At 36.5% G+C, this 72089-nt stretch overlaps 1 non-coding gene across 1 annotated transcript; it reads left to right on the forward strand.

Annotated features, from left to right (window-relative positions):
- The first annotated feature begins 44259 nt into the window (after positions 1-44259).
- LOC126023723 (U6 spliceosomal RNA) lies at positions 44260-44367 on the forward strand. The gene has a single exon (XR_007500805.1). It is a non-coding gene; the product is annotated as a U6 spliceosomal RNA (small nuclear RNA).
- The last annotated feature ends 27722 nt before the right edge of the window (positions 44368-72089 follow it).

Consider the following 72089-nt stretch of genomic DNA (forward strand, 5'->3'; position numbering starts at 1 on the left):
ACACTGTTTATTCTCATTCTTTGTGATGTGTGCCATTCTCTGGAGTGTGAGGTGGTATCTCATCGTTGTTTTGATTTGCATCTCTCTGATGATTAGTGATGTGGAGCACTTTTTCATGTGTCTTTTGGCCATTTGTATTTCTTCTTTGTCAAAATGTCTGTTCATTACTTCTCCTTATTTTTTGATGGGGGTTAGATGTTTTTTTCTTTTAAAGTTCTGTCATTGACTTGTATATTTTGGAGATTAGCCCCTTATCTGATGTGTATTGTGTGAATAGTTTCTCCCACTCAGTGGGTGGCTCTTGTATCCTGGGCATTATTTCCTTTGAGGTGCAGAAACTTCTCAGTTTAATATATTCCCATTTGTTAATCTCTGCTTTCACTTGCTTGGAGAGTGCAGTTTCCTCCTTGAAGATGCCTGTAGTCTCAATGTCCTGAAGTGTTTTGCCTATGTGTTGTTCAATATATCTTATGGTTTTGGGTCTGATATCGAGCTCATTCATCCATTTGGATTTTACCTTCGTACATGATGTTAGCTGGGGGTCTAAATTCAATTTTTTGCAATTGGCTATCCAGTTGTGCCAACACCACTTGTTGAAGAGGCTTTCCCTGCTCTATTTAGTATTTCCTACTCCTTTATTGAAAATTAGGTGATTGTATGTCTGGGGAACATTTTCTGAATATTCAAGCCATTTCCACTGATCTGAGGTTCTGTCCTTATTCCAATACCATGCTGTTTTGATAACTATTGCTTTGTAGTAAAGTTTAAAATTGGAGAAAGTTATTCCTTCCATATTCTTTTTCCCAATGATTGTTTTAGCTATTCTAGGGTGTTTATTGTTCCAAATGAATTTCAAAAGTGCCTGATCCACTTCTTTGAACATGTCATGGGTATCTTTAGAGGGACAGCATTAAAACTGTATAATGCCTTGGGGATTATTGCCATTTTGATTATGTTAATCCTACCAATCTATGAGCAGGGTATGCGTTTCCAATTCCGCGTGTCCTCTCTTATTTCTTCGAGCAGAGTTTTATAGTTTTCTTTGTATAGGTCCTTCACATTTTTAGTCAAGTTGATTCCAAGATTTTTGAATTTGTGTGGCACTATTGTGAATGGGGTTGTTTTCTTAATGTCCATTTCTTCCATATTACTATTGGTGTATAGAAAGGCCATTGAGCTGTGTGCCGGCTGCAGAGGCCTGAGTGAGTTTCTGTCCTTTGGCTTGGCGTTTGGGCCTGCCACTCCCCCCAGAGACTACTGCGGGTTGGCTGGGGAGGCCTGAGTGTGTTTCTGTCCTTTGGCTCGGTGTTTGGGCTGGCCCTCCCCCCAGAGACCCCTGCGGGTCGGCTAGGGTGGCGTGAGTGAGTTTTGGTCCTTTGGTTCGGCGTTTGGGCCTGCCACTCCCCCCAGAGACCCCTGCCTGCCGGCTGGGGAGGCGTGAGTGAGTTTCTGTCCTTTTGCTTGGCATTTGGGCCTGCCCCTCCCACCAGAGACCCCTGTGGGCTGGCTGGGGAGGCATGAGTGAGTTTCAGTCCTTTGGCTCTGTGTTTGGGCCTGCCCCTCCCCCCAGAGACCCCTGTGGGCTGGCTGGGGAGGCGTGAGTGAGTTTCTGTTCTTTTGCTCGGCGTTTGGGCCGGCCCCTCCCCCCAGGGTGGCACCTAGAAAGGCAAGTTGAGCGACCTGAATAGACGGGGGAGATAGGGAGATAGGGAGATAGGGCCAACCACCTGGACTCGCAGGTGACCTAGAACAGTCCACCCCCCTGGACCCTGGAGCAGACCAGGGACTCCGCAAGGGTGTGGACAGAGCCTGCAGGGTCGAACTGAGGAAACTCATTCAAGGGAGGCTTGGAGGGGGTGGAGCTCCATTGAATCCCAGAGAAAGGAGGGTGGATTGAGAGCTAGGCTCAACAGCGCCAGTAAACATTGTGGCCAGGAGTGGAACTGCACCGCTGACAGAAATAAGGAGCAGAAAAGGGACAAGACCCACTGCAGGAAGGCTGAACTCTAGGTAGCAAAGGGGAGGAGAAAGGGCTAGGTTCAACAAACTCACCCAACAGGCCCCTCTAGAAACACCTTCAGGAAGGAGACCAAAGCAGGCCGAAATTAGAAGCCAGAGCACTCCAAAACACACCATTAAATACAAAGAATTATGCGTAAATCAAGGAAATCCCTTATAACTGGAGACACCATGACAAGCCCTATCAAGTTTCCAAGTCCACCAAAACACACAGATCCAGGGGAAGAAGACCTAAAAGCGGTCATGAGGAAGGAAATGCAAGAATTACTAAAACAAATGAAAGAAACCCTAGCAACCGAGTATAAGAAATCCATGGACGAACGAATCAGCCAAATTAAAGAAGAAATGTCAAAGAACATGAGAGATTTCATACAAAAAGAAGTGAAGGATTTAAAAGACAAAGTAGCAAGCCTTACGAGTAGAAACACAGAGTTGGAGAAGCACATCGAAGAACTCGAAGGAAAACTGCAATCAAAAAATGATAAAGAAACCAACAAAGAAATAAAAGGCAAAGCACTGGAAGGAAAAATCCAAAATCTAATGAACAAGGACAAAAGAAACAATATAAGAATTGTGGGTATACCAGAATCGGAGGAAATAGGGAAGGGGGAAGAAAGGTGGTCAGGGAGATAATAACAGAGAACTTTCCCACCCTCTGGAAAGACAATTCAGGACAAATCCAAGAAGTCAAGAGGGTCCCTAATAAAATAGACCCTAATAAACCCACACCAAGACACATAATAATCCAAATGGCAAAAAACAAAGAGAAAGAGGAACTCCTGAAAGCAATAAGGGAGAAAGAAATCCTCAAGTAAAAAGGAAAGGACATAAGAATCAAACCAGATCTCCCATTTGAAATAATTCAAGCAAGAAGACAGTGGAATGACATATTTAAACGACTGAATGAAAGAAATTTTCAACCCAGGGTCCAATACCCAGCAAAACTATCATTCATATGGGAGGGCAGACTAAAAACATTCTCAAACATGAACGAACTTGAACTATTTGTGCAAAATAAGCCGATCCTAAGCGACTTACTCAGAATGGGAAAAAATCTTTTCACTTGATATATCAGATAAAGGGCTGATATCAAGAACATACAAAGCGCTCAGAAAGCTGAGCCCCTCAAAACCAAATAAAGCCATAAAAAATGGGGAGATGAAATGAATAGACACTTCTCTGAGGAAGACAGAAGGATGGCCAACAAACACATGAAAACATGCTCACCTTCACTCATCATCAGGGAGATCCAAATCAAGACAACAATGAGATACCACCTCACACCAGTGAGGTTGGCTCACATCAAAAATAATGGAAACAACCTTTGTTGGCGAGGATGCGGTATGAAAGGAACTCTCATCCACTGCTGGTGGGAATGCCCCCTAGTCCAACATCTATGGAGAAAAGTCTGGAGAGTGCTCAAAGAACTCAGAATTGAGCTGCCATTTGACCCAGCAATTGCTCTCTTAGGCATATACCCCCAAGATGGAAGGACATTCATTCCAAAATACGTATGCACCCCACTATTTATTGTAGCAATCAGTATAATAGCCAAATTTTGGAACCAACCTCGATGTCCAACAACAGATGAATGGATCATTAAGATGTGGTACATATATACAATGGAATATTACATGGCAGTTAGAAATGTTACAATCACAGACTTTGCAGCAACGTGGATGGACCTAGATCATGTTATGTTAAACGAAGTAAGTCAGAAGACAAAAGAAAAATACAGAATGGTAGCACTATTCTGAAACACCCAGAACACATATTTTATACACAACTAATACTTAACAATCAAATAACAGGGTTTAACATGGTAGAAACTCCGAACACTGTAATAGTCAACATATACGTGGGAGCAGTGTCCAAAATACATGAAAAAGGAATAATGCAAATTTTTGATTACACAATATACCATAAAGAAAACAATAACAACAGAAACGGCAGCACAGAGAGAACAGGTAGGTAATCAGACTTCTACAACAAAGGCCCACAATAATCCCTTGGAGTTCGTATACAGGAACACAAGTATAGAACACCAAGGGAAATCACGGACTGCAATGGCAACATACCATAACACTACCTTTTAATGCCTTTATCTTACTATATTTTAAATAACCTCTCAGCTTTTCTGTCCACAGGCGCCCTTGGATACAAAGGGCGGACAAACTAAGGTGGCAATTCGGGATACCACATGGGATACCATACCTTGCATGCACTACGAGATGGCCACGAGAAAACTCTTTAACATACACTTTATCTCTAGGTAATACCTCCATTTAGGAATTGAAGCACGTGATCATTCAGATCATCGAAGCAATACCTGAGATGTACAGACTTAAACCACAGGCTGTATTCTTCGAACACTTTTAATCAAACCAGCATTCCCTTGCTATTCTCTCCTCTCTTCTTACTACTTTTTTATCCCTCTATTCTGCTTATTACTTTTTTCCCTTTCTCTTCCCCTTTTCTCTCTAAGGTATTTTCTCTTTTCTCTTCCTTCATACCCTTCCCATATACCTTTCCCTTTCTCCCCACCGGAAATCCAACTATCCCTTTACCCCTCAATCCCATCCAGATCTCCCACCATATTAAAATTTTTCACCCTCAGTCCTTATTCTTTCAGGCATCAAGATCGACCTCCTACCCAACGAACCAGTAGCCTGCATCCAGGCGAGGGGACACACAGATAAACCCACACCTCGTCTCCTGAAAGAAAAGACAGCCAACTCCCCTGTGGACTCATGCTGCGAGGCCCTGCCTACTAACTCTCCCTAACGCGGACTGTTTCTTGAAACTGGACCTAGGTCCAAAGGTATCCCCAATGCAAGAACTCTTCCAAGACCTCCCTGCCGCAAATTTTTAATAATCTGAAGAAGGTCAGGGGATGTGTTAGGAAGATGCCTGGGAACTCACACACCACAAGAAAAACCCAAAAGACAATGGGAAAAACTGTACTTCCAACATAGGCATAAAACCTGTAATACACCACCTCTTACCTGCTCTCCCCCAAATGTAAGGTAGTCCTCTGCACCGCTTTGGTTACTTAAAAACTTCGCTAACTTATTTTATTTTTATTTATTTATTTTTTGTTTTGTTTTGTTTTTTGTTTTTGTTTTGTTTTGTTTTTAATTTATTTATTTATCTTTTTTAAATGATTTTCCTACATATATATTGGTGAGAACATACTTTTTTAATTCCCCCCCTTTTTTTCCCCCTCGTTTTTGGGTATGTGACCTGTTTCGGTTATCCCATCAATCCACCCACAAATATACAGACATTATAATGTAGCACCACTTCCCCCTGCAAAGGCACACTAAGTAAAGGGGAAATCTTACATATATATATATATATATATATATATATATATATATATATATATATATATATATAAAGAGCTCCTATCTACTAGAGATAGGAACTCATAGTTGTTTACAATATGGGGATATCTCCTGCCTTGAAAATATGTCATGTGGAATCAACTTAGACCTCAGGTGATTAGATACCATTCATTCAGGCTTGAACCCTTGAGCCCCGACATAGAAATGGCACAGCTCTTCACAACAGCTGCAGGAAACAAACTTTATCCGGGACAGCCTTGATACGGCGGGACTAACAACAAGGCCCAGCTCTAACATGTTATCCTGACAATGAGGAAAATGCTAACATCTTGACCTTAGAGCAGATTAGCCTACCTTACCAACTAACGACAAGACAAAACCAGAAGTCTTGGCACCCTTTGGTTAGTCCAAAAACCAAGATCGGGATTTGCAGATGACTAGATGACTGGCTACAAGAACCACGACCAGACTGTATACATCTTGGGACCAATAAAAAAGCCCTAGTTTAGGGCTTGAACTATGACCTGCACAATAATCATGATCCCCAGTCCCAAAGGTCCGGCAGAGACAATTGTAACGGAATGGGGCTTTTGGAAGCACAAAGAAAGACGCTATCCTAGGTGCCACCCTAGGTTCAGATCACCAACCACAGAAGATGGATTAAAATGACACTGAGGTAACAGAACCTCTAGAACCACAAAGACTGACTTCATCATAAGCCCCACCTCAGGATCTGTGCAGATACTGAGACCTCTAAACATAGAGCAAAAGTCTTCCACACACCAAAAAAAAAAAAAAAAAAAAAGAAAAGAAAAAAAAGAAAAAAACACCATCGGGAAAGTAAAGGATCCTGATCATGAGCAAAGTCTAGAGTTGATCCCATGACAGTATGCTCCAAGGACAGAGAAACCCCATATCTCTTAGGCCAAGTGAATTCCTTTTCGAATGACCCCAACATTTACTGTGCCAGGGCAGGAGGGAAAAAACAAATACAGAAAGCACAAAATCTTGGTTAATTTTATATAAATATATATATTACCTTTATTTATTATTGTTATTATTATTTTGATTTATTTATCTATTTCGGTCGATTTTTCTGTTTGGGTGCAATTATTGGAAGGGTTGTCCCCAATAATATATATTTTTTTCTTTCTTCCTTTCTTCTCTTTCGTGATGTGCTACACCATGTTTCTTAATTCAAGACCATGGCATGATTTTTGTTTGTTTTAGTTTTTTTTTGTTGGTTTGTTTGTTTTGTCTGTTCCTTGAGGTGCTTATCGATATAGATGGAGCCCTCAATTCATGGGAGGACTGCCCTGGTTTGTCTCTAAGGAGGCGAGATTGGGGAACAGGTGACTGGGCTGCTAGAGAAGTTCACATGATCTGTGGTGGTTATTCATTGAAAATGTACCTCATTATATCTGCTTTTGCTTTTCTTGGGCAGCCCTGTTAGCCAACCCACCAGCTGTTAAGCAGTTTACAAGTAAATGTAACTTTTTGTTGTTGTGGGGTTTTGGATTTTTTTTATATTTTATATTACATTTTGTTTAAAGTCCTATGAATGTATATGTGTGATTAAAATGGCTTTTTCTGTTTGAAAAAAAATAGTGTCAGAATGAAATGTAAAAAAAAAAATAAAGGCCATTGATATTTGTGTGTTAATTTTGTAGCCTGCCACCTTGCTATATGAGTCTATTGTTTCTAGAAGCTTTTTGATAGAGTCTTTAGGGTTTTCTAAGTAGAGTATCATGTCATCTGCAAACAGTGAGAGCTTGACTTCTTGCTTTCCTATCTGGATTCCCTTGATATCTTTTTCTTGCCTAATAACTATAGCAAGTACTTCCAGTGCTATGTTGAATAGGAGTGGTGAGAGAGGACAGCCTTGTCTTGTGCCAGAATTTAGAGGGAAGTTTTTCTCCATTGAAGATGTTTGCCACTGGCTTATGGTAGATGGCCTTAACTATATTGAGAAAGGATCCTTCCATTCCCATCTTGCTGAGAGTTTTGATCAAGAATGGGTGTTGGAACTTATCAAATGCTTTCTCTGCATCTATTGATATGATCATGTGGTTTTTATTTTTCTTGTTATTGATGTTGTGTATTATATTGATAGATTTAAGGATGTTAAGCCATCCTTACATTCCTGGGATGAAACCTACTTGATCATAATGGATGATCTTCTTAATGAGGCATTGAATCCTATTTGCCAGGATTTTGTTGAGGATCTTTGCATCTGCATTCATCAGCGATATTGGTCTGTAATTTTCTTTTTTCGTAGCATCTCTGTCTGGTTTAAGTATCAAGGTGATGTTGGCTTCATAAAAGCTATTTGGAAGTGTTTTTGTTTGTTCAATTTCATGAAAGAGTCTTGCCAGGATTGGTAATAGTTCCTCTTGGAAAGTTTGAAAGAATTTATTAGTGAATCCATCTGGGCCTCGGCTTTTGTTTTTGGGCAGAAATTTGATTGCCGTTTTAATTTCATCAATGGAGATGGGTGTGTTTAGATATGCTACATCCTCTTCCTTCAACCGTGGAAGATTATAAGAGTCCAAGAATTTATCCATTTCTTCCAGGTTCTCATTTTTAATGGAGTAGAGTTTCTCAAAGTAGTTTCTGATTACCCTTTGTATCTCTGTCATATCAGTAGTGATCTCTCCTTTTTCATTCCTAATACGAGTTATCAAGTTTCTCTCTCTCTTTTTCTTTGTTAGGTTTGCTAGTGGTCTATCAATCTTGTTTATTTTTTCAAAGAACCAACTTCTGCTTTCGTTGATCTTTCAAAATGTTTTTTGGGTTTCTATTCGTTGATTTCTGCTCTCAGCTTTGTTATTTCCTTCTGTCTCCCTATTTTTGGGTCCTTTTGTTGAGCACTTTCTAATTCTATTAGCTGTGTCATTAAGCTACTCAGGTAAGCTCCTTCTTCCTTCCTCTTGTGTGCTTGCAAAGCTATAAATTTTCCTCTCAGTACTGCTTTTGCTATGTCCCATAAGTTTTGATAGTTTGTGTCTTTATTGTTATTTGTTCCCAGGAACCTTTTTTTTCCTCCTTGATTTCATCTCGGACCCAATGGTTATTCAGTATGAGGCTGTTTAACTTCCAGGTGTTAAAGTTTTTCTTCTGAGTCCCTTTGGAATTCACAAATAATTTCAGAGCCTTGTGGTCAGCGAAGGTAGTCTGCAAAATTTCTATTCTCTTGATATTATGAAGGTATGTTTTATGTGCCAGCATGTAGTCTATCCTGGAGAATGTCCCATGTACATTGGAGAAGAATGTGTACCCAGATTTCTGGGGATGGAGTTTCCTATATATATCCACTAGGCCTCTTTCTTCCATTTCTCTTTTTAGGTCTACTATATTTTTGTTGAGTTTCATTCTGGTTGACCTTTCTAGTGTTGACAAAGCCGTATTGAGGTCCCCCATGATTATTTTGTTGTTATTGATATTATTTTTCAGATTTGTCAACAGATATATTAAATATTTTGCTGGCCCCTCATTCGGTGAATATATGTTTAGGAGAGTTATTTCTTCCTACTCTACATACCCCTTGATTAATATAAAATGTCCATCTTTGTCCCTTACAACCTTCCTGAGTATAAAGTTTGCATTATCTGATATTAGTATGGCCACTCCAGCTTTTTTATGGGTGTTGTTTGCTTGGATAATTTTTCTCCAGCCTTTTATTTTGAGTCTATGTTTGTTCTGACTATTCAGGTGCGTTCCTTGTAGGCAGCAGAAGGTTGGATTGAGTTTTTTGATCCATTTTGCCACTCTGTGTCTGTTGACTGGTGCATTTAGTCCACTGACGTTGAGAAAAAGAATTGTCCTGGGATTTAATGCCATCTTTATATTGAAATTTGGTATGTCTTTTGGTTAGTCTTGTCTTAAATTAGGTCTTTCAGTTTTTCTCTTAAGACTGGTTTTGAGTCTGTAAAGTTTCTGAGCTGTTTTTTTGTCTGTGAAACCATGTATTCTTCCGTCAAACCGGAAAGTGAGTTTTGCTGAGTACAGTATTCTAGTTGAAGCATTCATTTCATTCAGTCTTGTCACAATGTCCCACCACTGCTTTCTGGTGTTGAGTGTTTCTGGTGACAGGTCTGCTGTAAATCTCAAGGATGCTTGCTTGAATGTAATTTCCCCTTTTGATCTTGCTGTTTTCAGAATTCTGTCTCTATCTGTAGGATTTGTCATTGTGACTAGGATGTGTCTTGAGGTGGTTTTTCTGGGGTCTCTTTTGCTTGGTACTCTTCGAGCATGCAGGATTTGATCACATATAGTCTTTAGCTCTGGAAGTTTCTCTTTCATGATGTTCTTGACCGTTGATTCTTCCTGGAAATTTTCTTCTTGGGTCTCTGGGACTCCAATGATTCTTAAGTTGTTTCTATTGATCTTATCATAGATTCTATCTTCATCTGTTCCCATTCTTTGACTAATTTTTTCATTGTATGTTCATTTGTTTTAAGTTTTTTTTCCAATCTCTCCTGCTGTATGGAATTGTTATGTATCTCATCTTCCACAGCACCAAGTCTATTCTCAGTTTCTGATACCCTGTCCCAGAGCTTATCCATTTTGTCATTCACTTCGTTTACTGAGTTTTTCAGGCCTGTTAGTTGACATGTTATTTCAGTTTGGAGTTTTGTGATTTCTGTCTTCATATTTTCTTGGTTCTTATTAGTGTTCTGTTCAACTCGATCCATGGTTTCTTTGAGTTCTTTGAGCATCTTCCATATTGCTAGTCTAAACTTCTTATCTGCGAGGTTGATTAGTTGGTTGGTCATTATCTGGTCCTCAGAATTGTCATCTTCACTCTCTATGTCTGATGCTGGCCTGCGTTGTTTCCCCATTGTCACACTTGTATTGTGGGTTTTTCTACGTGCTGTGTTGGAATTCATTGGCTATATGATGCAGGCACCACTCTCCTCTGGCTCTGCCCTTTCTGGATGGGCCGACTTGCCTCTAAAGGAGCTAAGTCCCCTGTGGATGAAGCCTCACACAAGATCAAATCTTAGGCCCGAGCACGCAGCAGAGAAGACAGCCCTGAGAGAAATGCTTCCTTCTGTGATCCAGCAGGGTTCTTAGTGTGATTTATTTTTCTTCTTGTTGCAATGGTGTTCTTTTTTGCTCGCTCTCTGGGTAGCTTCAGAATGCATTTTTTTGGAGGTTCACTTCCCAGGGCTCTGAGGAGAGCTGCTCGCTGGGTATCTTCCGAATGCAGTTTTTGGGGGCTTGCTTCCCAGGGCTCTGAGGAGAGTTTCAAGAGTCAGAAAAGTCAGAGAAGGACAGACAGGGCTCCCGTCAGTTCCTCAGTTTCCTCAGAAGAATCACAACCAGGCAGGGGCTCCGCAAGTGAGTAGATCAGCACTTCACCTGGCAGTCCCCGAGGTCAGCCACCTCTTACTCACCTGCTTGCTGGGTAGCTTCCGAATGCTGTTTTTGGGTGTTCGCTTCCCAGGGCTCTGAGGAGAGCTCCAAGGTTTCAGAAAACACAAAGAAGCACAGGGCAGGGCTCTCTTCAGGTCCTCAGTTTCCTCAGAAGAAGCACAGCCAGGCAGGGACTCCGCAAGTGAGTCAATCAGCACTTCACCTGGCAGTCTCCATGGTCAGCCATTTTTTACTCACTCACCCACTCACTGGGTAGCTTCTGAATGCAGTTTTGGGGGGCTCGCTTCCCAGGGCTCTGAGGAGAGTTTCAGGATTCAAAATAGACAGAGAAGGACAGACAGTGCTCCCTTCAGGTCCTCAGTTTCCTCAGAAGAAGCACAGCCAGGCTGGGACTCCGCAAGTGAGTCAATCAGCACTTCACCTGGCAGTCCTCGAGGTCAGCCACCTCTTACACACTCACCTGCTCGCTGGGTAGCTTCCGAATGCAGTTTTTGGGGGTTCACTTCCCAGGGCTCTGAGGAGAGCTCCAAGGTTTTAGAAAAGACAGAGAAGCACAGGGCAGGACTCCCTTCAGGTCCTCAGTTTCCTCAGAAGAAGCACAGCCATTCAGGGACTCCGCAAGTGAGTCAATCAGCACTTCACCTGGCAGTCCCCACGGTCAGCCATTTTTTACCTCGACTTTTATTCTTAGGGAGTTTCTTAATTACGTCTTCATTTTCCTCTGAGATGATTGGTCTATTTAGGCTTTCTAGTTCTTCCTTTTCCAGTCTCAGAAGATGGTATTTTTCTAGAAATCTGTTGATTTCTACTGTTTTTTTTTAGCCTAACAGAGTATAGTTGTTCATAATATGATCTCATGATATGTTGTATTTCTTGGGTTTCTGTTGTTATCTCTCCCCTTTCATTTGTGGTCCTACTGATTTGGGTGTTTTCCCTCATTTGTTTTTTGGTGAGTTTTGCCAGTGGTTTTTCTATCTTGTTTATTTTTTCGAAAAACCAACTCATGGTCTCATTGATTTTTTGTATTGTTTTCTTAGTTTCTATGTTGTTTATTTCTGCTTTGGTTTTTATTATTTCTTGCCTTCTCGTTGTGGTTGGATTTCTCTGCTGCTGTTGTTCCAATTCCTTGAGGTGATCGTTTAAAATGTTGATTTTGTCATTTTTATGTTTCTTGCCATAGGCCTGTATTGCTATGAGTTTCCCCCTAATTACTGTTTTTGCTGTGTCCCACAAATTTTGACAAGTTGTCTCTTCATTATCATTTGTCTCAAGGAATCTTTTATTCCTACCTTGAGTTGCTCTTTGATCCAGATTTTGTTGAGCAGCATGTTGTTTAATCCCAGGTATTAGTTTTTCTCCATTGTTTCTTCTTGAAGTCTATTTTGGCCTCTATTGCATAGTGTTCTGATAGGGTACTTCTAATTATCCTTACATTTGTGGTCTTATATAGGTTGGCTTTGTATCCTAAGATATGGTCTATTCTGGAGAAGGTTCCATGTGGGCTTGAGAAGAATGTATATTCTGCTTTCTGGGGATGGAGGGCTCTATATAAGTCTATTAGCCCCAAATCTTCTAATTTTTCATTTAGGGCTCTTATTTCTTTGCTATTTTTCTGTTTGGTAGATCTGTCCAGTGGTGATAGTGGAGTATTAAATTCCCCTACTATTATCACATTTCCATTCATGTGTTTCTCCAGGTTTGTGAGCAGTTGTCTCACATATTTTGCTGACTTTATATTAGGTGTATAGATATTGACCAGGGTTAGTACTTCTTGATCTAATGTTCCCCTGATCAGTAGGCAGTGACCCTCTTTGTCTCTGATCAGTTTCTTGAGATTGAATGTAATTTGGTCTGATATAAAAATGGCTGTCCTGGGGCCGGGCGGTGGCGCTAAAGGTAAGGTGCCTGCCTTGCCTGCGCTAGCCTTGGACGGACTGCGGTTCGATCCCCCGGTGTCCCATATGGTCCCCCAAGCCAGGAGCAACTTCTGAGCACATAGCCAGGAGTAACCCCTGAGTGTTACCGGGTGTGGCCCAAAAACCAAAAAAAAAAAAAAAAAAAAAAAAAAAGAATGGCTGTTCCTGCTTTTTTTGTTTTCCATTGGCCTGTATAATTACTTTCCATCCTTTTATTCTAAGCCAGTGCTTATTCTGTAGTTGTTGGTGTGTTTCTTGCAGACAGCAGTAGTCCGGTTTATTTTTCCTAATCCAGTTCTCTACTATGTGTCTTTTAATTGGAGAGTTTAGTCCGTTAACCTTTAGGGAAATTATTGAGAGAGAGGACTGTTGTGCAGTTGTGTTATGTGGAGTGGTTGTTGTTACAATCGGGGATTTGGATTGTGTGATTTGTCTCTGAGTAGGTCGTTTAGGATTGGTTTTGTTTGCACAAATAGTTCAAGTTTGTTCATGTTTGAGAATGTTTTTAGTCGTTGCAGTAAATTTTAATAATATAAAACTATGGCTAAAACCACTGCAGAGCACTCATCAAATTTTCTTAGGAATAAAAGCTCTAAAGATCTCCATAACTAAAGAGAAAAAAGAAACTTTCAATTATTATTTAGTCTAACATCCTAAAGTTCATTTTTTATTTCTGTAACTGAATGAATCATCAATGATCTTCATAAATATATTTCTTCATGGCATCTCTTGATTCTGACAAATGAATAAAACAGTGGCTCTCAAGTTATAGATATAAAGAAACATTTGTGCTTCCTGATAAATAACTTAACAATCTATGCATAAAATTATCATATAGATCCATTAAACTTTATTAGAATTTATTAGAAGATACTATATTAGCAGGCATTAGTTAAGCCTCAGTTAGAAGTAAATGTTACTCTAAATTTAGTAGTATACACAAATATTTGAAAGCACATATTATTTCTTTATTGTTTCAAGGATAATTTTAATACTTTGATGTTCATACTTTCTGTAAATGCTAATGCAAGTCTACTCTATTATGAAATATAAACTTGAATATCAGTTTTAGAAAGGCAAAATATAATATTCTTTTTTTTTTTTTTTTTTTTTGGTTTTTGGGTCACACCCAGCAATGCTCAGGTGTTATTCCTGGCTCTATGTTCAGAAATCACCCCCGGCAGGCTCGGGGGACCATATGAGATGCCGGTTTGAACCAGCGACCTTCCGCATGTAAGGCAACCGCCTTACCGCTGTGCTATCTCTCCGGCCCCAAAATATAATATTCTTTTGTGTTAAGAATGTGAATATATGCCGAGGTGAAGTTATGAAATTCTTTTTACTCTTATACTAACAATTTCTTAAGTTTTTCAATTAAACATGTCTTCATTTCTCGAATACAGATTCATTTTCATGAACATTATGAATTTAAATACGTCAATTTTGTATGATTTATTAATTATAGATGGTGTATTTTATATTATAAGATAAGCTATCTTCAATAGGTAGTGAAAGATCTCTGAAAAACACGTTTTGTTTCATACAGGTATAACATAGGTGGTACACCCTTTCCTCTCTGCCCCATAGGGTGTAGCTCTACCAACCCTCTAGGGAGGAGAAGGTTGGGTGAACAGCCTCTCTAACTCTCCAACTCAGTATTTACTTGCAAGTACATTCTATTACGGTTTGAAATTCTAAATACAGAACATGCTTGCATCATAATTCTTAAGCCATTTTTCAAACCTTATACATATTTGGTGATGAATTTTTTAAGGATTCAAGTCACTATGATGACAATGAATCTATTCTGGTTCTGCATCTTTAAATATAGTACTGTGAAATGGTTCTTTGTGGTTCATAAAGAAGAGAATAACAAAAATCATATAGTTCAAAAGGTTCCTACAAAAATTCACTATATATGAATATTTATGAGAAACATGCAGAATATACATATATTATTGCATAATATACTTCTGTACAAAATATTTACAATGAATACAATTCTAAATCCATGGGAATAGAGAGAAGGAAAGTGAAAACCATCTTGTTGGGTTATTTTTTGGGGGGAGGTCATACCCAGCTTTACTCAGGGGTTACTTCTGGTTCTACTCTCAGAAATCGCTCCTGGTAGGCTTGAATGCCGGGATTCAAACCAAAGTCCTTCTGCATGTGATGCAAACGCCTTACCTCCATGCTATCTCTCTGGCCCCCTGAAAACCATCATGTTCTGCCTCACAAATTGAGGGGGAAATAATGGAGGGTACCAAGACCATACAGGTTTATGAACATTGAGCATAAATAAAAAATGATCATACTTAAACACCAAAACAAAGCCACTGACAACAGATTCGAAACCCAATCTGCAACAAGCTAGACACAGAGGGGACCACTTATACTAGCAGCTTAGGGGGATCAAAGGAGGGTGATATGGGATGCATGCTAGGAACAGGGGTGGATGAAGAACAACACAGGTGGTGGAAATGCCCCTGATTCAATGTCACTATGTATGTAAAATATTACTGTGAAAGATTTGTCATTTACTTTGGCCAAAATAAAAATTAATTAATTATAAAGAAGTAGAAAAAAAGATTATCTCAGGAGTAAATATACATTCTTTTAAAAAGGAGTCTGGAGGTAATGTAGCAATAAGAGCCTTTGAACATAGACTCATCTGTGAGATAAGTGTGAGTTTTATATTTATGCAAATGTATATATATATATAAATCATTATAGTCAATAGTACTAAAAGCATGGCACCCTAGCTACTATCATTAAAATGGCCTCTAAAAGCATACATGAGCCATATAATTACCTGAGGATGATACCAAAGATGATATCTATTTGTGTATATAATGTTTTAAGATTATTAAACTTTTCTTAGGAGCTTATTTTTATTACAATTTCAAGTCTCTGAAATTCTAAAATGTATTAATTAAAAATAATCAGAGAAACATATTTTCTGTGAACAATTGTGATGATGTAAGGTATGCTATTTTGATATTTTATTACAGAGAGTATTTTAACTTAGCAAGTAATATCTACATTTCTTCACAGTTATATTACATGTCTCTAAACAAATGTCCATTTTTATGACAAATTTCCATTGGGATAATGCTATATAGCAAAGAATACTGACCTGCTATTCAATGGCTTAAAACATTAAAAATAATTGATTTATTCTGAGATAAATTCTACTCTAGGCTTTTATGGTATTAGAAGTTTTATTCTAAAACTTTAGCAGAAGAAACAATGGCTAACTATGGCATGTAATATTTAAGAAATAGACAAGATAAGAAATAACATATTTTGCTAGGTGCCATTTTAATAATGGTACCATATAAAATTTCAACTCATTCAAGGTGCCATAGAATTTTTCAAATGGTTCAATCCAGTCATGTACCAGTACCCACCATTTTGAGGCTGAGGGTAACCTGAAGGTGTTCAGGGGGTACACCTGGTATATTTTCTTGAATCATTCCCTGTGGGCTCTAGTAACTAATAGAATACTGAGGATTAAAAGTAGGTTGGCTATATGAAAGGTAATCATTTTTACTGGACTCATAGTCTACAAATCTTAATATTGTTAGAATTTTGGAAGAAAAAATGTATTGGCAATAAATACATATTTTGGGAAATAGGGTTTACAAAAATAGATATGATTTCAGTTAGTTTTAATAAATTATCGTATATTGCATTTTAGTAAAATGTATAAAATTTGTTTGTACAAATGACTTGCCAATGATACTTTGACATAAGTCATAGACAATCATTAATAAACTTAAGCCTGAAAGGAGACAAAAGAACACAACAAAGAAAATAAAATTAAGATAAATACATTGATAATGAATATGACAGAGTGACTGGAATTATTATTAGAGCCTAAAAATAGGCAAATCTTGTCAAGAAGCCACATAGTTACTTTTAAAGATCTCTTTAAGATAAGATATATCAAAGCAGCAATCGCATGCTATTGATTTATTCTTTTCTTTCTTTTTATTAATTTTTAATTTGATCACAGTGGCTTACATACCTTTCACATTAGTATTTTAGGTACATATTAACATTGAATCAGGGTAATACCCACCACCAAATTTGTTCTACCCCCTTCCCCATTCCCTTTCTACAACCCATATCCCCCACCATAACCCCCCAGGCTTCTAGCTTTGTCTAGCTTACTATCAGTGATCATACATCTGTTTGGTCCTGGTGCCCTCCCTTGTTTCTCCCTCTATTTGAGAAGTAACCTAGATAAATCGAGTTATGTGGTTTTATTTGAGGGGAAAAAGGCAATAGAATGGGGTAAACATTAAAAAAAATTAAAAAATTAAAAAATTAAAAAAATAATGCTTAAAATGGGTGGAGACCTTCTAGTGGCTATCAGCTTCAGTTTGAGAGAGGACATAAAAAAGGTAATTGAAACACCATAACAATACAAAAATGAATGTCAAATTAAATATCCAGTGAGTCCTAGAGCAATAAAGAGAAGCACCACACTATAGTCTTGGTTCTGAATTCAAATCATACCGGAGTGCAAAAAAAAAGAGAAAGAAAAGATAAAATAATATAAAAATAGAAAAGGAGACATCAATTTCAATATTATACTAAAATAAAGATATCAAAAAAGCAATCAATAAATAAATGTACATGTGGAAAAATGATTATTTTGTGCTTTTTTTCTTTTCCCCCCTGCATAGGCACAGTAATTATTGATGATATTATAAAGGAAATTCCCTTGGCCTAGGAGATACAGGGTTTCTCCATCCCTGAAGTATACTGTCATGGGATTAAGTATAGACTCCTTGCATGATCATTTACTCTCCTCTCGGTGCTTTTGTGGTGTATGGAAAACTTTTGCTTCAATTGACCTGGATTGAATTTATGGTAATGAGGAGAAGAAGGTGGAAGAAGAGGGAGACAAGAAGAAAGAACAGGGAAAACAAAACAGAACAAAACAAACCAACAATTAAGCAACAACAACAACAATATGAAGTAATGAGAAGAGAGGGTAAAAGAGTAAGGGCATGTTAGTTTGCTTGAATGTGCTCGATGCTTAGGCCCTAGTGTAAAAATCTGTAGGTCACAGTTGTTGCTTCGGCCATGCTGGTCATGCCTTCAGGTCCTAAAAGAGCGCATAATCTAGAGATAAAGGGTATGTTAAAGAGTTGTATCCAGACATTCTCATGATCTGCAAGCTGAGTATGGTGCCTCGTATGACTGAGCATCAAGGTACCACTGTAGGATGTTCACCCTTTGTATCCAGGAACCCCTATGGGCAGAAAAATTGAGAGGTTATTTTACATTTGGTAAGGTTAAGGCATTCAACCATAATGTTTTGAAATGTTTCCATTGGAGTCAATAGTTTCCTATCATAATCTTTACCTATATTCCTGTATAAGATCCCTAGTAAATTAATATGGGCCTTTGTAGTAAAATGATAATTACATACCTGTTCTCTCTACGCTGCTGTTTCTGCTGTTGCTGGATTCTTTATGATATAATGTGTAGTCGGGCTTTATGTTGTTTCTCTTCCCTTTGTTTTGGACTCTACTTCCCAGTATAAGGTGATTATTACAGTGTTTGAGGTTTCTATCCTGTTACACCCTGTTATTTAATCGTGGGGTTTTGGTTATATCTGGTGCATATTCGAGATACTTCAGAATACTGCTATCATTCTGTGTTTATCTTTCATCTTCTGGCTTGCTTCGTTTAACATAATATGTTCTAGGTCCATCCACGTTGCTGCAAAGTCTGTGATTGTATCATTTCTGACTGTCATGTAGTATTCCATTGTGTATAGACACCACAACTTAATGATCCACTCATCTGTTGTTGGACATTGAGGTTGGTTCCAAGACTTGGCTATTATACTGAATGCTGTAATAAATAGTGGGGTGCACACATACTTTAGAATGAATGTCCTTCTGATTTGGGGGGTAGATACCTAGGAGAAAATTGCTGGATCAAATGGCAGCTCAATTCTGATTTCCTTAAGCACTCTCCAGACTGTTCTCCATAGGTGCTGGACTAGGGGTCATTCCCACCAGCAGTGTATAAGAGTGCCTTTCATAACACAGCCCCGCCAACAGAGATTTTTTTTTATGTGAGACATCCTCAGTGGTGTAAGATGGGACCTCATTTTTGTTTTGATTTGGATTTCTCTGATGATGAGCGAAGGTGAGTATGTTTTCATGTGTTTGTTGGCCATCCTTCTGTCTTTCTCAGAGAAGTTTCTATTCATTTCATATCCCCATTTTTTATGGTTTTATTTGGTTTTGGAGGGCAGTTTCTGAGTGCTTTGTATATTCTAGATATCAGCCCTTTATCTAACATGTTGAATGCAAACATTTTTTCCCATTCAGTTAACTGTCTTCTTGTGTTAAGTAGGGTTTCTTTAGCCATGCAGAAGCTTTTTAGTTTGATATAGTGCCATTTGTTTATGTTTGATGCTAAAGTTCTCACCATTGGTGCTCCATCCTTGAAGACCTAGGTTTTCGAGTATTCTACCTATTTTATTCTCAATAAACGTTATAGATTCGGGTATGATTTGTGGTCTTAGATCCATTTTGAGTTGATTTTTGTAGAAGGAGTGAGGTATGGGTCAATTTTGAATTTCTTTTTTTTTTTTTTTTTTTTTTTGGTTTTTGGGCCACACCCGGTGACGCTCAGGGGTTACTCCTGGCTATGCGCTCAGAAGTCGCTCCTGGCTTGGGGGACCATATGGGACGCCGGGGGATCGAACCGCGGTCCGTCTCCTAGGCTAGCGCAGGTAAGGCTTACCTTGTCTCCAGCGCCACCACCCGGCCCCAATTTTGAATTTCTTACATGTGGTTTTCCAGTTGTACCAACACCATTTTTTGGAGATACTTTCGTTGTTCCATTTCAAGTTCTTGGCTCTTTTGTCAAATATTAGTTGGTTGTATATCTGGGGGTTTTTGTCTGGGAATTTTATTCTGACCCATTGGTCTGAGGTCCTGTCTTTGTTCCAGTACCATGCTGTTTTGATAACCATGGCTTTATGGTATAGTTGCAGGTTAGGTAAAGAAATGCCACCCAGCTTCTTGTTTTTCAATATCTGTTTGGATATCCTGGGACTTTTGTGGTTTCAGATGTATTTTGTGATTGTTTGCTCTAATTCTTTAAAGAATGATGTCTGAATTTGGATAGGGATTGCATTAAATCTATATAGTAGTTTGGGTAGGATAGTCATTATGACTATGTTGATTTTACCTACCCATGAGCATGGGATGTTCATCCACTTCCTTAGATCCTCTTCAATTCCTTATTATAGTATTTTGAAGTTTCCCTGGTATAGGTCTTTCACTTTCTTGTAACTTTGATTCCTAGGTACCTAATAATTTTGATACTATTTTAAATGGAATTTTATTTTTAATCTCTCTCTCTCTTTAGTTTTGTTATTTGTAGAGAGAAACGCTACTGTCCTTTGTGTATTGACTTTGTAGCCAGCCACTTTGCTGTGATGGTTAATTGTTTCTAGGAGTTTTACTGTGGACTCTTTGGGGGTTTTGATGTATATCATCATATCGTCTGCAAACAGAGATAGTTTGAGTTCTTCTTTCCCAATTTGGATTCCTTTGATTCTCTTCTCTTGCCGGATTGCTATTGCTAGGACTTCTAAGATTATATTGAATAAGAGTGGAGAGAGTGGACAGCCTTGCCTAGTTCCTGACCTTAATGAAAATGCTTCTAATTTTTCGCCATTAAGGATAATGTTGGCTGTGGGCTTTTTATAGATAGCTGTAACTATTTTGAGGAATCCTATTTTACTGTGTGTCTACAACATGAATGGGTGTTGGATTTTTGTCAATGCCTTCTCTGCATCGATTGATATGATCATTTGGTTTTTGTCTTTCTTGTTGTTGATATGATGTATAATGTTGACTGATTTGCATATGTTGAACCAACCTTGCATTCCTGGTATAAAACCCACTTGGTCATGACGTATGATCTTTTTGATGAAGTGCTGGATTCGGTTTGCTAAGATTTTGTTGAGTATCTTTGCATCTATGTTCATTAGTGACATTGGTCTGCAGTTTTCTTTCTTGGTGGTGTCTTTGCCATCTTTGGGAATGAGTGTGATATTAGCTTCATAAAAGGAGTTGGGGAGGATTCCTGTTATTTCCATGGTTTGGAAGAGCCTATTGAAAAGTGGTAGTAAGTCTTCTCGGAATGTTTGAGAGAATTCACCTGTAAATTCAGCTGGGCCTGGACTTTTATTATTAGGGAGTTTCTTAATTACGTCTTCAATTTCCTCTGAAGTGATTGGTCTGTTTAGGCTTTCTAGGTCTTCCTTTTCCAGTCTCGGAAGTTGGTATTTTTCTAGGAATCTGTCCATTTCTACTGGGTTCTCCAGCCTAACTGAGTATAGTTGTTCATAATATGATCTCATGATATGTTGTATTTCTTGGGTTTCTGTTGTAATCTCTCTTATTTCATTTGTGATCCTTCTGATTTGGGTGTTTTCCCTCTTTTTTGGGGGTCAGTTTTGCCAGTGGTTTGTCTATCTTGTTTATTTTTTCGTAAAATGACTCCTGGTCTTATTGATTTTTTGTATTGTTTTCTTAGTTTCTATGTTGTTTATTTCTGCTCTGGTTTCTGCTTGTGTTTGGATTTCTTTGCTGCTGTTGTTCCAATTCCTTGAAATGATCCTTTAAACAGTTAATTTTGTCATTTTCCTCTTTCTTGATATAGGCTTGTATTACTATGAGTTTCCCCTGAATTACTGCTTTTGCTGTGTCCTACAAATTTTGTCAAGTTGTCTCTTCATTATCATTTGTCTTGAGAAATCTTTTCATTTCTTCCTTGATTTGCTCTTTGATCCAGCTGTTGTTGAGCAGCATGTTGTTTAATCTCTAGGTACTAGTTTTTCTCCATTGCTTCTTCTTGCAGTCAATTTTGACCTCTGTTGCATAGTGATCTGATAGGGTGCTTCTAATGATCCTTACACTTGTGGTTTTATATAGTTTAGATTTGAATCCTAAAACATGGTCTATTCTTGAGAAGGTTCCATGTGGGCTTGAGAAGTATTGTGTATTCTGTTTTCTGGGGGTGGAGAGCCCTATATAAGTCTATTATTATATAAGTATTATATAATATATTATTATATTATTATATAAGTCTATTAATCCTAGATCTTCTAATTTTTTATTTAGGACTCTTATTTCTTTGCTATTTTTTTTTGTTTGGTGGATCTGTTCAATGGTGATAGTGGAGTGTTAAGGTCTCCAACTATTATCACTTTTCCCTTCATGTGTTTCTCCAGGTTAGTGAGCAATTGCTTCACATATTTTTCTGACTCTACATTAGGTGCATAAATATTAATCAGGGTTAAACTAGTGTACACCTGATTAGTATGTAATGACCCTCTTTGTCTCTGATCACTTTCTTGAGGTTGAATGGAATTTGGTCTGATATAAGAATGGCTGTCCCTACTCTTCTTTGTTTTCCATTCACATAAGCCTATGCCTGTCCTGTACTTATAAGTGTGTTTCTTGCAGGCAGCAGCAGTCCGGTTTATGTTTTCTAATCCAGTTATCTACTATGTGTCTTTTAATGGGAGATTTTAGTCCATTAACATTAAGGGAGATTATAGACAGAAAGGTCTGTTGTGCAGTTATGTTGTGTAGGGTGGTTGTTGTCACAATCGGGGGTTTGGATTGTGTAGTTTGTCTCTGAGTAGGTCATTTAGAATCGGTTTTGTTTGCACAAATAATGCAAGTTAGTTTTAGTTTGAGAATGTTTTTAGGCTACCATCCCATATGAATTAGAGTTTTGCTGATTATTGTACCCTAGGCTGAAAATTTCTTTCATTCAGTTGTTTAAATATTTTATTCCACTCTCTTCTTGATTAGGTTTTTCACATGGGAAATCAGGTTCGATTCTTATGTCCCTTCCTTTGTACTTGAGGTTCTTTTTTTCCCTTATTGCTTTAAGGAGTTCATCTTTCTCTAATTTTTGTTTTGCAATTTGGATTATTATATGTCTTGGTGTTGGTTTATTAGGATCTATTTTATTAGGGACTGTTTTCACTTCCTGGATTTGCACAGAGTCTTCTTTCCAAAAGGTGGGAAAGTTTTCTGCTATTATTTTCCTAACTACTTGTTCTTCCCCTTTCCCTGTTTCCTCCCTTCTGGTATACCTACAATTCTTAGATTATTTCTTTTTTCTTTGTTTATTAAGTACTGGACCTTTCATTCCAGTGCCTTGCCTCTTATTCCTTGTTGGTTTCTGGTCATTTTTGGTTTGCAGTTTTCCTTTAAGTACTACTATGTGCTTCTCTATCTATGTGATTCTGCTCGTCTGGCTTTTTAAGGTGTCTGTTAATTCCTTAATTGTTTTTGTATGGAGCTCTCATATCTGTATCAGATATTCTTTAATTTGGTTAATTTATTCCTCCATGGATTTCTTGTACTCGATGGCTAGCGATTCTCACATTTCCTGTACCAGAACTTGCAATTCCTTTCTCATGGCTGCTTTTAAATCTTCATCTCTTGGATCTGTGCGTTTTGGTGGACTTGGGAACTTCGTAGGAGTTCTCTATATCTCCAGCTCTTAGGGTTCTCCTCAGTTTACCCATGTTTTTATGCATGTATTAGTGTGCCTTGGAGAGCAGTGCCTTTTGATTTTGGCCTGGTTTCACTCCCTGTGGTGTGAGCCTAGTCCCTTCTCTGGATTGCAGCTATGGGTGGGACTGTTGGGTGGACTGGCTGAGGTTTGGCCTCTAGAGTGCCCTCTAGCAGAGTCTGATTAGTTGCTGCCTCCTCTAGTTGCCAGCCAGTGCAGTACCCCTCCTGGCCACAATGGTGGAGGGCGCTTTTGAGTCTGGCTCCTTTGTACTCCTCCCCTATGTGGAAGTCAGCGGAGCTCCGCCCCCTCCAGGCCTCTGCCAGAAGCCCCTCCTGCCTGTAGTTCCTATCCCGTCCCAGGTGCTCAGAGACTCGATGGGGCAGAGGCGGACACAGAGGAAGGTTCCCTACTGTCTGCCAGCCCCGGAAGTCTCAGGGATGTGATCAGAGGAGGGGAAGAGGCGGGAGGGGAGGTCCCCTATGTCAGCAGGAGTCGGAAACCTGGGAGACATGTTCGGGGGAGGGGCAGAGACGGGGAAAAGTCCCCTACCGTCAGCAGCTGCCGGAAGCCTGGGAGACGTGATCCGATTTATTCTTAAATATAAAATTTAAAACCATGACTTGATCATATAGCTAATTTATTTCCCCTATTATATAACAGAAGCTATGGGACAGTCTACTGAAAAATAAACTCTCATGACTGGCTGTACTCTTAAGACTATATACAAATCTCAATAAGGGTGATAGTACAGGGATAAGGTACTTTCTTGCATGCAGCTGACCTAGGTTCAATTGCTGACATTTCATATGGACTCCTGAGCATCTACAGATGCATCTGAGTGCAGAGCCAGGAATAACTACTGATCATTTCTGGGTATGGCCCAAAAGCAAAAAAAAAAAAAAAAAGAATCATAGAAAATTTTACAGGATTAAAAGCACAATGAATCATTGAGTTCTAACCAAGGCACTTGGAATATATTACTTTTGCAAATATCCTAGGTATTTTATACATAAATCTATGGATTGTTCATCTGCTTGTTGTTAATGTAATTTTATTTTACTTATTTTACTTACCCGGCAATACATAAACACTATTTATTCAGTATATTATTCCAATGATATAAAAATAAGATGGTTTTACAAATTTATACCTTAATATATTTAAGATGTCAGTTAAAATAATGCAGGCACCAATGCAATTACTGACAGGGGTCCTCAAACTTTTTAAATAGGGGTCCAGTTCACTGTCTCTCAGACCATTGGAGGGTCTGACTATAGTAAAAACAAAACTTATGAATGAATCCTTATGCACACTGCATATATCTTATTTTGCAATGAAGAAACAAAACAGATACAAATACAATATGTGGCCCACGGGACATAGTTTGAGGACCACTGCAATTACAAATGGGTCAAGATGGGAACTCAGATGCCAGCACCCCTATGTGCCTGTCCTTTATGCTGTGCTGCATTTTCACCTGATTTTATTCTGTGTGTGGCTCATCTGCATACGGCTAGCCATCCTGGAGGTGAGTTTACATCCCAGAAAGGGAAAGTCACTGAACTCTGCTGGAACTAAGATGCCAACAGCCCTATGTGCCTGTCCTCTATGCTGTGCTGCAGTTTTGGCCTGATTTCATCTTGAGTGTGGCTCATCTGCAGACAGCTAGCATTCTCTGGAGGTGAGTTTACATGCCCAGAAAGGGGAAGCCGCTGAACTCTGCTGGAACTCAGATGCCAGCACCCCTATCTGTCTGTCTTCTCTGCTGTGCTGCATTTTCAGCCTGATTTTATCCTATGTGTGGCTCATCTCATCTGCGGACGGCTAGCCTTCCCTGAAGATGAGCTTACATGCCCAGAAAGGGAGGATCCAGAGGAGCACGGCCACTCCACTTCACTACGTGGCTGCACACACCATTTAGCCAATGAATACAACCACAACCCGTAGAAAAACCCACAATGCAAGTGTGACAATGGTGAAACAACGCAGGCAGCACCAGACATAGGGAATGAAGACGACAACTCAGAAAACCAGAACATATCCAACCGACTAGTCAGTCTCTCAGATAAGGAGTTTAGAGTCGAAATATGGAAGATGTTCAAAGAACTCAAAGAAAATATAGAGAGAACACTAATAAAAACCAAGAGAATATGAAGATAGAAATGAGATAACTCCATACTGAAATTTCAGGTTAAATAATAGGTCTGAAAAACTGAGTAGATGAATTAAAGAAAAACATGGATGAGCTTTCCCACAGGTTAACAGCAGCTGAGGATAGAATTAGTACAATGGAAGATAAGATGAATAACTACTCCATACAGCAGAAGAGACTGGAAAAAAGCCTTAAAGCAAATAATCAAACAATGGAAAAAATTACTCAAAGAATGGGAACAGATGAAAATAGAAGTCTATGATAAGCTCAACAGAAACAACATAAGAATCATTGGAATCACAGAGACTCAGGAAGAAAATTTCCAGGAAGAATCAATGGTCAAGATCATTATTAAAGAGAAACTTCCAGAGCTAAAGAATACATGCAATCAAATCCTGCATGCTCGAAGAGTACCAACTAAAAGAGACCCCAGTAAAAACACCCAAGACACATACAAGTCACAATGAAGAACCCCACAGATAAAGACAGAATTCTGAAAGCAGCAAGATCAAAAAAAGAAATTACATTCAAGGGAACATCCTTGAGATTTACTGCAGACCTATCACCAGAAGCACTCAAGGCCAGAAGGCAGTGGTGGGACATAGTGACAAAACTCAATGAAAAATATACTTCGCCTAGAATACTGCACCCAGCAAAACTCACTTTCAGGTTTGAAGGAACAATACAGGGGTTCACTGACAAACAACAGCTCAGAAACTTTAGTCTCAAAATCAGTCTTAAAAGAAAAACTGAAAGACTTTCTTTAAGACAAGACTGACCAATAGAGACACCAAACTTTGAATGAAAAATGGCAATAAATCCCAGGACAATTATTTCTCTCAATGTCAATGGACTAAATACACCAGTTAAGAGACACACTGTGGCTAAATGGATCAAAAACTCAACCCAACCTTCTGCTGCCTACAATACATACACCTGAGTAGTCAGAACAAGCATAGACACAAAATAAAAGGCTAGAGGATAATCATCCAAGCAAACAACACCCATAAAAAAGCTGGATTGGCCATACATATATCAGATGATGCAAACTTTATACTCAAAAAAGTTATAAGGAACAAAGAAGGATATTTTGTATTAATCAAGGGATTTGTACAGCAGTAAGAAATCACTCTTCTAAACATATATGCACCAAATGATGGGCCAGCATAATATTTAATACAATTGTTGACAAATTTGAAAAATAATATCAATAATTATGGGAGAACTCAACACGGCATTGTCAACACTTGATAGGTCATCCAGACGAAACCCAACAAAAATGTACTAGACCTTAAAAGAGAAATGGAAGAAAGAGGCCTAGTAGATATAATCAGGACACTCCAACCCCAGAAACCTGGATACACATTGTTCTCTAATGTACATGGGATATTCTCCAGGATAGACTAAATGTTAGCACATAAAACATACCTCCATAATATCAAGAGGATAGAAATTTTGCAGGCTATCTTTGCTGATCACAAGGTCCTGAAATTATACGTGAACTACAAAGGGACACAGAAGAAAAATGTTAATACCGGAAAGTTAAACAGTCTCATACTGAATAACCAGTGGGTCCGAGATGAAATCAAAGATGAAATCAAAACCTTCCTGGAAACAAATGAAAATAGATACACAAACTATCAGAACTTATGGGATACAGAAAAAGCGGTACTAAGAGAAAAATTTACAGCTTTGCAAGAACACATCAAGAAAGAAGAAGGGGCATACCTGAATAGCTTAATGATGCAACTCATAGAATTAGAAAATGCTCAACAAAAGGATCCAAAAAATAGGGAGACAGAAGGAAATAACAAAGCTAAGTCAACGAAGTGGAAACCCCCCAAAAAACAATCCAAAAGATCAACGAAAGCAGAAGTTGGTTCTTTGAAAAAATAAATAAGATTGACAGACCACTGGCAAAACTAACAAAGAAAGAGAGAGAAACTTGATAACTCATATTAGGAATGAAAAAGGAGAGATCACTACTGATACAGAGATTCAAAGGATAACCAGAAACTACTTTCAGAAACTCTATGCCACTAAAAATGAGAACAAGAAAGAAATGGATAAATTCTTGGACTTTTATAATCTTCCAGAGTTGAATGAAGAGGATGTAGCGTACCTAAACAACCCCATCATTACTGAGGAAATTAAGACATTTGTCAGAAATCTGACCAAAAATAAAAGCCCAGGCCCAGATGGATTCAGTATTGAATTCTTTCAAACCTTTCAAGAGGAACTATACCAAACTTAGCAATATTCTTTCATGTAATCGAAGAAACGGGAACACTTCCAAATAGCTTTTATGAACCCAATATAACCTTGATACCTAAGCAGAGATGCTACCAAAAAAGAAAATTACAGACCAATATCGCTGATGAACACAGATGCAAAGATCTTCAATAAGATCCTGGCAAATAGTATTCAATACCTCATTAAGATCATCTACTATGACCAAGTAGGTTTCATCCCAGGAGCGCGAGGCTGGTTTAACATTCGTAAATCTATCAACATAATACACAACATCAACAAAAAGAAAAATAAAAATTACCTGATCATAACAATATATGCAGAGAAAGCAGAGAAAGCATTTGATAAGGTCTAACACCCTTTCTTGATCAAAACTCTCAGCAAGTTGGGAATGAAAGGAACGTTTCTCAACATAGTAAAGACCATCTACCACAAGCCAATGGCAAATATCCTCAATGGAGAAAAACTAAAAGTTTTCCTTCTAAAATCTGGGATAAGGGAAGGCTGTCCTCTCTCACCACTCCTATTCAACATAGCACTGGAAGTACTTGCTATAGTGATTAGGCAAGAAAAAGATATCAAGGGAATCCAAATAGGTAAGCAAGAAGTCTCTGTTTGCAGATGACATGATACTCTACTTAAAAAACCCTAAAGACTCTACCAAAAAGCTTCTAGAAACAATAGACTCATACAGCAAAGTGACAGGCTACAAAATTAACACACAAAAATGAATGGCCGTCCTAATCACCAATAGTAATAAGGAAGAAATGGACATTAAGAAAACAACCCCATTCACACTAGTGCCACACAAAGTCAAATATCTTGGAATCAACTTGACTAAAAATGTGAAGGACCTATACAAAGAAAACTATAAAACTCTGCTACAAAAAATAAGAGAGGACAAGAAAAGGAAAAGGAAGCACATACCCTGCTCATGGATTGGCAAGATTAACATCATTAAAATTGCAGTACTCTCCAAAGCATTGTAGAGATTTAATGCGGTCCCTCTAAATATACCCATGACATTCTTCAAGAAGTGGATCAGGCACTTTTGAAAATTATTTGGAACAATAAACACCCTAGAATAGCTTAAGCAATCATTGGGAAAAAGAATATGGGAGGAATTACTTTCTCCAACTTTATTCTTTACTACAAAGTGATAGTTATCAAAACAGCATGCTATTGGAATAAAGACAGGCCCTCAGATCAGTGGAATAGGCTTGAATACTCTGAGAATGTTCCACAGACATACAATCACCTAAATTTTGATAAAGGAGCAAGAAATCCTAAATGGAGCAAAGAAAGCCTCTTTAACAAGTTGTGTTAGCATAACGGGCTAGAAACTTGCAAAAAATTGAAATTAGACACCCAGTTAACCTCATGTAAAAAGGTAAAATCCAAATGGATTAAAGACCTTGATATCAGACCTGAAACCATAAGATATATAGAACAACATGTAGGCAAAACACTCCAGGACATTGAGACTACAAGCATCTTTAAATAGGAAACTGCACTCTCCAAGCAAATGAAAGCAGAGATTAACTGATGGGAATATATTAAGATGAGAAGCTTCTGCTCCTCAAAGGAAATAGCGCCCAGGATACAAGAACCACCCACTGAGTGAGAGAAACTATTCACCCCAAACCCATCAGATAAGGGGCTAATCTCCAAAATATACAAGGCACTGACAGAAATTTACAAGAAAAAAACATCTAATCCCATCAAAAAATGGGGAGAAGAAAATTACAGACACTTTGACAAAATAGAAATACAAATGGCCAAAAGACACATGAAAAAATGCTCCACATCACTAATCATCAGAGAGATGCAAATCAAAACAACTATGAGGTACCACCTCACACCATAGAGATTGGCACACATCACAAAGAATGAGAACAAACAGTATTGGCAGGGATGTGGAGAGAAAGGAATTCTTATTCACTGCTGGTGGGAATGCCGTCTATTTCTACCTTTATGGAAAGCGATATGGAGATTCCTCCAAAAACTAGAAATTGAGCTCCCATAAGATCCAGCTATACCACTCCTAGGAATATACCCTAGGAGCACAAAAATAGAATACAAAATTTTTTTCCTTACACCTATATTCATTGCAGCATTATTTACCATACAAGACTCTGGAAATAACCAAGATACCCTTCAACAGATAAATGGCTAAAGAAACTGTGTTACATATACACAATGGAATATTACGAGCTGTCAGGAGAGATGAAGTCCTGAAATTTTCCTATATATGGATATATATGGAATCTATTATGCTGAGTGAAATAAGTCTGAGAGAGAGAAAAACGCAGTATGGTCTCACTCATCTATGGGTTTTAAGAAAAATGAAAGACATTCTTGCAATAATAATTTTCAGACACAAAAGAGAGAAGGGCTGGAAGTTACAGCTCACCTCATGAAGCTAACCAGAAACAGGGATGTGATTTGTCAGAGAAATAACTACATTTCAAACTATTCTAATAATAAGAATGTATGAAGGAAATAAAGAGCCTGCTTAGAGTACTGGTGGGCGTTGGATGGGGAGCAGGGAGACTTGGGGCATTGGTGATGGGAATGTTGCACTGGTGATGTGGGTGGTGTTCTTTACAATACTGAAACCCAAACAACACAATCATGTATGTAATCAAGGTGTTTAAATAAAAAATATATTAAAAAAAGTAAATAGGCTATTAATAACTTTTGAAAAATAAATTAATTCCAAAAATTTGTAGGTATCTATAAAGAAATGCACTTTATAGGAAAAGAAAAAATTTATATATATGCACAAATAATAAAGTAACAATGTGACAGGGTCAGGTGAGAAATTTAAAAAGTAATCAAGTGTGCAAAAATAAAATCTTGTTCAGTCATATTCACAAATTATATTTAATATCAGCACATGAATTATTTAATGGATATTGGGTAAAGGCGGGAAATATGGAATGCATGCTGGGAACAGAGGTGGAGGGAGGGCAACACTGGTGGTGGGAATGCCCCTCATTCATTGTCACTATGTGCCTTAAATATTACTGTAAAAGATTTGTAATTCACTCTGACCACAATAAAAATTTTTTAAAAAGAAAAAAAAAAGAAAAACAAATGGGTCAAAACTCTTGACTTTCACACAACCAACCCTGATTCAAGTCACAGCACCACATGTGGTCACCTGAGCATTGACAGATATGATTCCTGAGCAATGAGACAGTAGAAAGATAAAAAGTCCTGAGCACAGGTGGGTGTGTGGTCCCAACAGCAACAACAATAACAACAAAAACAACAGCAACAAGTCTGAGGGAATCTGGAATGATAACTTGATTAGTGCTTACACTAGAAGTGACCTGGGTCTGATTTTATAACAGCAAAAAACAGGTTCTCCATATGTATCCCAGAGTTGCATCCTTGGGCACTGTACTGAATCATAGACCAAGTTGGTAGAAAAAAATGGTAACACCATTCCTTGTCTTCTCCATAATCACTGCTCTCCCTACAAGAAAGAAAGAAAGAAAGAAAGAAAGAAAGAAAGAAAGAAAGAGAAAGAAAGAAAGAAAAGAAAGAAAGAAAGAAAGAAAGAAAGAAAGAAAGAAAGAAAGAAAGAAAGCAAAGAAAGAAAGAAAGAAAGAAAGAAGAAAGAAATGAAAGAAAGAAAGAAAGAAAGAAAGAACACAAAGAAAGAAAGAAAGAAAGAAAGAAAGAAAGAAAGAAAGAAGAGAAAAAACCTGGCCAGAATGGTTGTGCAGCAGTAGGTTGTTTGCCTTCACGAGGCTTACGTAGAATGGACCTCAGTTAGATCACTAGGGCCCTAATATGGTCCCCCAACCCAGGTGCAATTTCTGAGTGCAAAGCCAGGAATAACCTCTGAGCATCACTGGTTTTGTCCTCAAAACAAACAAACAAACAAACAAAATACAGACAGACACAGAAATTTCACAATTTTATCTTTTGGAAACTCATTGCAGGTTAATTATTTTTTCCATATTTCTCAATGTTTTCTTTCCATATTTTTTGTTTGAACATGCGTGCTTCAATGTGTGATAATCAATCAACAGGAATTTTCATCTTGCTCTCTAAAGTCTGTGTTCTCTCTTGGAGATTTATTTCACTTGCTTGTTTCTATCTCTTCTCTTACTCTTTCATATTCTCTCTTGAACAAATGCAGAAAATTTTCTTGAATCCTTCCCTTCATTTTACATCTTTCTAAATAAGTTTCTTTCAATACAATTTTTTTTCACTATTTCTCCTCCTTAAGTTCTTTGCTTTGAGGAAAAAGTGATGGATTCAAAACACTTACACCAAGATTAGACCAAATTTTCTTTCCTGCAAAAATAATTCTATTTCTCTCCTAAGCCCAGAGCTTTATGAGTAATTGGGTGGCAGGAAGCATCCCTTATTCTATGCAGAACCAGCAGGTAAAAGGCTCAACTTAATAGCTGCCTCTCTTTTTGACGGTGTGAGTATATCTGTGCCACCTTGCATATGCCTAGCAGTGGAATTTACCTGTCCTGCGTCAAGCCAGGAATTTCCTGGTGCAAGTGGCAAATGCAGGTGTAGATAGCATCAAGTGGAAAGGACTCTTTTTGCAGGCTACATCCCTTGCTTCCCTTTATACTGAGCAATGGGCAACTAATGGATAAGTGAAACAATAGGAAAATACCCACAATAAAAGGACGAGTGATTGTTCATTTGAGGAGTATCTGGGAGAAGCATCTGCTGGAGACTTGTGCCATTTATGAAAGAACTAGGAAAATCTCTTCAACAAGTGATTATAGGAAAGCTGGTCAGCTATATGCAAAGAAAATTAAACTCAAATGCCTTACTGATTCTATGCCAAAAGACAAATCAAAATGGATTTAAGACCTAAATATCATGCCTGAATACATAAACTACATATTAAAACATAGGTAAATCTCTCCATGACACTTAAACATTTTCAAAATAACCAAGCTAGTGAAAGCAAATATATGTTTCTATCAGAACATAGAATTTATTTTTTATGCTTTGAGCATAGCTAAATTAAGTTTTTATTTATCCTAATGAAAGTGATAGACAAAAATATATTCCCATATCTTGAATGCATATAAGTAACAATAATATCTTTTTACATTAGAGAAACCTTTCATATAAAATAAAAGAAAATTTAAGACTATTTTGTCTTCTTATTTAGAACTTTGGGTCACAAATAATCTATATCTATATCTATCTTTATCTATATCTGTTTATCTATGTATGTATGTATGTATATATATTTTTGGTGTTTTGGGTCACATGTGGTGGCGCTCAGAGGTTACTCCTGACTTTTTGCTCAGAAATCGCTCCTGGCTGGTTTAAGGGACCATATGGGATGCCAGAATTCCAACCACAATTTGTCCTGGGTTGGTTAAGTGCAAGGCAAAAGCGATACCATGGTGCTATTGCTCCAGCTCCAATCCATAACAGTTTGACTTTAATTATTTTCAGTGGTGTGTGTGTGTGTGTGTGTGTGTGTGTGTGTGTGTATGTTCATGTGTTTGAATGTGAATAGAAGTCAGTCAGTACAATATTCATCTGATATTGGTTCTTTCCCATTGAATTATAAACTCAAATTGCAAAAGAAGTCCATACTCTTTTGCAATTTGAGTTTATAATTCAATGGGAAAGAACCAATATCAGATGAATATGGAACAAAGATGCAAAAAAAGAGGACAAGGTAAAGTTACAGTGGAAGGACAATCACCCCTAAAGAGAATTCTCAGAAGTCCCCTGGCTGATATCTGAACTTTGAACTTTCAGCCAAAGAACATTAAGAACAATAAAACAGAACCCATGTACAATTACTTTGCCCCACAAGCCCCCAGATTGTAATACATAATATTTCTTAGCAGCACACAAAGCAATCTAAAGCCATAAAACTTATGTAACTCCTTAAACATTGAAGGCAAAGTACATTTTTACATTTCCATGCACATGCATATTAGTTTAAGTTAACCTCAAAAGTTTAAGTGGTTGTTTATCTTAAGGATTATAGTCAAAGGAGCACAGTAAAAACGGTGCTGGAGTGGCAGTTATTTTTTGCATAGGCCCACCAAAATATGAGGAACATGGAAAGGAAAAGCCTTGGCCTAAATACAAGGAGACCTACCTCTGAAGTTTCCTGTCATAAGACCAACTCTAGGCTTCAGGCAAACTATTTTGTCCAATCCAAGCCATTATCTGTAGTGCCATTACACTTTTATTTTTCACACAGACTCTGTTGTTGGTATCATGTTTCTGTATTAAAGATCCTGGAATCTGCATATCCTACATTGCAGTCAGGATGGTGCAGAGCGTTCTCTTGTTTCACCTCACAATTGAAGGGCAATGCAGAGAGCCCTGTCCTGTAAGCAGGTCATTGTTGTTGTCAAGTCTTCTTAGTGTTAAGGGAAGTCGCTTTTGAGCAGGGTCTTCCCTAGTCGAGGATTGCTTCTAGGTGTTGTTATAAAAAGCCTTGAATGTTTCGTAGATAGCTTCCCTGGTTTAGGGGTGAATGGAGGATGCCCATTCTTCTGAGGCCTGTGCCTGGTCATTATATCAATGTTCAGGGTGTAAGGTCCCATTGCACTACAAGATTTGTGTGTTCCAATCTCTATTAGATAAGAACTTATTTGTATGTAAAGTATTTTCCCATTTTAATGCCTATGCAAACAAGGAACAATGCCACGTGGCATTATCGGCTCATATGGGGGCTGTAAGAACAAGTCCAACAATCCCCATGACATGGTTCAATAGTAAGCATTAAACTGATGGACTCTTTCACCAAAATTCCTTATTGAACAGCTCCCAAAGAGAAGAAAAGATAAAAAGTGGGTAGAATCGTCACTGTAAAAGAATACTTAGTAAGAGTTATAGCTGTCAAAGAAAATACACATAAAATATTCAAAAGACATATGTGTCCATTTTATGTCTTTTGAAATAGTTGGGGGCTGTTAAATCCAATGCATGACTTTGGTCTGTGATTAGGACTGTGCAGTACTGAAGTTAAAAAGAGTAAATGTGGGGTACTGATGGTTGGAGGTGAGAGAGTTAAGAAGTAATAATGAGCTTTGTAGGGTGTGTGAAAGGGCAGAATCTGTTGGGGCAGGAGGTCGATCTTTGTGCCTAACAAGTTAAGAACTGAGGGTAAAGAGGGTTAATTAAGGGGAAGATAAGGAATCTGGATTGGGAGATGAGGGAGTAGAAGAGGATCTGGTGTGGGGGAGGGGAATATATCAGAGGGGCTATATACATTGTATAGCTGAACTGCTTATGGATTAGGCTTGGCAGTCAGAGAGGACCACTGTATAGAAAGTCACGTCTACATATACACTAATTTTAGGGACCTATTTGAATGTAATCCTCCAAATCTAGAGCATTCTATTTTTTTTCTTAGAAACAATCAAGAATTAAGAACATGTTTGGGTGAAGTTAGAAAATATATATGTCGCGAGGGCACATTTGGGCTTGCACACTTTTGAAAATGAATAATAGTAAGAAAAGAACCCCTGAATGGGGGGGGGGTCCAGTAGGGGTTTGTTTCCCCAACCCTCCCCCAGGGCCCGATTTACCAGGCCCGGCCCTGAAGACCTGTCTGATGAGGGGGAATCTCAGTCCCCTGGACTAAATGGTCAGCCCAGGGGGCCTATGGCTAGCTGTCCTGCCCAGAGCCACCAACATACCAGTGGAAAACATCCAGAAGTCCTGGCATGTGGAGTCTTCTGAGTGCAGCCCCTGCCTCTGTAGTTTGTGTATATTTGTATTGTGATTTACAATACTGTTAGTAATGAGGTCTCATGTTTACAGTATTCCAACACCACACTTTCCACCAGAGTTTGTGTTTCTTGCATAATTGTCTGTGTTCTTTGCTACCTCAAAGACCCTCACCCTGATCATACCAGGATAAAGCTCAGTTTTGTACACCACTTCTCAGGTTCTATTATATTTGAATTTTTGATTCCTTTATTATGTTTTCTTATATTCCACAGAAGAGAGATAATTTTATGGTTATACTTCTTAATAAGCTCTCTTAAACTAATTCACTAAATCTATCTACAGAGACCAGTATTTAATTAACACCTAAAAATGTTACTCCAAACACCTAATTTATATTAAGGTCTATAACAATTCGTTTTACAACTGAGATTATAAAACTCCAAAGCATTCTTGAGTCTAGCTCTGTTAGTCGGTAAACCTGACATTTCTTGTTACAAAACATTTTATATAAAAGCAATATCATAATTTAAAAATAACACATGAATTGTTGAAGGTAGATTCATGTAAACTGCAGTTATGTCGATGAAAATTATAAATGAACAGGTAACTATTCATTCATTGATTTCAGCAACTATAAATATATGTAAATATATCATGTATATGTATACTGTGATCAACCAGTGAACGAACAAAAATCCTTGCCATAATTATTGCATTCAGTGAATGGGAAAAATATATAAATTAAAAGGGCAACTGAAAAATATATCTTGTATTAAATAACATTTCACTAGAGAGATAATAAATAAGGATTATTGATAACATGCAATAGATTTTCTTTGTAGGTTAGGATAACCTGAGATGTCTCAGAAAATGTGAATTAAAAAAGTAAAGATGTAAAAAGGTTCAGAAAGAGCTTCCCAGGTAATGGAAACAGTAAGGACAAAGACTAATTAAGGTAGCTGTCTAGTGGTAAGGTTTAAAAATGATGGAGGTGAAATAAGGGGTGATAAAAGAGAAGAGCTGGGAAAATGAGGTCCAGGAGTCATGAGAAAGTCTTAGAATCCAGTTTTACTTATCAAACAGAAGACTTTAGCATTTCTTTTTTAGAAGTCTTACAAATAAAGACTTCAGTAAAGAAGAATTGTAAAACCTAATCTATTTTTTTCAGTAACACTGCTTTTTCATTTAATTACTTTGAAAGGTAGAGGAATTACTGAGATATATTTTGAAAGAAATACTAATATATTTTGCTGAATACCGTTATCGTCTTTGGGAGAGAAAAAATAAAGCTTTGTAAAAGGATCCTCCGTGTTTTTTGTACAGTCAACTAAAAATCATTTTATCGATACAGATATATGTACATATACACATTTATATATTTTATATATTATTAAATGAAGGGAGAATAGGATTAAGCATGGTTGTAGTTTAGTTAATACACAATATTATATACAGACAAAATAAGTAAATAGCATTGTACAACTGCTAATTTTTGGTCTGGGCTTACCATGTAACCAAAAACATGTAGGAGGAAAATGATGGTGACTAGAATTAGCATAAAGTACTTGGTAGACAGTATTGGGCATGTTGGTTGTAATAAGATGATTGAACTTTAAATATAGGTTTCATGATTACTAACACAACCATGTTACCTAATTACATTATTATATATGTAAATTATATAATTTAAAAATAATTCATATCAATTAAAAATAAAAATGTATAATTATGATGGAAAACAAAGAATTTGTCAATGTATTTAATGACTTTAGATTAATTAATCATAAAATCTAAACTTGGTAAGTTTAAATGTTGGCTGATGCTTAAGAAAGGTGCTTGTTATAAAAACAAGAAACTCAATTTAAAAATATGAATTATTTGACAACTTTAGCATCTTTACTGAATTCCTCACAAAATTTTCATTTGAATTGTTTACACTTACCATTTTAGAAATATACTGTGTTGTTGAATTTGATATTCTTGTTGCTGTGGTTTTGGTACCAAACTCAATGGTGAGAAAATTTAGGGGGATTTATGTGGTAATGTTGATAGACCTGAGCCCAGTGTATTGCAAGGCAAGCACACAAAATACTTTACTTTCTCACCAACCTCAAGGTTCCTTTTTTATGCTCTTTACTCACTTTTTTTAAAAATCCAACTAGTTTCCATTCTATTTTAATTGTCAGCAGTATTTATATAAGAGTTGCTGTTTTCTTCCCTCCAGAAATAATTTTGTTCCGGTTTCCTATTTATTTTCTGCTATCTACAACCTGCATCAGGATCTGCAATGGAAATTATGGCAGTCTGTAATTATCATTCATTTTTATCTCTTATCATAACAATATTAATTCAGCCTATTTGCTAGCTAAGATGTTTTGTATTTTATTTTTTCTTGGGTTTTGTTTTTTTGTTTTTGGGTCACACTCGGCAGTGCTCAGGGGTTACTCCTGGCTTTGCACTCAGAAGTTGCTCCTGGCATGCTCAGGGGACCATATGGGATGCCGGGATTCGAACAACCGTCTGTTAGGTTAGGTAAGGTAAACACCTTACGCTGTGCTATCTCTCCAGCCCCTATTTTATTTTTAAGGAATAAAATGCAACTGAATTAGTTCTAAGAAAATTCTGTTTGAAATGGAGCCAGTCACTGCTTTTGATTTAGTTAAAGCAGAATTTTTTTTCTTGCTCTTCTTTCTTTGTAGCAGGGTTTATTACCGAGTAAATTCTACAATAACAAATATCAGATGGTCCTGGGTATCAGAGTTGTGGCCTCTCTGTTCCGTACTGAAATCTGTTGCTATGTACAATCACATCCCTTATTCCCATCACAGTGTCATCTGCTGAGGTTGTTGTATTACCACCTGTTTTTTTTGACATACATTTTCAATTGCTTTGTGTGATAATGTCCTCTCAACATGACCAGATATATTCAACATCTGCCTGCTTCCTCTTATCTAATGAGTTTTGCTACTTCAAATGTAACAGAAGTTTCTCTTGCTTTTTGTTTTTAGTTGCTCAGGCATTTTAGCATTTTCTTTCTTTCTAGAAAAAAACATACTGCCCAAAACTTTTCCAATATGCCCTTGTTTCACATTTCATTGGAATATAAGGTAACCCAAAATATATTTGGATTTTTTATTCCAGTAAAGATTAAGAGGAAATTAATTATTTATTTTATATTATACAAAGAGTGTTATAGATTATATCAATATATTACTTTCATATATTATTAGTTTAAGAGTATAAATTTGATAAATTTTTTTAAAATATATAAAATTTATAAATTATATTAAGTTTCAAAAGAGTTTAAATAAAACTTTAGACTGTACAGTTGCCCTTTTACTTTAGTCAAATTATAATTTAATTATTTCATCATCTTAGCTTTATGGCTATTATATCAGTAATATAATTTAATAAAATAAAAAGCATTAATTAATTCTAAAATATATTTTTGCACCTCATATATGACTGGTGTGGAGGCATAAAAGAATCAAATATTAAACTTGATGTTGGTTTGATGTATATATTTATATTTATTTTTATTTATATATATTTATATACCTGCAGTGTGGCAAATACTTTTGGGGGAGTAGAAGTATATTGTTGAACAGATAAACACATTTACTATGAAATGGCCTTTAGTTGAGAAAGAAAACAGGAGCTGCAGAAATAACACAGTGGGTAGGGCGTTTGACTTTCAAGTGCCAAACTGGGTTTGATTCTGGCTTCCCATATAGTCCTCTGAGCCTGATAAGTATGATTTATGAGAACAGACACAGGAGTAGCACCATTGGATTTGGCCCAAAAGCAAAGCAAAAGAGAGAAAAAAAAAACAGAAAAATTTTCTAAGAAAGAAACTGCTTTAATCGAAGACACAAGAAATGCCTACAAGTAAAAAATTAAGAAATTTAATTATATACAGAAGCCAGAGACATAGTGCAGTGATAGGGCAATTTTTTTGCACGTGGCTGACCAGGAAGGATCTGGGTTCCATGCCCAGTATCCCCAAAGCCAGGAGCAATTTAGGAGCTCAGAGCCAGGAGTAACCCCTGAGCATCACCAAGTGTGACCCAAAACCTCCCAAAAAGAATTTAAGTATATATTAAGAAAAATAATAAAACACATGACTATAATTTAGAATAGACATTTGAGAAATAAAAAAATAGAGATTCTAAAAGTTTAAATTATACTATTTGTGACATATATAAGATACTAGGTAAAATATAGCAAAATAATAATAAAGAGACTAAGAAAATTTGACAAAAGACTCATAACAACTGCTTGATATAAAAATATTTTAGGTTAGAGCCCTTGGAAAGAACTCTGAGTTGGAGGGTTTTTTTTTTTTATTGTTTTTTGTTTTTTTTGTTTTTTGGCCACACCCGGCGGTGCTCAGGGGTTACTCATGACTATCTGCTCAGAAATAGCGCCTGGCAGGCAAGGGGGACCACATGGACACAGGGATTTGAACCAACCACCTTTAGGTCCTGGATCAGCTGCTTGCAAGGCAAATGCTGCTGTGCTATCTCTCGGGCTGTGAGTTTTTTTTTTTTAATAGGAAATATTGTGGGGTAAAAATAATCCTTAATGCCCCTAGCACAGCCAGAGATATCTTGTGAACACAGAGACATGAAGAGCAAGAATAGCCCCTCAGTAGTACCCATCTCTCCTTTGCCCTAATTAAAAGATAACTTTTAACATATGAAGAATATTTCGGTTGGGCAGATGTCCAGAAGTGGCAATCCAACAGGATGCCTGGGGCATGATTGATCTTATTATGAATCCTAAAATAAATCATTTTTAAAATTACTATTCCAAAACAAGTTTCTTTTTGTTTTATTTGTTTTTGTTTTTGTTTTTTTTTCTGCCACACCCAATGATACTCCTGACTATATGCTCAGAAATCGCTCCTGTCTTGGGGGACCATATGGGGCCCTGGGGGATCACACTGTGGTCCATTCTAGGTTACCTTGTGCCACCGCTCCAGCCCAGCAAAAACAATCCTACAGAAACAAATTAAATATAATAGTTATGATATAAAAATAACAGTTGTTACATTTTTCTGAAAATATTTTAATTCTAAAAATTATATTTATTTTCATTCTATATAGATAAGTTATTATGACAGTCTAATCAGTACAGCTACCAGAGTAAGATCTGCTCAAATCATTTCTTTTTTTTTATACCCCTCTACTTTCCTAAAGAGATAGACTTGAGCAACAAAATAATGATTTATAAGATGTATTATTCTCTTTGGTGGTCATGAGACATAATAACTGTACATCAAAACCATACTATTAACACTTTTTATTTCTTAAAATAATATTCTTTATTTAAACATCCTTGCTTACAAACGTGATTGTGATTGGGTTTCAGTCATATAGGAGGACACCGCCCATCACCAATGCAATATTTCCGCCACCAAGGTCCCAAATATCCCCACTCTGCCCCCACCTGTACTCTAGACAGACTTTCTATTTCCTTCATACATTCTCATTGTTAGGATAGCTCACAATGTAGTTATTTCTCTAACTAAACTCATCACTCTTTGTAGTGAGGTTCATGAAGTGGTCTGTAACTTCCAGACCTCCTCTCTTTTATCTCTGAAAATTATTGTAAGAATCTTTCATTTTTCTTAAAACCCATAGATTAGTGAGACCATTCTGTGTCTTTCTCTATCTCTCTCTCTAAATTATTTCACTCAGCATAATAGATTCCATGTACATCCATGTATAGGAAAATTTCATGACTTCATCTCTCCTGATGGCTGCATAATATTCCATTGTGCATATGTACCACAGTTTCTTTAGCCATTCATCTGTTGAAGGGCATCTTGGTTGTTTCCAGAGTCTTATTAAGGTAAATAGTATATTTACAATGAGTATAGGTGTAAGGAAGGGATTTTCGTATTGTATTTTTGTGTTCCTTGGGTACAATTTCTAGGAGTGGTATAGCTGGATAGTTTGGGAGCTCAATTTCCAAGTTTTGGAGGAATCTCCATATCACTTTCCAGAAAGGTTGAACTAGTCGGCATTCCCACCAGCAATGGATAAGAGTTCCTTTCTCTCCACATCCCCGCCAACACTCCTTGTTCTCATTCTTTGTGATGTGTGCCAATCTTTGTAGTGTGAGGTTGTACCTCATAGTTGTTTTGATTTGCATGCCCCTGATGATTAGTGATGTGGAGCATTTTTTAATATGCTTTTTGGCCATTTGTATTTCTTCTTTATCAAAGTGTCTGTCCATTTCTTCTCCCCATTTTTGATGGGATTAGATGTTTTTTCTTGTAAAGTTCTGTCAGTGTCTTGTAAACTCTGACACTAGAAAAACCACAAATAATTATTTTAGTTATACTTTTTATTTCTTCACCCTGAGTGAAAACAATAAAACCACTTTGAAACGGTTGCATTTCATGAGTAAATAATATGAATATATCTTAAGAATAAGCCCAGAATCTATTATGTAAATATGATTTTAAAGTATTGAATATAGAAAAACAACTTTTAAAAATAACAGAGATATTATAATCATAATCTATATTTGATTTATGTTATATATAATATATATTTGATATATGTTAATTAAATATTGGTCTCTGTAGATAGATTTAGTGAATTATTTTAAGAGAGCTTTTTAAGAAGTATAATCATAAACATCTAAGCAGAACTAATATATAGAAGCTCTACTGACCTTTTGAAGCCAGATTTAATCAATTTCAGAAAGATGTCAGTTAACATTTTATTAAGAGATTAATCTTCTATTCTTCAAATACATGTCATCTTTTTAAGACTCTCTAACATATGACATTTTAATCATTTTATTTATCACAATAATAAATTACATAAAATGTAAATTAGCTAAATGAGATTCCATAATGTTAGAATAGCCCCTATGTTTCCAATACTCTCATGTTTTTGGCAAAAAACTTTTAGTTACTAGCATAATGTAGCAAAATCTATTTAAGAATTAATTTACCATTCACTTTTTATTAGTATACTACTCAAAAGTAAACTTGGTAATCAGTACTTATGCTCAGTAAAGTTTTAAACTTCCATATGCTATTTTATTTTCTTCATTAGAGCATCATTAATTAAATATATACCAAGAGGACCGGGATTTATAACAAAGCTTGTAAAGTGTTAGCTTTGCATGCAAATGAATTCAATCCCTGGCATCCTTGTGAACCCCCGAGTCTGCCATTGTGATTTATGAGTGCAGAGACAGGAGTGACAGTGAGTGCTCTAGGTGTGGCCAAAAACTCTCCAAAATTACAACAATATAATTTTTATTAGGGCATATCCCTTTTTTTATGCAAAACCAAAATAAACTTTAGTACACTTATTTCATAATCTCTAATTTTCTTTTGTTAAATGAACATTATATCAATCTCATATCAACCACAACTACAAAAACATGTATTCCATCATAATTTTGCTTTTATTACAAGTATGTATTTAACAAGTAATTGTGTTACTTTGAACTTATAATCAAAGCTAAGATACTTTAAGACAAACACACAAACTAAAAATGCATTTTTATATATGTATATAATACCTATTCCATTCTTGGAACCTGCATGGTTTTCTGCATCAGCACAAGGAATAAAATTCCCACTAGGGGTGCCCCTAATGCTACTTGGCACAAACTTGCTCCAGGTTATGTTCATTTGACATCCTGACAATGAGGAAATAGCAACAAAGTGCTCTAAGGGCAGGCTTCCCTGCCTCGCCACCTTATGGTGAGATAAAATAAAAAAACGCTCTGTCATATCCCAGCTTTGACATAGGATCTGTGAAAGAATCAGATCTCTAAATACAGAAACCTGAGTTTAACAAATACAACTGAGTAGATTTTTTTTTTCCTGACACCATAAAGAAAGACCTGGGGATTGGATATCAGCATACCTGTAGTCAGTCTTATGAGAGTATGCTTCATGGGTAGACACCTGTTTTATTTTAGGCAAACAGTATTTTTTTTCGTATTTTCTCTATGTTTACTGTGTCTATGTGAAAAATGTTGGCTTACTGACCCCCCTTTTTAAAATTTTATTTTATGTATATCTTCTATATAGCGGCTCCTGCCTTTTTCATAGAACTTTTGCTTTATTTCATATTTCTACATCTTTCTAAAATTGAGAAAAGTAAATAAAAGTAGTGGACAGAGAAATCAAGTGGTCTCAGGTGCATTGGGTAAAAAAAAAAGGCAAGAACTAAATCCCAAGCCAAAGTCAATGACAACAGAATCAAGAGGTCCAAACTATAACAATTTAAACACAAAATGGACCTGTTAATACTGGTAGACTAGATACTAAGTGTAGAAGTATGGGATATATGCTGGGAACTCTGTCACTATATGCCTGAAATACAACTAAAAAGACTTGTATATCACAATGGTCTCATTATTTTTTAAAAAATAATGCTATATTTTATTGTTAGTCAAATATACTCTGGCTCAACCTTTATGAAAAACAGTCTGGGAAATCTAAAACACAGAGCTACCATATCATCCTACAGTCTCACATTTTGTCATTTATTTTAGGAATATGAAAACTTTAATTAAATAAGAAAGATGCTTGTACATTTATATTTATTACATAACAAAGTACAAAACCAAAATATAGAAACAGTTTAAGTTCTCAGTAACAGATGAGCCCATAAAGAAATTGAGATATTGGGGCCGGGAAGGTGGCGCTAGAGGTAAGGTGTCTGCCTTACAAGCGCTAGCGTAGGACGGACCGCAGTTCGATCCCTTGGCGTCCCATATGGTCTCCCCAAGCCAGGGGCGATTTCTGAGCTCATAGCCAGGAGTAACCCCTGAGCGTCAAACGGGTGTGGCCCAAAAACCAAAAAAAAATAAAAAAGAAATTGAGGTACAAAGATACTTTAGAATAGTGTACAGCTATAATAAAGGGTGAGTGCTCACTTTGGCAGCACATATACTAAAATTGCATCCAATACAGAGAATATATGCATGGCCCCTCTGCAAGGATTACACACAAATTCTTAAAGTGTTCCATATTAAAAAAAAGGTTAAATCATGCATTTTATGCTATAAGGATGAAAGTAAATGGCATCATGCTAAATAAAATAAGTCAGAGGAAGAGAAAAATGCTGAAGAATTTCTCTTATCCGCTGTATATAAATAAAAATGTAAATAGGAGAATGGACAATATGTCTTAAGAAGAAACTTGGCCTTAAGGTTAAAACCTGGTATTATCAAGTATAGGAGGAAATAAGGAAGGAAAGTGTGTCTTGAGGTGTTACAGAGACAGTGATAGAGGGGTTTGGATACTTTGGTGTCAGTAACTTTGTTCTTCAAAACCATACAAATGAGCACTTTACATAAATCAGAATAAGAAAATGTTAAATAATAATCTTAATTATTATATATTTTTAAATACTAATAATAAGAATTTTCACTTAAAATTCTTCTAATGGAATAAAATCCTAAAACTTTCACATTGATATAACTTTCCTTATAGGTTTTATTCCCTTTTAAATATAATTTTAAACATACTACTATTTGTAGTACATATATACATATCATATATAATATGCAACTATTTCTCTGGTTAATTACTTTAAATTTGATAACTACATATTTTTTTCCTTTTATGGTATGCACACATTTTACTTTATATTCTTGTTTTTCTTCTCATGTTTATATCATTAAATTATATCGGGTCACATATAAAAACAATAGGATTAGTGGGGCCAAAGAGATAGCACAGTGATAGGGCATTTTCCTTGCATGCAGCAAACCCAACACGGACTGAAGTTCAATTCCTAGCCTCCTGTATAGCCTCCAGAGCCTGTCAGGAGTGATTTCTGAGTTGCAGAGCCCCTGAGTGCTGCTAGGTGTTATCCAACCTCCACCCCCCCAAAAAAAGAAAAACAGATTATGGGATTATGATATATATTATTTTGTAAATAAACCAGGAAATATATGAGTACGGTCTGTTTTATTACAGTAAACATAGCACTGGAAGTACTTGCTGTAGTGATTAGACAAGAAAAAGATATCAAGGGAATCCAGATAGGAAAGGAAGAAGTCAAGCTCTCGCTGTTTGCAGATGACATGATACTCTACCTAGAAAACCCTAAAGTCTCTATGAAAAAGCTTCTAGAAACAATAGACTCATATAGCAAGGTGGCAGGCTACAAAATCAACATATAAAAATCAATGGCTTTTCTATACACCAATAGAAATAAGGAAGAAATGGACATTAAGAAAACAACCCCATTCAAAATAGTGCCACAGAAACTCAAATATCTTGGAATCAACTTGACTAAAAATGTGAAGGACCTATACAAAGAAAACTATAAAACTCTGCTACAAGAAATAAGAGAGGACACGCAAAATGGAAGCACATACCCTGCTCATAGATTGGCAGGATTAACATCATTAAAATGGCAATATTCCCAAAGCATTGTACAGATTTAATGCGATCCCTCTAAAGATACCCAAGACATTCTTCAAAGAAGTGGATCAGGCACTTTTGAAATTCATTTGGAACAATAAATACCCTAGAATAGCTAAATATATCATTGGGAAAAGAATATGGGAGGAATTACTTTCCCCAAATTAAACTGTACTACAAAGCAATAGTTATCAAAACAGCATGGTATTGGAATAAAGACAGGCCCTCAGATCAGTGGAATAGGCTTGAGTACTCAGAAAATGTTCCCCATACATACAATAACCTAATTGTTGATAAAGAAGCAGGAAATCCTAAACGGAGCAAAGAAAGCCTCTTCAACAAGTTGTGTTGGCTAGCCACTTGCAAAAAATTGAACATAGACCCCCCCAGCTAACATCATGTACGAAGGTAAAATCCAAATGAAGTAAAGACCTCTATATCAGACCCAAAACCATAAGATATATAGAACAACACGTAGTTAAAACACTCCAGGACATTGAGACTAAAGGCATCTTCAAGGAGGAAACTGCATTCTCCAAGCAAGTGAAAGCAGAGATTAACAGATGGGAATATATTAAACTGAGAAGCTTCTGCTCCTCAAAAGAAACAGCGCCCAGGATACAAGAGCCCCCCACTTCTGCTCCAATCTGGATGATAAAAAGAGACCTCTAAATCTAAAGGTCTCAGTCTGTGCACAGGTCAAGGAGTGGAACTTATGATAAAGACTTTCTTTGTGATTTTAGAAGTTCTGTTTCCTTGATGTCATTTTAATCTGTCTTCTGTGTTTAGTGGTTTTGGCCCTTGCTCTGAAACTCAGATGGAGTCTGGGATATTGTCTTTTGTTATGTTTCCAGAAGACCCGTTCAGTTGCAATTGCCTCAGTCAGGACTCTAGAATTGGAGGTCATGATTGTTATGCAGGACGTAGACCAAACCCTAGACTACGGTTTTCTTGTTGGTCCCAGAATACATACTTCCCGTTCATGTTTCTATCAGCCTGTCATCTGTAAATCATGATCTTGGCTTTTGCACAGCCCATATTGTAGTAAGTCTTCTGATTTTGTTTTATCATTAGTTGGTAAGGTAGGATAACCTGTTCTATGTCCATTTGTTCCCAATTTCCTCATTCTCAGGATATCATATTAGAACTGGCACATGTTGGAGATTGAGTAGTATTCAGGATGTCCCAGATGGGCTTTGGTTCCTGTAGCTGTTGTGAAGAACTGTGTCTGTTCTCTGTCTGGGGTTCAGGATTCAAGTCTGGACGGTCAGTGTATAATCTTCTGGAGTCTAAGATGAATCCATATGACATATTTTCAAGGTGGGAGATTCCCCTGTATTGTAAATAAGTATGAGTTCTTATCCCTAGCAGATAAGAGCTTGTTTATATATGTGGATGTGCTATTAGTTACAAATTTGTTATTTAATTTTCCTCCTTAACATATAATGTGGTATATATAATTTAAAAGTTTAAGAGGTTACAGCAATATCCTGATATGCTCACTGTAATTTTAGATTTTCAAACTGTACTTAGTATATCTGCCATACATATTAAAATAATCCAGAAGAATATCTAAATGATAATATTCTTTGTTATCAATTACATTTATAAAGTATGTAATTTGAAAAAACTACATGTTAGTGTTTAATTAAAAAAATTAATTCATAACTTTAAACGCTAAAATAATTTTGTAGAAATTTGTGAGTGTGATTATGTTTCTTCAAAACCTTAGTTGATTTTATTGTACTTATTCATAGAAATACAACTACCTGTATTATCCTTTGAGACTATAATCTCCTCAGTAATATCAATCAATTGTACAACTTAAATATGTATTATTTTGAAATTCATGTTTCAGAAATCTAGTAAATAAATAACAACTTTGTTAAAATAGATAGGCCAGGATTTAAAAATCATTCCTCCGAGAAGCCTTCAGAAGACTGTGTTGTTTGAACTGAAATCCATGATCAATATCTAAACTTTTACAAAATTTATTGAAGTAGGGGAATGCCAAGTTTAGTACATATTTTTCAATGTAAGTGTGTGTTAAATTGTTCAGTTGCTTAATATTTAAGAAAGATTAAACAGCATAATGTTATGCTTTGTTATTATGAGGATGTCTAAAGATTGTGCCTGAAACTTAGTCTGTAATTATTAGAAAGACACTAGTCTGTCTTTCAGTGTTTTTAATATATTTACAGGAACTGTATACAAAATTGGATTTACCTGCATAATTGCTAGGTTGGCTACTCTTTCCATTTAAACAGTAAATGCTTCTTAGTATTTTTACTAACAGAAACTCCTTGTTGTCATCCAGGTTTTTTCTTTCTGGAGATCTCTAATGGGAGTTATCATTACTCAATGATGACTACTGAGAGTTAATGTGTTCACTCAGCCATAAGATCTTTCCATTTACTACTGTAATAGTGATTAATGTTCATATTTGCTTAATTAAGGATGTACACTTGAGACATATGGCATTTTGAAAAACCAGGGAGATACATAAATATTCATAATTCTTATTTGAATTTACTAAAATGAATATTGTCAGGTTAATGATTCTCTTTTTATTAAATGTCAAAGCATTTTATACGAAGTCTTAAAAATTATTCAATAGAAGACACTAAAGGTATATGTAATAAAAGACCTTTAAAGTATCCTTTTTTTTTATAAAGGTGATACTATGTATAGTGTAAGTAGGAAAAATTACCTGTTTTTTTGTTGTTGTTGTTGTTTTGGGTCCACACCCGGTGACACACAGAGGTTACTCCTGGCAATGTGCTCAGAAATCGTTCCTGGCTTGGGGAATCATATGAGATGTCAGGGGATCGAACCCAGTCTGCCCTAGGCTAGTATGGGCAAGGCAAATGCCTTACTGCTAGCACCATGGCTCCAGTCCCAAGAATTACATATTTTTTTTAAAATTTATTTAAACACCTTAATTACATACATGATTGTGTTTGGGTTTCAGTCATGTAAAGAACACCACCCATCACCAGTGCAACATTCCCATCACCAATGTCCCAAGTCTCCCTTCGCCCCACCCGACCCCCGCCTGTACTCTAGACAGGCTCTCCATTTTCCTCATACATTCTCATTATTAGGACAGTTCAAAATGTAGTTATTTCCCTAACTAAACTCATCACTCTTTGTGGTGAGCTTCCTGAGGTGAGCTGGAACTTCCAGCTCTTTTCTCTTTTGTGTCTGAAAATTATTATTACAAGGGTGTCTTTCATTTCTCTTAAAACCCATAGATGAGTGAGACCATTCTGCGTTTTTCTCTCTCTCTCTCTGACTTATTTCACTCAGCATAATAGATTCCTTGTACATCCATGTATAGGAAAATTTCATGACTTCATCTCTCCTGACAGCTGCATAATATTCCATTGTGTATATGTACCACAGTTTCTTTAGCCATTCATCTGTTGAAGGGCATCTTGGTTGTTTCCAGAGTCTTGCTATGGTAAATAGTGCTGCAATGAATATTGGTGTAAGGAAGGGGTTTTTGTATTGTATTTTTGCATTCCTAGGATATATTCCTAGGAGTGGTATAGCTGGATCCTATGGGAACTCGATTTCCAGTTTTTGGAGGAATCTCCATATCGCTTTCCAAAAAGGTTGAACTAGACGGCATTCCCACCAGCAGTGGATAAGAGTTCCTTTCTCTCCACATCCCCGCCAATACTGTTTATTCTCATTCTTTGTGATGTGTGCCATTCTCTGGGGTGTGAGGTGGTATCTCATAGTTGTTTTGATTTGCATCTCCCTGATGATTAGTGATGTGGAACATTTTTTCATGTGTCTTTTGGCCATGTGTATTTCTTCTTTGTCAAAGTGTCTGTTCATTTCTTCTCCCCATTTTTTGATGGGGGTTAGATGTTTTTTTCTTGTAAAGTTCTGTCAGTGCCTTGTATATTTTGGAGATTAGCCCCTTATCTGATGGGTATTGGGTGAATAGTTTCTCCCACACAGTGGGTGGCTCTTGTATCCTGGGCACTATTTCCTTTGAGGTGCAGAAGCTTCTCAGCTTAATATATTCCCATCTGTTAATCTCTGCTTTCACTTGCTTGGAGAGTGCAGTTCCCTCATTGAAGATACCTGTAATGTCCTGGAGTGTTTTGCCTATGTGCTGTTCTATATATCTTATGGGTTTGGGGCTGATATCGAGGTCTTTAATCCATTTGGATTTTACCTTCGTACAGGATGTTAGCTGGGGGTCTAAGTTCAATTTTTTGCAAGTGGCTATCCAATTGTGCCAACACCACTTGTTGAAGAGGCTTTCCCTGCTCCATTTAGGATTTCCTGCTCCTTTATCAAAAATTAGGTGGTTGTATGTCTGGGGAACATTTTCTGAGTATTCAAGCCTATTCCACTGATCTGAGGACCTATCCTTATTCCAATACCATGCTGTTTTGATAACTGTTGCTTTGTAGTACACTTTAAAGTTGGGGAAAGGAATTCCTTCCATATTCTTTTTCCCAATGATTGCTTTAGCTATTCGAGGGTGTTTATTGTTCCAAATAAATTTCAAAAGTGTCTGATCCACTTCTTTGAAGAATGTCATGGGTATCTTTAGAGGGATGGCATTAAATCTGTATAATGCCTTGGGGAGTATTGCCATTTTGATGATGTTAATCCTGCCAATCCATGAGCAGGGTATGTGTTTCCATTTCCGTGTGTCCTCTCTTATTTCTTGGAGCAGAGTTTTATAGTTTTCTTTGTATAGGTCCTTCACATAGTTAGTCAAGTTGATTCCAAGATATTTGAGTTTGTGTGGCACTATTGTGAATGGGGTTGTTTTCTTAATGTCCATTTCATCCTTATTACTATTGGTGTATAGAAAGGCCATTGATTTTTGTGTGTTAATTTTGTAGCCTGCCACCTTGCTATATGAGTCTATTGTTTCTAGAAGCTTTTTGATAGAGTCTTTAGGGTTTTCTAAGTAGAGTATCATGTCATCTGCAAACAGTGAGAGCTTGACTTTTCCTTTCCTATCTGGATTCCCTTGATATCCTTTTCTTGCCTAATCGCTATAGCAAGTACTTCCAGTGCTATGTTGAATAGGAGTTTTGAGAGAGGACAGCCTTGTCTTGTGCCAGAATTTAGAGGGAAGGCTTTCAGTTTTTCTCCATTGAGGATAATATTTGCCACTGGCTTGTGTTAAATGGCCTTCACTATATTGAGAAAGGTTCACTCCATTCCCATCTTGCTGAGAGTTTTGATCAGGAATGGGCGTTAGACCTTATCAAATGCTTTCTCTACATCTATTGATATGATCATGTGGTTTTTATTTTTCTTGTTATTGATGTTGTGTATTATGTTGATAGATTTACGGATGTGAAACCAGCCTTGCATTCCTGGGATGAAACCTACTTGATCGTAGTGGATGATCTTTTTAACGAGGCATTGAATCCTATTTGCCAGGATTTTGTTGAGGATCTTTGCATCTGCATTCATCAGTGATATTGGTCTGTAATTTTCTTTTTTGGTAGCGTCTCTGTCTGGTTTAGGTATCAAAGTGATACTGGCTTCATAAAAGCTATTTGGAAGTGTTTCTGTTTCTTCAATTTCATAAAAGAGTCTTGCCAAGATTGGCAGTAGTTCCTCTTGGAAAGTTTGATAGAATTCATTAGTGAATCCATCTGAACCTGGGCTTTTGTTTTTTGGCAGACATTTGATTACTGTTTTAATTTCATAAATGGTGATGTGGGTGTTTAGATATGCTACATCCTCTTCCTTCAACCGTGGAGGATTATAAGAGTCCAAGAATTTATCCATTTCTTCCAGGTTCTCATTTTTAGTGGCGTAGAGTTTTTCAAAGTAGTTTCTGATTACCCTTTGAATCTCTGTCATATCAGTAGTGATCTCTCCTTTCTCATTCCTGATACGAGTTAGTAGTCTATCAATCTTGTTTATTTTTTCAAAGAACCAACTTCTCCTTTCGTTGATCTTTCGGATTGTTTTTTGAGTTTCCACTTCGTTGATTTCTGCTCTCAGCGTTGTTATTTCCTTCTGTCTGCCTATTCTTGGGTCCTTTTGTTGAGCATTTTCTAGTTCTATTAGCTGTGTCATTAAGCTACTCAGGTAAGCTCCTTCTTCCTTCCTGATGTGTGCTTGCAAAGCTATAAATTTTCCTCTCAGTACTGCTTTTGCTGTGTCCCATATGTTCTGATAGTTTGTGTCTTTATTGTCATTTGTCCAGAATCCTTTTGATTTCCTCCTTGATTTCATCTCGGACCCACTGGTTATTGAGCATGAGGCTGTTTAACTTCCAGGTGTTAAAGTGTTTCTTCTGAGTCCCTTTGGAGTTCACAAATAATTTCAGAGCCTTGTGGTCAGCGAAGGTATTCTGCAAAATTTCTATCCTCTTAATGTTATGGAGGTATGTTTTATGTGCCAGCATGTAGTCTATCCTGGAGAATGTCCCATGTACATTGGAGAAGAATGTGTATCCAGGTTTTTGGGGATGGAGTGTCCAATATATATATATCCACTAGGCCTCTTTCTTCCATTTCTCTCCTCAGGTCTAGTATATTCTTGTTGGGTTTCAGTCTGGTTGACCTATCCAGTGTTGACAAAGCCGTGTTAAGTTCCCCCACAATTATTGTGTTGTTGTTGATATTATTTTTCAGATTTGTCAACAGTTGTATTAAGTATTTTGCTGGCCCCTCATTCGGTGCATATATGTTTAGGAGAGTGAATTCTTCCTGCTCTATGTACACCTTGATTAATATAAAATGTCCATCTTTGTCCCTTACAACCTTCCTGAGTATAAAGTTTGCATTATCTGATATTAGTATGGCCACTCCAGCTTTTTTATGGGTGTTGTTTGCTTGGATAACTTTTCTCCAGCCTTTTGTTTTGAGTCTATGTTTGTTCTGACTATTTAGGTGTGTTTTTTGTAGGCAGCAGAAGGTTGGATTGAGTTTTTTGATCCATTTAGCCACTCTGTGTCTCTTAACTGGTGCATTTAGTCCATTGATGTTGAGAGAAAGAATTGTCCTGGGATTTAACGCCATCTTTATTTCAAAATTTGGTGTGTCTTTTGGGTAGTCTTGTCTTAGATTAGGTCTTTCAGCTTTTCTCTTAAGACTGGTTTTGTGTCTGTGAAGTTTCTGAGCTGTTTTTTGTCTGTGAAGCCATGTATTCTTCCTTCAAACCGGAAAGTGAGTTTTGCTGGGTATAGTGTTCTGGGTGAAGCATTCATTTCATTCAGTCTTGTCACAATATCCCACCACTGCTTTCTGGCATTGAGTGTTTCTGGTGACAGGTCTGCTGTAAATCTCAGGGAAGCTTGCTTGAACGTGATTTCCCCTTTTGATTTTGCTGTTTTCAGAATTCTGTCTCTATCTGTGGGATTTGTCATTGTGACTAGGATGTGTCTTTGGGTGGTTTTTCTGGGGTCTCTTTTGGTTGGTACTCTTCAGGCATGCAGGATTTGATCACATATATTCTTTAGCTCTGGAAGTTTCTCTTTCATGATGTTCTTGACAGTTGATTCTTCCTGGAAATTTTCTTCCTGGGTTATTGGGACTCCAATGATTCTTAAGTTGTTTCTGTTGATCTTATCATAGACTTCTATTTTCATCTGTTCCCATTCTTTGACTAATTTTTCTATTATCTGCTCATTTGCTTTAAGTTTTTTGTCCAATCTTTCCTGCTGTATGGAATTGTTATGTATCTCATCTTCCACAGCACCAAGTCTATTCTCAGCTTCTGATACCCTGTCCCAGAGTTTATCCATTTTGTCATTCACTTCGTTTACTGACTTTTTCAGTCCCGTTAGTTGACATGTTATTTCAGTTTGGAGTTTTGTGATTTCTGTCTTCATATTTTCTTGGTTCTTACTAGTGTTCTGTTCAACTCGATCCATGGTTTCTTGTAGTCCATTGAGCATCTTCCATATTGCTAGTCTAAAGTCCTTATCTGAGAGTTTGATTAGTTGGTTGGTCATTATCTGGTCCTCAGAATTGTTATCTTCATTCTCTATGTGTGATGCTGGCCTGCATTGTTTCCCCATTGTCACACTTGTATTGTGGGTTTTTCTACATGTTGTGGTGGTATTCATTGTCTATATGATGCAGGCAGCACACTCCTCTGACTCCTTCCTTTCTGGATGGGCTGACTTGCCTCTAAGGGAGGGGAGTCCTCCGTGGATGAAGCCTCACACTGGGTCAAATCTTAGGTACGAGCATGCAACAGAGAAGACGGTCCAGAGAGAAATGTTTGCTTCTGTGATATAGCGCCATTCTTAGTTTGATTTTTCCTTCTTTTTGCAATGGAGTTCTTTCCTTAGAAAGAGTGCATGGCCGTGTAGCGAAGTGGAGCAGTCTTGCTCCGCTGGAGCCTCTTTTTGCCCCACTCGCAAGAGTTTCACGCAAGAGGACAGTAGACAGACATAGACAGGTCACACTCACAGTTTTTCACAGTTGGGCCCCACTGGGCCGGTGTACTTTCGCGGATTTTCCCCGCCTAGTGTCACACACAGGAAGCCGGCTTTTGCAAAGCTTTGCCGGTTTTTAGAATTACATCTTTTAGACCGTCTTGCAATCTTCATGAGTTGTGTGTATGTGTGTATGTTGGGTGTGTTAGTTTGTTATTTTGGTGTTTGTTTTGGTGCCATATCTGGTGATGCTCAGAGGTTGCTAACTCTTGGCTTTATGCTCAGAGATTACTGCTGGCAAGGTTGTGGGAACAATTCCTGTGCAGGGATTGATCCAAAGTCAACCAAGTACAAGGCAATCACCTACTCCACTATACTATCTAGTTCCAGCCATGCATTGTTTTTATCTTGTTATCAAATGACTTGTCTAATTTCAAAGAAGAATACAATATCAATGCAGTAAAATGTAAATTATCCAGTCCAAGAACTATTCAAGACTAATGCTTAGTTAAAATTAAGCATCTTCCCTTCCTTTTAAAAGACTTTAGACCTTAAAAATGAGAAGTGGATCTGCACTCTTACCCAGATAGTATTTCTGAATGAACACTCAGCTCGTTGTTCTTCATGATCTCTGAATTCTTTCTGATGAAAGTAGGAAAGGAAGGAGAAGAAATCAAATCAAAACCTCTTAAAGGTGAGTGCATGCCTAGTGCACATTTTTCTGGTTTATCTTCTTTTATAGAGCATTTCCTGACTATCTTGTTGCACACCTTCTTTCACATTATAGGTGTCCTAGAAGCTCTTCATTCTGTTTCCCTTTAATACCTAAAGAGTGTAAATAAAAAGCATTGTCTGACCTGGAAATATAACCCAGTTGATCAACATATTACTTGATCATATACCAGTGATCCTTCTGCTATATTTATGAATAGTACATAACATTCTTGCAATTTTCACCCATCATGAAGGCAAGTGGAATTATTTTACACCACCTACCATCTTTTGGTGTCTTTCCTTTAGCTTTCTCAAATGTATAAAAAACCATTTCACAGTCTTACACTTATGTTAAGTTCAGAATTAAGCTTCTCCCATGGTGTGGAATAGAGAGACTCAGAAACCAGACTTAATAATTTAATAGCAAAAGGGAGGTTTATAAATTGATATATAGATAGATGATAGATAGATAGATGATAGATAGATAGATAGATAGATCACACACAAACACACACATATGGTTAAAATCTTAACATTCATTTAACATTTCAAGAAGCCATCTGGTATCTAGTCTAAGCAGAATTTGTAAGGGTATTTGTTGTTGTTGTTCTTGTTGAGTTTGAGCCACACCCAAACACCAGTGATTCTCAGGTGTTACTCTTGGCTATACGTTCAGAAATCGCTCCTGGCTTGGGGGACCATATGAATTGCTGGATATAGAACCTCTGTCCATTCAAGGTCAGTACATGCAAGGTAAACAAACACCCTAATGCTTGCACTCTGGCACCAGGATTGTTTTTTTTTGGGGGGGGGAGCGTTGGAGCCTACATTAGGACCTTAACCTCTTATTGTTTAATTATTTTTGCCATCTATAGTAATATTGGTGGGAACATTCTCCATTAGGTGGTCCTGAGGTGCACTATCCCATATCTTGGGCTCATTTTGGTGAGAACATACTGTACTAGGCCCTTCTTCAAAAAAGGGGGAGTTAACAACTGCTTATTCTCACACTATCAGAAGCAAATATGTTTTCTGTTTGGTCTTTCAAGTTTTTCTTACAAACTTGGCATAAGTTTTGAACTGTACCTTTGGAATGACCTAGAATCTTCATATTAATTATCTACTAAAATTTCTGCTACCAATTGATTTTCAATGGTGACTTAGTAAAATTTTTAAAATTAATGTAGCTATGTTCTGGAATTATGCTTTTTGTTTAAATATTTTCATGATTAATGAATGTCTTCAAGTAATAGACCCTGTCTTTTTGGTTTTGGGATTTTTACTTTCTTGTGATATAGATGAGTCACCTTTAAAAATGAGGGGGCTTAAGATAGCTATTTACATATGACTGGTTGTTACAACCATGTCTGGACAGTAAGCATCCCGGGACCACCACCACCACCAACAAAAACAAAAAAATCTCTAGCCTAGGTTTTGGTCTACAATTTGTTCAACAAACAAGATCTCCAATTCCAGAGGTCTGACTGAGACAATCACAACTGAACGGGTCTTCTGGAAAGATAATGAAAGACTCTATCCCAGGCTCAATCTTAGGAGAAACATAATGACCAAGACCACCACTACAGAAGATAGATTAAAGCAACAATGAAGAAACAGATCTTCTAGAACCACAAAGAAAGACTTCATCATAAGCTCCATCCCTTAAGCTGCACAGACACCAAGATCTCTAGATACAGAGGCCTGATTTTACCATCCATGACAAAGTAGAAGTCTTCCATAGAACACAAAAGCACTGAGGCAAGAGTAAATGATCATGCAATGAGTCTATAGTTAATCCCATGACAGTATACTTCGAGGGTGGAGAAACCCTGTATCTCCTAGGCCAAGGAAATTTCCTCTATAATGTCCCCAATAGTTGCTGTGCCTATGCAGGGGGAAAATAATAATCCTTTTATACACATATATATTGATCGATTGATTGATTGATTGATTTTTTTGACTTCTTTATTTTGGTACAGATATTGAAGTTGATGTCTCCAATTATATTTTATTTTATCTTTCTTTTTCTTCTTGCACTCGGCATGGTTTGATTTCAGGACAGAGACTATTGTGTGGTGCTTGTCTTTATTTCAGTAGTGCTCACTGGATAATTTATTTGATATTTTTTCTGTATTGTTGTGGTGTTTTAATTACCTTTTTCCTGTCCTCTCTCAAACTGAGGCTGAAAGCCTCTAGAAGGACTCCGCCCATTTTCAGCTTACTTGATTTTTTACCCCATTCTATTGCCTTTTTTCCCTTCAAACAAAACCACGTAACTTGCTCTGCCTCTCAAATAGAGGGAAAAACAAGGGAAGGTACCAGGACTGAAAAATATATGATTACTAGTAGTAAGCTAGATACAGAGGGGACCACTTACTCTAGCAGCCCGGGGGGTGATGATTGGGGATATGGGTTGGAGAAAGAGAACGGGGGTGAAGGGAAGACAAATTTGGTGATGGGTATTCCCCTGATTCAATGTTAATATGTACCTAAAATACTACTGTGGAAGATATGTAAGCCAATATGTTCAAAATAAAAATTAAAAATAATGAGGAGGTTGACAGACAGTTGTACAGTGGTTAAGTAATTGTTTTGTACAACAAATTACAATATCCTTATAACCCATATGGTCTGCAGAGCCTGTAGTAATGATCCATGAGCAAGGAAAACCTGAGCACCACCACGTAAGACATAAAAATCCCAAAAACAAAACATCCTTTTGTGGGCAAGTGTGGTAGTAGATAGCATATTTAGTAGGGTACATGCCTTGCATAAGGCCAACCTTGCCACTCATACATAAACTTTTGGGGGAGATCAGTACATTATTCCTGACCTTAGCAGCTATTAATCTTAAAAATTGCCTACACCCCCACAGGTTGCATCTGGCAAGGAAAGCCTGTAGAGTGGATTTATCTCCGACACTGTTTGCATAAGATAAATCGCTCCTATGCATATATGGTAGCCTTAGTAATCAACAAGAGAAGGTTGAGGAGCATAGATCTTACAGGCTATGAGGTTAAAAATATTATTATCCCTTATACTAATAAAAAATTTGAGCAATTAATGCAAACGGAGGATCAGCGGGGTATCACTTTGCAAGGATGATCAGTGGTGAAGCACTTTTTTCATATACCAATGCACCCCCTATTGGGTTTTCTTAAAGAGGCAAATTTCATTATTCCTACTAAGGTTAGTCATTCACCTTATGCTTATCTTTATGGACAGCTCTTTATATGGACGTTCGGTGGTTATTATAGAGGGAGCAGCCCTGACATCTTAGTTCAAAAGGCAGAATTCATTGCTGTAATAGAGGTTTTTAAGTTATGCCCCCAGAAATTTAATTTATATACTGACTCTTTAAAAGTTTTTAATCTTTTTCAGGAACTGGAAACAGCAGTAATTTCTGCTGGTTCTAATGTATCTAATTTACTGTTACAATTACAAACTTTGATTAATTCTAGACAAGAAAAGTCTTTCATTGGTCATATTAGAGGTCACTCTAATCTTCCCATACCTCTTGCTGAAGGTAATCAGTTGGCAGATGCCTATACCAAGGATTGTATTTTTAATATTGTTGACACAGCAGAACAAAGTCACTAGGTACATCATCAAAATACTTTAGCCTTAAAAAGAATGTTTGGCATCACTAGGGAGCAGAGCTCGACAAAAAAGAATGCCAAAGCTGTCCTAATGTGTCCCTCTCACCCCAAATGAAAGCAAATCCTAGGGGATTAAAATCTAATATGTTGTGGCAAATGGACATCACACATATTAAGAAATTTGGCCACTTGTCACATGTGCACTGTTGTTACATTTTCACATGCTATGGTTGCTACTGCACGGACAGGAGAAGCAGTTACATATGTAATTCAGCACCTAGTAACTTGTTTCTCTAAGTTAGGCATGCCTAGCATCATTAAGACAGATAATCCCGTTTATACTTCTGAAAGCATACTGAAAGTTCCGTAAAAACATGAATATTGTCAACTGAACTGGAATTACATTTAATTCCTAAGGACAAGCTATCGTGGAGAGAGCTCACCAAACACTAAAAACTAAATAGAAAGGCTGGAGAGCTCAAAATTTCTCTATTATTCTCCTCATCAATTAATTAATCATTCATTGTTTGTATTGAACTTCCTAAACACAGATGACAAAGGGCTTACGCCCATGTGTAGACACTGGAATCCTACCACAGAGGATAAAACCTCTCGTTTTATGGAAAGATCTATTAACCTCATCCTGGAAGGGTCCCAATGCATTATTAGCAACGGGTTGGGGATATGCTTGTTTTTCCACAGGATGTGAACTCATCCATTTATCTGGATTCTGGACAGACTCATCCACTCAGAGGGAGATCATTCTCCACGAGCCACTACCAACAGCAGCCAAGAGAAAGAGAAATCAGAGCTTGAGACAGCTAGAACGCAAACTCCAGAGAATGAACCTTAGCCAGCAGCCAGTGATGAGGCCCGATCTCCCCACCTGGACACAACTGATGGCGCTGCTGAATGAAGTTAAACAGATTGCTTCTGCTTCTCCTGGACCTATGACACCAGAGACTTTATTCCTTGCTATGTTATCTGTTATGCTGAATTTATCTGCCTAACCCCACACGCCCCTAACCCCTGCTGTAGATTGATGAAACAACTTAAGACTTCCCCTTTCCACACTGTGGATTGACCAAAAGGGGGGAGATTAGGGAAGGGGAAGTTCGAGAAGCTGTGTCTCTTGCTAATTGCCACCTGAGCTGAACTTTATTTTATTCTTTAAAAATTGGTTACCACTTGAGCCTTCTTAAGTTTATTCCACTTATTTTCAATTTTCAATTCGGCTACCAAAACTTCTTACACATTACTATTTCTGAATCCTACCTTGCTAGGATCAGATCAATAATTTAATTTTTTTTGGTGTTGTATATTTCTTCACCTTCTAATTGGAACAGGGCCGGACTGGAATAAATTTTCATGCTTTAATCCATCTGTCAACAAGATCCCCTGGCCTGGCCAGCCAGGGCTAGCCCCCAAAGTAGATGTGTCCCTCCCAAGGTCATGAGTAAGATTATATAGGAATATAGGGAGGTTCCAGTTTTCTGATGATCCTTAATTGGTTCTTGTCTAGGGGTACCTTCCTACTGCTCCCTTGTTCTTCCCTGATAGGCTACCTGGTATGGCCAGGTAGATTGAGGTGGGGTCTATGGAAACAGGCTTGTGAAGCCCCAGCATGTGGCCTACACCATGCGGTTCTTACAAAATGATGTCCCTCCCTTCTCAGAACCTAAAAAGAAGCCTGCCCTGTGTGTGTGTGTGTGTGTGTTTTACAAAATGGCGTCCCTCCTTGTTCAGAATTCAGGTCCAACAACTTAAGTCAAGAGGGGTCTGGTACTACTATGAATAAAATTTATTTTATTGGTTGTTTTTGAATGATAACATTTGTACAAGCCAATGAAACATTTAATATTTGAAGCCTTATTAGCATGTATAAACCTATAAGAACCTAAGGTCTCTAAGACTTGTGTAAAGACTAATGACCCAGTTGTGACAGGAGATTGTGAAATCCTTGAGTACTCTAGGAAAATAAATCTCATGTGACATTGCATTGCTGTGTGGATGACTGTCTCTCTCTGTAATTTGGGGTGGTGGGCTACCCAGATCTTTAATTTACCTTTATTTTTTTACCCTTATTTTTTAATTTATCCTTATTTTATTGCCTTTGCTTCTTTTCTGGCTGTCTGTTTAGCTATAACTTAGTTGCTGTGCCTCTAAATTTTTCTTTGTTGAAGAAGTCTAAATATCCCCTCAGGCATGAATCTGTCAAATAAAAGTCTCTAGAATGGCAGATTTAAAGACACAAATGACAGGATGGGAGGGGGGTGTCATGAAAAGTCTCTCCAGATAAAATTCTATTCTCTGCAGAAGAAAAGTTTTGCATCGATTTAGGCACACAATGGTTAAAGCAAAACATTCTCCAAAAATATTTGACAAACTGCTTCCACTTTCTTTCTTGTGTTTCTGCCACCACTGACTATTCGAATAATTTAACAGTAATATAGTTACACAGTGTTGTTTTATATTTTGGGGGGGCTGGTGGTATTTTTTGGCTTTTTGTAGATCTTTTGGAAATGCTTTTATGAGTCTAAGCTATTATGCAATCTAGCCATCCTGAGAACATTATGCAGAAAGATAAAAAATGAAAGTTAGAAAACAAAATATTTAATTTCAAATACTATTTAGAGAACATTTTAGACAGTATAAGTGTGCCTTTTTTAAGTTAAACACCACAAGTTGGTTATACACAATCTATCTGGAATGCAAATTATTTTGAATTAAGATGTAAAATCTCATCAAAGATCAGAGTGAATATGAATAAAAGAAGACATAATTATATCATGTTTTATAGATTTTATTTGTCTTAAAATTAAACTAAGGGAGATCAGAGTTTTACAGGTTATATGTTAAACTCTAGGATATTTAACAAGTTCTGTCCAACTTACAGAGGAAAAGGAACTTCAATACCTCAGGGATAGGAATACCTATTAGTCTAGTGTCTTTAGAAAAGAGCATAGAATTTTCTTAAAATAAAGTTTCCCCCTTTTCCTCCTTGTTTACTCTCAGAGGCCTCTTGGCCTCTTCCTTCTTTCATTGTGTAACTGTGGTTGCTACCATACTAGGTTTCTGATTAGTTCCCACTCAAATGCATTTCCCTGTATGGAACTGTGCAGGGAGTCATTTTGCAGACTCCAGAAGGCTAAATCACAGACCAAAGTGGTGTCCATGATTCAGCACCCTCCTTCGGACTATTTCTAATGACAAAAAAGGGACATGCATACCTCCTTTGAATATTGTAGATATATTCCCTCAACCGCTATTGAATACCCCCTTAAATGTTGACAATTGTGTCCACTGTCTTAAGTTTGATTGTTTATTTTCCCCACTTTTTATCTTTTCTTCTCTTTGTAAACTGTTCAATAAGGAATTTTTGTGAAATACCCCCTCAGCTTAATGCTTATGTTTGAACCAAGTCACGGGAATTGTTGGACTTGTTTTTGCGGCCCCCTTATGCACTGATAATGCCATGAGGCATAATTCGTTGCTTGCATAGGCAAATTAAAATGGAAAATATTATATATACAAATAAGTTCTTATCTAATAGAGATAGGGACACACAAATCTTGTAGTGCAATAGGACCTTACACCCTGAACATTGACATGATGACTTGGCACAGGCCTCAGAAGAATGAGCATTCTCCATTCACCCCTGAACCAGGGAAACCATCTGTGAAACATCCAAAGTTGTCTATGACATCACCTGGAAGCAATCCTTTACCAGAGAAGACCCTACTGTTGTTCTGACATAGATCTACTCAAAAGAGTCTTCCCTTAACACTGAGAAGACTTAAACAACAACAACGACCTGCTTACTGGACAGGGATTTCTGCATTGCCCTTTAATTGAGAGTTGAAATTAGAGGACGCTCCCCACCATCCTGATTTCAATGTAGGATATACAGATTTCAGGATCTTCAATACATAAAAAAACATGATACCAACAACAGAGACTTGTGAAAAATAAAACTGTATTGGCACTACAGACAATGACCTGGATGGGACAAACTAGTTTGCCTGGAGCCTAGAGTTGGACTTATGTCAGGAAACATCAGGGATAGAGTCTCCTTGTATTTAGGCCAAGGCTTTTCTTTTCCATGTCCCCCATACTTTGGTGGACCTATGCAAACAATACTTGCCAGACTAACATCGTTTTTACTGTGCTCCTTTTACTCTAAATCTTAAAAAAACCCACTTAAACTTTTGAGGTTAACCTAAACTAATATCTATGTGCATGGAAATGTAAAAAATTACTATGCCTTCAAGTTTAAGGAGTTACATAAATTCTATGGCTTTAGATTGTTTTATGTACCGCTAAGAAATGTTATAATATACTACAATCTGGGTCTTGAGGGACAAAGTAATTGTACAAGGGTTCTCTTTTATTTTTCCTAATGTTCTTTGGTTGTAAGTTTAAATTTAAGGTGTCAGCAGGGGGATTTCTTCTGAGAACTCTGTGTTTGGGTGATTGTCCTTTCACTGTAACTTTACCTTGTCCTCTTTCTTTGCATCATTTTTCACATAATTAAAAATAAGAAAAAAAAGTTCCCTAAAATCAGTGTGGGTGGAGTGGATGAGGGGAATTAGGAAATTCTTCCTAGAAGTTTTAGTTGGACAAGTAGAAAACAATTTTCTTTACTGATATTTTTGGTTTGTTTGTTTTTATGGATCATACCCAGCAGTGCTCATGGGTTACTCCAAGCTTTACGCTCAGAAATCGCTCATGGCTGGCTCAGGGTACCATATGGCATGCAAGGCAAACGCCCTACCTCCATGCTATCTCTCTGGCCTCCTTAGTGATATTTTTATTATGTATTTATTATAATAATCATAATAATAAAAAGATTCATTCATAAAAATTCTACATATTTCAGTGAAGAAATATATATATTTTATTTAAATAAAGTTAGGTAGAAAGATGAGAGAAAAAATTAATGCATGTTTCAGAGAGAAGCAGGCTTCTACATAGTGGAGAACCCTTAGAAAGAAATAGATATGTGTTCAAGAGAGAGAGAGCAAGTCTCCAGGCCTTTGGAAAGAGATTATATGCAGCTCCCCCCAAAAAGTCTAGGCCTGGAATTCAATGCATATATAGCATTTAATCTTGGTATTATAACATGTTTTGGAAATCATGTATTTGTTTACAGTACTTTAACAATCTCATCATGACCTTTAGATACTTCTGTATCTTCTTTTCTAAAGGGTGTATTTGTGGCTGAGTGGGGCCTCAAATTTCTGCATTTTGATGGTACCTTAGTTTTCCATCTACAAAGAGTTCAATTTTTGAATCTCAAAGAAAGGCAGTCTCATGCCTTTGGGCTGCTTCAGGGCCTCAATATTTCTTTAGTTTCTCTTTTTTTCTTTAATAATGTCTGTATTTATTCAATTTGGACAAAATTATGATTGTAGTTAGGTTTCAGTCATATAAAGAACACCCCCTTTCACCAGTGCAAATACTTATCACCAATGCCCAAATTTTCCTACCTACCTACCCCCTTCCACCAGCCTGTATTTAAGAGAGGCTTTCTACTAACCTCATTCATTCATATTGTTATGTTAGTTATCAGTGTAGTTATTTCTCTAATTGCACCACTCACCACTCTTCCTGGTGATCTTCATATCATGAGCTGGACTTTTCAGCCCTCATCTATATTGTCTCTGGGAATTATTACAAAAATGTTTTTTAATTTTCTTAAAACCCATAGACGAGTGATACTATTCTGTATCTATCTCTTTCCGTCTGACTTATTTCATTCAGCATAATAGATTCCATGCACATATATGTGTAAAAAAATCATAACTTCATCTCTCCTGAGGGCTGAATAATTTCCATTATGTAAAAATACCACAGTTTCTTTAGCCATTTATTTGTTGATGGAATCTTGGTTGTTTCCAAAATCTGTCTATTGTAAACAGCGTTGCAATGAATATTGGTGTGAGGAACGGATTTTTCAATTATATTTTTGTGTTCCTATTGTATTTCTCAAGGAGTGGTATACCTGGATCATATGGAGTTTAATGTCATTTTTATTTTTAGGAATCTTCATATTGTTTTCCATAAAGACTGGACCAGATGGCATTCCCACCAGCAGTGAATAAGAGTTCCTTTCTCTTCATATTCCAGCCAGCACTAATTGTTCTTGTTCTTTGTGATATATGCCAGTCTTTGTTGTATGTGATGATACTTCATTGTTGTTTTGACTTGCATCTACCTGATGATTAGTGATGTGGAGCATCTTTTCATGTGTCTTTTGGCCATTATATTTCTTCTTTGACAAAGTGTCTATTCATTTCTTCTCCCCATTTTGTGATGGATTTGGATGTTTTTTTTCTTGCAAAGTTCTGTCAGTGACTTGAATATTTGAATATTGGGTGAATAGTTTCTCCCACTCAGTGGGTGGTTCTTGTATTCTAGGCACTATTTTCTTTGAGGTGCAGAAGCTTCTCAGCTTAACATATTCACATCTATTTGTCTCTGCTTCCACTTATTGGGAGGGTGCTGTTTCCTCCTTGAAGATGCCATTAGTCTCAATGTCATGGAGTGCTTTACCTATGTGTTTTTGTATGTACCTTATGGTTTTAGGTATGATATTAAAGTCTTTAATTTATTTGAATTTTACCTTCGGAAATTATGTTAGCTGGGGTTCTGAGTTGGCTTTTTTTGCAAGTGGCTAACCAGTTTTGCCAACACTAATTGTGAAGAGGCTTTCTTTGCTCCACTTAGTATTTCTTGCCCCTTATCCTAAATTCGGCCATTGTATGTATGGGGAACATTCTATGAATATTCAAGCCTATTACACTGATCTGAAGATTTGTCTTTATTACAATACCATGCTGTTTTGATAGCAATTGCTTTGCAATTCAATTAAAAATTGGGATAAGTAATGCTTTTCATATTCTTTTTCCCAAGGGTTGCTTTAGCTATACCTGTTCATTTATTGTTCCAAATGAATTTCAGAAGTGTTTGATCCACTTCTTTGAAGAATGACATGGGTATCTTTAGAGGGGTCGCATTAAATCTGTACAATGCTTTGAGGAGTATTGCCATTTTAATGATTTTAATTCTTCTCATCCTCGAGCAGGGTGTGTGTTTCTATTTCCATGTGTCCTCTCTTATTTCTTGAATCAGGGTTTTGTAGTTTTCTTTGTAAAGGTCCTGCACTTCTTTAGTCAGGTTGACTCCAAGCTATTTGAGTTTATGTGACACAAATGTGAATGGGGTTGTTTTGTTAATGTCCATTACTTCTCTATCATTATTGATGTATAAAAGGCCATTGATATTTGTGTATTAATTTTGTAGCCTGCCACATTTTATATGAGTCTATTATTTCTTAAAACTTTTTGGTAGAGTCTTTGGAATTTTCTAAATATAATATCATGACATCTGAAAAGAGTGAGAGCTTGACTTCTTTTCCTATCTAAATGCTCTTGAGATCTTTTTCTTGTCTAATTGCTATAGCAAGGACTTCCAGTATTATCTTCAGTAGCAGTGGTGAGAGAGGACAGTTTTATCTTGTTCCAGAAATAAGAGGAAAGGCTTTTAGTTTTTCTCCATTGAGGATAATATTTGCCATTGGTTTGTGGCAGATGGCCTTAACTAGATCAAGAAAGGTTCCTTTAATTCCCATATTGCTGAGAACTTTTATCACAATGGATGTTGAAACTTATCAAAGACTTTTCTGCATCTATTGATATGATCATGTGGTTTTTATTTTTCTTGTTGTTGATAATGTTTATTATGTTGATAGATTTATGGATGCTAAACCATCCTTGCATTCCTGGGATAAAATCTACCTGATCGTATTGTATGACCTTCTTAATGAGGCATTGGTTCCTATTTGCCAGTATTTTGTTTGGGTCTTTGCATCTGTGTTCATCAAAATATTGGTCTGTAATTTTCTTTTATGGCAGCATCTTTGTCTGGTATATGCTTGGTATAAAGGTGATGTTGGCTTCGTAAAAACTATTTGAAAGTGTTCCCGGTTTTTCTTATTCATGAAAGAGCCTGGCAAGGATTGGTATTAGTTCCTTTTGAAAGGGTTGAAAGAATTCATTAATGAATCCATCTAGGCCTGGGCTTTTGTTTTTGGGCAGACATTTGATTATCATTTTAATTTCCTCAATAGTTATGGGGGTGTTTATATATGCTACATCCTCCTTATTCAACTGTGAAAGGTTATTAGAGTCCATGAATTTATCCATTTCTTCCAGATTCTCATATTTGGTGGCATAGATCTCAGTTCTCAGCTACAGGGCACTCTCTAGAAGAGCTAACATTCCAGTAATTTAGAAATTAAAGGCCTTTATATCACATTTGTCTGACCCTCTCCTCAGACTATCAACCCTCTAGCTCAATTTATTTAATTTTTAGATGTCTTCATATGACATTATAGGGCCAATGCTAATGATTGTTGACTGGACCTGATTGTCAGATGCTAGAGATTCAGCAGAGTACCCCAGCTCACACCTACTAGTGCTGGAGGCTAGCAAAGTAACAACTACGTGGTACACAGAAGCTATGCAATGCAGGCATTCAAATTTGGGTCTTTACATTTGCAAACTATTTGTCCTTATCCCTGAACTATTTGCTTGGTGCTATTTTTAGACATATTGGGAGTGATGATGTTGTGGGATGATATCTCAGTGACTACTGAACACATTTTTATGCACCTATCTTTTTTGAGAAAATGTTTGTTTGAAGTCTATGTCTTTCATCCATTACAGAGATGTAATATGTATTTATCAATATTAATATTAATATCAATATTGACTATATTTGTTATCAGACATGGTAACTTCTGAACTCTAATAAAGAAATATAAGTGGTTAATATTGCATCTGTACCTATCAATTCAACATCTTTAGGCCTGAGAACCAGATTGTCAGACCCACAATGCCAAGTCAGATATCATCCAGAGTAATCTCTGGGCTCATGAGCTCCATTGTGGAGGCCCCAATAATAATTTTTAGAAGTAAAATTTTAAGTATCCAATAAATTATGATTTCTCTAATGGAATTAGACCATATAATTGTAAATCCTTGAAAGAACTTTCCATTCTAGGTACCGTTAAAGCCACTTATGACTCATGGAAGCAGATCAAAATAACAGTAATTTTCAAAAAGTTGATTTTAAAACTCATGGATGATTCTAAATTCAACATATAAATTAAGAAAGTGAGTTTCAAATGTGATTGAGATGGCAGAAAATTAAAAGTGAAGTTTAAAAGTATGACTGAATTAATATAATCTAACAACAAGATTTTAATGAATGAGAAGTTATCCTAGATGAATAAGGAAAATAATTAACTGAGATAGAATATTTTCCTGGTATATGTTCTGTGAATACCTTTGAAACAGTACTACTGAACTTAGAGAATATTACATGCAGTTTTCAGATAAAGCAAGTATATAGTTTGAGAGAATTGATTCCAGTTTTAAAGAAATTCTACTGTGGGTAGACTATCAAATAGCATTATACATTCTGAAAAAAATATTTGAAAAATGATGTAACAAATTTTATTGTTATTTATAGTATCACCACAGAATCAGTTAGTGTTCAATATTAACTAAAGGACTGCTATCAACAAAAAGAAAAGAGCTGATAGTTTAGTTAATGGTTAACATTTTAGCAAAACATTATTTTACATTAAGAAATATACATATTTAAAATAAAATTATAATATATAAATTGATTTGTAGATTTACTAGGAAGCAAACATTTTCTATTTTTGTTTTTGTTTTTGTTTTTGTTTTTGTGTCACACCCAGTAATCATCAGTTGTTATTTCTGAGTATATGCTCAGAATAATTTCTGTCAGTGCCAAAGTGTATTTATGAGTGAAAACATCTAGTTTCTATTTTTATTTTTTCTTCTCTCATTATTAATGTTACTAGGTATTTTCTACTCTAGGATACTGAGTATCACTAATGAAAATCAATAATAATCAAGAATCAAATCTTGGGAAGAGGACATACCTAGCACTACACAGAGTTTATCTGGCTTTGTAATCACATCATTCATTTCTGGTAGTATTTGAGGAAGTAGACATGGTGCTGCAGCTTGATTAAAGACTGGCTGCATGCAAAGAAAGTCCCTTAACTCTGGATTGGTCCTCAATAAATGTTTCTAAATGTTTATCAATTAGAAATAAAGTGGATATTCAGACACCAACATTTGAACTAATTATTATTTTCAAAACTTATGGTTATGCTGTTGATATTTTTTCCATGTATTCTAGATTAGGACAATATTTCATCACCAAAATACAGAATTTAGAGCTACTCTTATGACATGGCATCCGCAGGAAGACTTAAGGTTAAACTTGATTTTATCCTATCTTTTTTCTGTTTTAGCTTTACCTCTTTAAATAATGTACTAATGTACATGATTCCTTTAAAATTTTACAGTAAGTTAGTTTATTTGAACCCCTTCTAAGACTTATCTAGTGAATTTAAAGCTAAAAGTTAATCGAGGAGCTTATATCTTAAGGAAACTTTTTTAAAGAAAAAAATATATCCCTGGAAGTGAAAACAAAAGATATAATAATTAGGAGTGGTTTTGAAAAACTATTTTCTAAATATATTGTATAATATTTCAAGCTACTTACAATATGATACAATAATGATGACTTTATCAGCAATTGTATGAACAAATAAGGGAATCCTCCCTTTCAAATCTCCAGTTTGAAAGTGAGACACAGGTCATTCATTTGTGTTATTATAGTATGAAGTATGCTCATTAGGCTGAATATTCTGAAAAGCAATTACTGCAGTTATTCAAAAGAATATTTTTATCCTGAAATTAGATACAGTGTATAGGAAAAATAAAACAATTCATTAAAAATTTTTGTGTAATAAGAACAGATGGTACTAGTATGCTGAAAACTTGTGAGTTTCATTAATTAATTTGATTTTTTATACCTATACCATAATCTATCAGTTTCTTAATTTATTACTTAGTAAACCTGTATCTAAAATGTCCCTCAATTCTTTCATATATGTTTGCATACCATATGGAGCTAAATCCTGAATTATCATCAATCTTAATTCATATTTTTGATACTTTTTTATTTGTTTTGTTTTTGTTTGTTTTTGTTTTTTAGTTTTTTGGCCACACCTGGTGATGCTCAATGGTTATTCAGTCCTAGGTCAGTCACATGAAAGGCAAAATCCCTATCACTGTACCATTGCTCCAGCCCCATTAATCCACATTAGTAGTTTGTTTTTTGTTTTCTTGTTTTCTTTTGGTTTTGGGGCCACATCCAGTGATGCTCAGGTGTTACTCCTGGCTATGTGCTCAGAAATAGCTTCTGGCTTGGGGAACCATATGGAACACCAGGGAATTAGAGATATGCTAATTCTTAACAGTTCATCAAAAATTGAGCTCTCAATTATGAATTGTCACTTTCACTCATGTGTTGGTTGCTGTGTTTGTTGTGGTCCTGGTGGTCTTGGGGTTGCACTAAGTGTATTACATTAGTGCCAGAGTCTAATATATGCAAGGGCAGTGTTTTACCATTGAACCACATCCCCCAGCCAAAGTCCAACCTTTTAAAATAAAAGTGCATTTCATACTAAAGTTTTAGTAAAACACATTATATTAAGTGATGTATTTGTACTTAATATTTGGAAAACACATGGACCAGTATTTGAAGTCAACCAAGTTGCAGAACATTTGCATTCTATAAAATACCAACAATTTATTATCTGTATTCTTAACAAGTCACAGCATATCATGAAAGGGCTAATATTTAAAATTAATTGGTTGATCTAAAGGAAATATCTGTACATTTATACATATTAACAATAGATACCACATTGTACTTGGTCAACAGAACTGTTGCCCTAAAGCACTTGTAAATGTCCAGCAATTTTCTGTTTAATAAATTAGTCATAAATTCCTTGGACACCTGATGATCATATAATACTTAATTCTGTTATTTGACAATAAATAGTGTTTGATTTTGAAATTTATAAGCCAAGTAGTATAATATAAATTTAGCAACTAGTTTTTGAATATTTTGTGAGAGTTGCATTAACTATTCATTTGTTATATCACCTGTATATTTTAAAACAGTTAAAAAGCAATGACCTATAAAATGGTTAAATTTATTGAAGAAGGGCCAGAGAGGTAGTGCAAACATAAGGCTTTTGCCCTACTACACGGCTGATCTAGGACAGACTGCAGGTCAATCCTCTGCAATCCCATATGGTCCCTCAAGCCAAGAGCGATTTCTGATAGCATAGCCAGGAATAACCCCTGAGCATCATTGGGTGTGGCCCAAAACCCAAATAAATAAATAATAAAATAAAATTTATTGAAGAATTCAATGGCAGAACCTAAAATATGCTCAAAATCATCACAGAATTTTTATGCAGATAATTATCATTTTATTATTTTATGTAAATGTTGTATTACCTTATACTATGATGTGATAAATATTACCCTGTCACTGTACTTGTAAATTATAGGAAATATACCATAATAATCATGCTCTTTAATATTTTTCTCATATGAAAATGAAAATATCTATACTAATACATGTCTTTTGGTAAAGATTGAATATATAATGAGCAAAGTATCATTTTAGCCTATATGTTGAAATAAATTAAAAACAATTAGGATTCTAATAAAAGTTGTTTTACTTGTATGTTGGAGCAGATTAAATTTACTATGATATAATTTCTAGTTTAGTCAAAACTTTTCTAGTACCTCTGAATAAATGTAATATTTCTCTATAAAACAACTACTTTTTATTATTATATTTAAATATTTTCTAAGAATAGTACTATCATACAATTTTTCATGTAATAGTGTTTATTTTTGTTAAAAAGTCACTAACTAGGTTAGGACACAAAAATATCCTTTTAGTTATCAGAACTGTTTATGTATTTATTTACTTTATGTTAACCCAATGGTAAAAATATGCCAATTATTTAATTTCTATATATTTGGGTATATACACATAGAAGCATACATGGGCTGCCTGGCCAAAGAGTATGGTGAGAAGAATGCTGCCTTGTATGTGGCCAACTTGGGTTCAATCCACATCACCACATATAGTCCCCAAATACTGCCAGGCATGATCCCACGGCAAAATTAGAAAATAGCCCTAAGCACCACTGAGTCCCCCAAAACAAAAAAGAATCTAAAACATTAAAATGAATAAAAATAATACATGATTAATATGTTTATATTAATAGAGTATTCTGAATTTTATTCTAATCATAGTTGTGTATAATAGAAAACATAGGTTTATTCTTTTTGCTTTTAAATTAAGATTGTATGCAGTATTAAATTTTTACAAATAATTTGATATTTGTGAATATACTAATTAATTTTAAGAATATCTTTATTTAATCACCATGATTACAAACAAGTTCTTAGTTGGGTTGAATAATAAAAAATAACACTCCCTTACACCAGTCAACCTAACCACACCAATATCCCCCCATTTCACTCCTCCCCATCCATTGTCTATATTCAAAAAGGCATTCTATTTCTATAACTCACTACCATTGTCAGGCTAGTTGTTAGAGTAGTTATTTCTGTAACTGAGTTCACCACTCTATGGTTAGCTTCATATCATGGGCAGGTCCTTCCAGCTTTCATCTCTATTGTCTC

Source organism: Suncus etruscus, chromosome 11 (genome assembly GCF_024139225.1).
Source record: "Suncus etruscus isolate mSunEtr1 chromosome 11, mSunEtr1.pri.cur, whole genome shotgun sequence".
In the NCBI taxonomy this organism is placed as follows: Eukaryota; Metazoa; Chordata; class Mammalia; order Eulipotyphla; family Soricidae; genus Suncus; species Suncus etruscus.